The 72,089-nt window shown below is 32.4% G+C and overlaps 4 protein-coding genes, 1 long non-coding RNA gene and 2 pseudogenes across 9 annotated transcripts in view; 4 read left to right on the top strand and 3 right to left on the bottom strand.

Annotated features, from left to right (window-relative positions):
• LOC104788059 (SNF1-related protein kinase regulatory subunit gamma-1-like) overlaps window positions 1–1,181 on the top strand; it is a 2,078-nt gene extending 897 nt beyond the window's left edge. The window contains exons 2-5 of the mRNA XM_010513737.3: window positions 1–75; window positions 171–437; window positions 507–679; window positions 768–1,181. The exon at window positions 1–75 is cut by the window's left edge and continues 368 nt beyond it. Of these exons, the coding sequence (XP_010512039.1) occupies window positions 1–75; window positions 171–437; window positions 507–679; window positions 768–1,050 (798 nt within the window). The 3' untranslated portion in view covers window positions 1,051–1,181. The remainder of the gene's footprint in view (window positions 76–170; window positions 438–506; window positions 680–767) is intronic.
• A 550-nt stretch (window positions 1,182–1,731) lies between these two features.
• On the top strand, window positions 1,732–3,354 carry LOC104788058 (ubiquitin-conjugating enzyme E2 2). 2 transcript variants are annotated; one of them, XM_010513735.3, is made up of 6 exons: window positions 1,732–1,984; window positions 2,270–2,407; window positions 2,494–2,519; window positions 2,632–2,721; window positions 2,814–2,902; window positions 2,987–3,354. In XM_010513735.3, the coding sequence occupies exons 2-6, from the start codon at window positions 2,283–2,285 to the stop codon at window positions 3,113–3,115; spliced, it is 459 nt and encodes a 152-aa protein (XP_010512037.1). In that variant the 5' UTR covers window positions 1,732–1,984; window positions 2,270–2,282; the 3' UTR covers window positions 3,116–3,354. The 2 variants fall into 2 exon arrangements, with proteins under 2 accessions (XP_010512037.1, XP_010512038.1); XM_010513736.3 differs by having other exon boundaries at window positions 1,902–1,984; window positions 2,283–2,407.
• Window positions 3,355–46,792: 43,438 nt separating this feature from the next.
• LOC109132948 (putative F-box protein At5g66830 pseudogene) lies at window positions 46,793–48,195 on the top strand (annotated as a pseudogene). Its single transcript, XR_015558564.1, has one exon. The product of XR_015558564.1 is annotated as a putative F-box protein At5g66830 pseudogene (transcript).
• A 2,795-nt stretch (window positions 48,196–50,990) lies between these two features.
• On the top strand, window positions 50,991–54,107 carry LOC147944852 (uncharacterized). The gene is made up of 3 exons (XR_015557857.1): window positions 50,991–51,181; window positions 53,246–53,845; window positions 53,921–54,107. It is a non-coding gene; the product is annotated as an uncharacterized LOC147944852 (long non-coding RNA).
• Window positions 54,108–57,897: 3,790 nt separating this feature from the next.
• Window positions 57,898–60,403, bottom strand: LOC109132947 (uncharacterized; annotated as a pseudogene). The gene is made up of 3 exons (XR_015598103.1): window positions 59,826–60,403; window positions 59,549–59,714; window positions 57,898–57,928 (listed from the first exon to the last, which is right to left on the bottom strand). The product of XR_015598103.1 is annotated as an uncharacterized LOC109132947 (transcript).
• A 377-nt stretch (window positions 60,404–60,780) lies between these two features.
• Window positions 60,781–62,872, bottom strand: LOC104788056 (putative serine/threonine-protein kinase PBL18). 2 transcript variants are annotated; one of them, XM_087451212.1, is made up of 5 exons: window positions 62,527–62,872; window positions 61,997–62,349; window positions 61,778–61,913; window positions 61,546–61,684; window positions 60,781–61,432 (listed from the first exon to the last, which is right to left on the bottom strand). In XM_087451212.1, exons 1-5 carry the CDS (start codon window positions 62,582–62,584, stop codon window positions 61,399–61,401), a joined length of 720 nt encoding a protein of 239 aa, XP_087307338.1. In that variant the 5' UTR covers window positions 62,585–62,872; the 3' UTR covers window positions 60,781–61,398. The 2 variants fall into 2 exon arrangements, with proteins under 2 accessions (XP_087307338.1, XP_010512035.1); XM_010513733.2 differs by having other exon boundaries at window positions 61,554–61,684; window positions 62,527–62,804.
• Window positions 62,873–69,667: 6,795 nt separating this feature from the next.
• LOC104788055 (homeobox-leucine zipper protein ATHB-13) lies at window positions 69,668–71,630 on the bottom strand. Its single transcript, XM_010513731.3, has 3 exons — window positions 71,166–71,630; window positions 70,702–71,087; window positions 69,668–70,304 (listed from the first exon to the last, which is right to left on the bottom strand). Exons 1-3 carry the CDS (start codon window positions 71,299–71,301, stop codon window positions 69,924–69,926), a joined length of 903 nt encoding a protein of 300 aa, XP_010512033.1. The 5' UTR covers window positions 71,302–71,630; the 3' UTR covers window positions 69,668–69,923.
• Between the last annotated feature and the right edge of the window lie 459 nt (window positions 71,631–72,089).

Genomic DNA, 72,089 nt, shown 5'->3' with positions numbered 1-72,089 from the left:
CCTACTGCTGCTGATAAATTAGGGAAAGATTTTTATCAAGTTATTCTTCAAGAAGAGCCTTTCAAATCAACCACTGTAAGTGTTACTAACTTACTATAAATGCTTTGTTTGCTTAGTGGACAGTGTTTGATTGTTATGGTTATGTTTGTTGTTGTTGTTGTTGTTGTCAGGTTAGAACGATACTTAAGTCGTTTAGATGGGCTCCTTTTCTTCCTGTTTCAACAGAGAGTTCAATGTTGAGTGTTATGTTGCTACTCTCCAAGTACCGGTTAAGAAATGTGCCGGTTATTAAAGCAGGAGAACCTGATATCAAGAACTACATTACTCAATCTGCAGTTGTTCAAGGTCTTGAAGGTTGTAAAGGTAGAGATTGGTTTGATCACATTTCTGCTCTCCCTATTGCTGATCTCGGCCTTCCTTTCATGTCTCCCAGCGAGGTAAAGAATTATGAACTCTTTAAGAACTCTCAATGCAAACTGGTGTGAAATCGAACTTATTGGGTTCAGGTTGTTAGCATTGAGAGTGAAGAACTTATTCTTGAAGCATTTAAGCGGATGAGAGACAATAACATTGGTGGTCTTCCTGTAATCGAAGGACCGAACAAGAAGATTGTTGGAAACATAAGCATGAGAGACATTAGATATTTGCTTCTACAACCTGAACTCTTCTCCAATTTCAGGTCTTAATTTACTTTGCTCGCTTGTTTACCATTTCAACTTCTGGTTCAACTACTAACAATGATTTCTTTGTTTATTATTATGATAAAGACAACTTACGGTGAAGAGTTTGGCGACAAAGATTGCTACCTCGGGAGAGGAGTATGGTTTAGCGGTTCCTGCGATAACATGTAGGCCTGATTCGACTTTGGGGAATGTTATAAACAGTTTGGCTTCGAGGTCGGTGCATCGGGTTTATGTAGCGGATGGAGATGAGAATGAGCTTTATGGGGTTATAACACTGAGGGATGTGATATCTTGTTTCGTATCAGAACCTCCAAACTACTTTGAGAACTGTCTAGGTTTCTCGGTTAAAGAAATGCTTAACCGATGATCATCTCTTGTTTTTCAGCTTTACTATTTGTCTTTATTTGTGTTGTTCCTTCTTGGTTTAGAATCTGAAGTTGTTTGTCTTTATAAATTTTGTAACCATTTTGAGTTTTAAAAGTTCTTTCATTTGTGATTTATCTTTAGAAAAATTTAATAAACTTGGAATTTTGCCTAGAGATGGATAATGATTGGAACTTAACACTGATAAAAGGAGATTAGGATGACACTTGCCATCCAACAGCAGCACATGAGTGTACAAAATTGGTTTTGATGTGAACTGACTGATTGGCAAAAGTTAGGAGATTTTAGAACTCGGTTATAATATAAAAAAAGAAAAATGGAAAATTAGAAAAAGATATGTGGTGGTAACTTTTTATATATAAATGAGTGGAATTTAAGCACATAATGTGATATTGTAAGTTAATATGTTTTAAAATAAAATATATATTAGTTAGTTAAAGTTCGCACGAAAATAAAACTACACAAAAACAACATGATATAATGTAATTTAATATGTTTTCGGTAAAATATGTTTAGTCAAAATCGCACAAAATTCATATTATTCTTAAAAACATATATATAATATAAGAATTTATTTATAATTTTTTACAAAAATTTATTTATGAGTTGTATAATTTCTATAAAATTTGGAATTTTATTGACCAAGGAAAAATATAAAATAAATATGGAACTTTATGAAATGTATTAAATTAAAAAAAAAAAAAAAGAAGAGCGTTTCCTGAATGCATGGTTTGGTTGTCACTTGTCACCTTCAGGTGCCTCGGCGACCCAATATCATCATCCCCTGTCTTTTTTACTAGACCACAACATAAACCCTAATTTTCCCAACATCTCTATCTCCTCCGATTACCTCAAAAGTGTTCGATCTCGGCTCATCTTTACGAAAGTTCATCCCTTTTTCATCTTGAGAATCTCAGGTTTGTCCAATTTTCTAAATCCTGTTTTGGTGCTCTGCTCCTGAGACAACTTTTTAGAATCTGATATGATTGATTTAGGGTTGCTTATGATATTGAGAGGTTCTGCCATTTTCATTGAGACCCTTATTTGTAATTCTTGTTCTGGGTTTGATCTAGCTCATGTTAAGATATGAATCTATCCTCTTCCCCTGTTTAGATTTTGCAGTTAAGACATCCTGGGAACGTTTGATTGTTTAATCTTAGTTTTGTTTCTGACTTGTGTTGGCATCTTTGTGGTTTTTGAAGACATCGAGAGAAGATGTCAACTCCAGCAAGGAAGAGGCTTATGAGAGATTTCAAAAGGTTGCAGCAAGATCCTCCTGCTGGAATCAGTGGTGCTCCTCAAGACAACAACATCTTGCTCTGGAACGCTGTTATCTTCGGGTATAAACATATGCTTTTTTATGGTAGTAACTTGTTTTTTTTCTCTTTCTTGTGTTGATTCTGATCTGCTTCATGGAACTTTGCAGTCCGGATGATACACCTTGGGATGGAGGTTTGTACAATTAAAGTGTATTCCTTTTTGCATATAAGACTAGAGAAACATGAACTTACATAGATCCAGTCCTTATTAAGTTACCTCCACCTGTATATGTTTTATCCTTCAGGTACTTTTAAGTTGACCCTTCAGTTTACAGAGGACTATCCAAACAAACCACCAACTGTTCGTTTTGTTTCTCGGATGTTTCATCCTAATAGTAAGCTATATGAGTAAACAGAGAAAGAAATTATGCTTTGCTCTTATACATGTTACTTGATCTTATAGTTTCTCCTTGGTTGTCTTGTTCAGTCTATGCAGATGGGAGCATTTGTCTTGACATCTTACAGAACCAATGGAGTCCTATTTATGATGTTGCAGCTATCCTTACATCTATCCAGGTATATGAGCAATCCTTGTGTATCATTTCATCTTTTGAGATTATCCCTTTCAATGGATGAATGGTTTTTTTTTTCGATTTGTAGTCACTCCTCTGTGATCCCAACCCGAACTCACCTGCAAACTCAGAAGCTGCCCGCTTATTCAGTGAGAACAAGCGAGAATACAACAGACGGGTGAAGGAGATTGTGGAACAGAGTTGGACCGCTGATTGATATCGGGTAACCAAATCTTCTGCGCTCGGATTATGTAACATTTGAAGAAGTGAAGGCGATCAAAACTGGTGAAAAACGAGCGACATTTATCAGTTTTCGAAAGTTAGTTGTGTCATGCCTTCAGTTCAATATATATGTACTGTAATGTTTGGATAAGTGACATTTATTTTCTGGATTGTTCAATTTGTATCTGTGTTTGTGTGTCTCTCACCAATTCAATATAGAGTATGGATTCTATAGTTGTTTAGATTCGATTTAATAAGGAGGCAATTCAAATCGTGGAGTTTTAATCAGTTGGTGATTTAGATGAACAGAACAAGACAAAGCACATAATGCTCTGTCTCAAGAACTTAGTTAGGTTCTTAAGTTTTTTCACAGACGTTTGAGCAAAGTCTTAGATAAAGCTGATATTGTCTAGATGATTCTTACTTATTAGATTGGTTTCCTATGCAATCATAATGTATTTATTGTTCATTTGAGTGGTTAAACAACATCTAATTAGTGAACTGTATATTTAACTAGTTAAACTCCAATGAGACGAATTAATTAGTTGCTAACTAAGAAATGAAATGAGAAGAGTCACACTACTATAAAAGAGAAGTAAATATTATGTGATTTCTTAATTCGTGTACATGAAAAAGCTCTTAACTCACCTGGCCGTTGGAAAAAACCGCTCAAATCTTTGAGTGCCATGATGCCACCTAGAGTCCCCCCAAACACTTCAGTGTTCATCAGATTGATTCATGGGTCGATAGAAAACAAAGTATGAACAATGAAGCGTTAAAGGGAACTCAAGGGGACATTTGACTTTACATGTTATGTCTCTTTGCTAATGCTTCTTCTCTTACTCACTTACCTTCTTAGTGACAACCCAAACTGCTTATTTATATATATGCTTCTCCATATTATTTTTTTGTAGAGGAATTTTTCTGGGAGGGACCGTAGATTTTATATTCTCCATTGAAAAGCAAAACATGGGGGGAAGTATATATATGAAGATGAACCAAGTCGGAATTTGGGAATAAGGAGCCAAGAGAATATTAATATCATCTTTAATTGCTACAGAAGCACATTCTTCACAAGATCTTTCCTCGGGTAGATCTTATTCTTCTACTCTTTTTTTTCTTTTTTCTTCTCCTTGTACTTGCTTAAGCCAAGAACATTTCAACAAAGTTACGAAAGCCGTTATAAAAATAATGAAAGATACAAAATGTAAAAAAGTCTAGAAAACTGTGAAAGTATATTACGAATTTTATAATATATATTCTCTCTATTTCATTTTAAGTGTTGTTTAAGTTTTACAAACTTGTTTCAAGAAATCACATAAATTTTATTCTTTACTTAACAAATATTTACATAATAGAGAATATAAAGGGTCAAAACATCAAACACATTAAATATTTTGCATAAATTTTTGAAAATATCACTTAAACCGAAACAAAAAAAAAAAAATCTTAAAACATCACTTAAAGTGATATGGAAGGAGTAGTATATTTAATAAGTATTAAGATTATGTTAAGATGATAATGTATTGTTATTTGTTAATATGGTAAAAGCGAAAATTAATCTTTCTTTGTGTGTCTGTCTACAGTATATCATAAAGTAAGTAGCGATGTGTATATGCGCACAGGAAGAAGCAAACAAATTCATGTGTGCATTTGCATGTATATGAGTGTATACATGCACATTCTTTGGCATCTAAACGTGTATAGAAACGTATCTTGCAAAAAGCTGGACGGAGAAAGGATTTATGCACTTTTCTTGAAAAAAATGATTCCCTCACGTACGTACACTTAGAGCCCTTAACCTAAATTCACGTCTACATTCACAATGCTTCCAATTGTATATATGAAACGCCAATGTCTCCATTCTTTTTCAAACCCTATACCACGCTTGTAAACCAAATTTTCCCATTCCACCGAAGTATATGTTTAATATAAGAAACAAACATCGTTTTAGTTTGGTCGGATGTTCCCTAGAGTTCCTCTACGCACTTCATTGGAGATACCATTGTCTATTACATTGTATTCTACTGAAGTGTTTGGGGGAACTCCTGGACTCATTCGATATTTTTAATTCACCCACACACACACACATATATATATATATTGGTAAGGTAAGCGATCAAGTAATATATAACATAATACTAATATTATCTTGCTAAACTGTTTCTATTTCTTTGTTTCCTCAGGTTCTTAAACGCTTCATCTATTGACTCGGGGAGTTGTGTTTTTGCGCATAAGCATATGTATTTTTTGAGGTTTTAGTTGCTATTACGTAGATCGAGCATTTGAGATATGTATTCATTTGTAATAGCAACTAAAACCTCATGTTGTTTTTCCCTTTATTTTGAGCGTTGAACTCATTTGTTGTAGAGCGAAGATGTTTTAAAAACTGTAAATGTAACTTTCACAAAGAAGATGAACAACTATATATATATATATATATATATATGTGTGGGTGTGGGTTTTATTTTAATGTTGGATGGGATGTACAAATCCTAACAATTGTGCCTCGGATCACTGTTTACATATCTCAATCGGGGAATTATTTGTATCTTTTTAATGTGTGTCTACTATCATACTATGTACTTGTTTTCAGTGAGTATTTGAGATAACCAAACGTATGTTAAATGTAAATCTTATATATGCTTTATACACCATTTCTAAGAAGTCTCCTTTATGAATTTTGAAGAACAACAATCAGTATTCCATGAGACAACATCATATGGAGTGGATTATTAATAGATGTTTATACAATTTGAGGTCTTTATCATACCTAGGACAAACTAAAATAGCAATATAAATTACTAAAGTTGTAGCTGTTATAGTTACACAAAATTACTTCAACTGAAAATGGAAGAATACGGAATTAAATGTTTCAGTTATATATGGAAACTCTACCGACTATGTGATGGTGTAAACATGGACAACATTATCGGCCATAATCGTAAGCGTCACAATTCTCGTTTGTATTGACTTACCTTCTCACTTACAAGTTACAACTTACAACAAGAGATAAAATATTAGACACAAACCTTACTGTAGAATGTCTTCCACTATCTATAAATCTTCAATTCGGAGGAAGTCGAGGAATGGATGTACACAAATTGAGATCCATATACGGGACAAGTTACATGGATTAACCCCATTATGACTTCTTAAAATTCATGAGATATATTCAGAAAATGGTCAGATATTCTATTCATCATGTATGTATTTCGTTGCGATAATAAAAGTTTTATCCTTGTCGAAGTATAGAAGATGTGTGTGGATCAGAAGCACTTGTATCACATAAGGTTTATGTCGAATTATTGTGCGCATGGAGAAAATGTAATTTACTTTGTCTAGTACTAATGAAAATGTTGCTGATAGGTCATAACAATCTAGTACATGACAGAATAAACAAAGAATTATTGTGATAGTGACTTATGCGACGTTTGGGTAAAAATTGTTTGATGCTCTGTGAATAGTGAAAAACTTAGAGGTCACAAGTCCGATTACACAGAATCTCTAGATCCCTGGAAATATATGTATAATCCATGCTTTCTCCATTACCGGCCGGTAAGACAAAACTTAGCTTTGGTCTATGTTTTAACACCAAAATCTGTTGGATCGAACCATATTTAGTACTATTGCGGCATCACCGAGCACTTGCAATAATTTAAACCTTCATAAACTTAAAATTTAAATACTAGATTAAGATTTCTCTAATTGTAAAGATCTGTGCACGTCACATGGTTTTTGAGGTTTGGCCAGCCACAACAGGCTAGCGGCCCGTACGAGAAAGAAATTTGGAACTGTGCAATGGTTTCCATAAAGAAAGCAATGCACAGATCCAATCATGTTAATAATTGCTGGTAACTGTAAACTATTCATATCCAAGACTAGTACAATAGGACAACATTTAAAGGTGAATGAAATTGTATAATTAATTATAATGTTACGTAAAATTGTAATATTAAAGAAGTTATGGAATCGCATTATTTTCAAAAAATGAGGAAAAGGTAGTTTGTATATGGTTTGATTATACATTGAAGGGCAAAGGGACATGTGACTCTTGCCTTTCTTACTGATCAATATGTCCAATAGCCACCATATATATCTTGAAGATTTTTCCTTTCTTGTGGAATTTAACTCAAGGACCATCATAGTTTTTAGATTCTTATCAGAACGTGTACAAAACTTTATATTACCATGCAAAGATGAACATGGTCCGTGTTTTGGACGTAATGATTCATTAGAACTAAAAATAACATGTGTGAAACAAGTGCTCGATATCTTCTATATTTTCATTAGCACACACTAATTCTGGACAAATTTGAAACAAGTGCTCTAATTTGGTGTTTATTTCAGTCCGAAATTTTTGATATCCATATGTAATGGTAAAAAGCAATACAAATAAGTTCATCATCATAAGATATATATGTTCAGGATTTGAATAGAAAGTGAACTCCAATCAAAAGAAAATGTATTTGATATGGTTTCGACCTGAAGAAGCTATATTAGCACTAATAATCACAACTAGCGGTAGTATATATGCGACTTCATTTAATAGTTGACTGATTAAAACCAATCTAGATTATTATTCGACCACCCAGAGATCGTGTAAGTACGTATGTTTCTATCTCGCGAAAGGACACAAGGAAAATAAAGACTAATTCTCTTGTCAAAACTCTTGAATCCAAGTTTACGTCCAGGTTCATACACTCTCCCCTCACACTAAAGTAAGTACATGGGATTCTTTAGTTCTCACTATAAATTAAAATGTCACTCCATCTATCTTCCTCAAACCCAAAGAGATCTATGAACTTATATATGTATCTTCTCCTCTTATAAATATTCTTCCATATACAACTTATATATATATATATATATCTACGGTGGTAATTACACACTAAACACAATAATAATTCAACTAGATGTCCTCTAGAGTTCTCCCGAACACTTCATTGGATATTTGTTATCCGGTTACTTAACAATTAATTCTACTGAAGTGTTTGGGGGAACTCCGGATGTCATTTGGTGATGTCAAGCTACGTGAATAAAATGGTACCTTTACATACTTTCTAGTTTTTTATAACTGACAATATTTTTGTTATATATTTAATTTTTAGGTTTTATATACAAGATCTTCTACCTTATTTATATCATTGTGAGTTACATTTTTACCAGTTGAGCTATTGCTTCTTGGTAGCTTTGCTGGTTGTTACTGAACATATATCTCAAACTCGACGAGTAATGAACTAACACGTTTTCATGAACTTTATCCACTCCATCCACATTCTCAATCTTTCTCTTTGTCACCCAAATCTCTATATCCTTTGTTTCATAGCATTGATGTAAAATCGATCTTGCCTGAAAACCTTGAGGGATCTAAAATCGTAGAATGCATGGAACGCTTTTGCCACACAATACCCAAACAGGTTTGAATTCTTCCATAGAAGAGTCAAAGCTTTGGATGAATCTATTATGACAATTGACACTCATGATAACCGTTCCTGTTAGCAACCCAATACAAAGTTCCATTCAAGGACAATATGTTACCTCAATACTATTGATCGCTAAATATTGCATCTCCAAATAACAGAAGAGACTATTAATTGGAAAAAGAAAAAAAACAAACAAAGATAATCATATTGTATCAAAATATTAAATATACAATTAAATCAAATAATTAATAAGTTTATATCTTTGAGCAGAAAAAAGTGAAGTAATAAGTATATATCTTATTTTCAATTTCAAAAACAGAAGAATATGTTTGACAAAAAAAAAAAAAAAACAGAAGAGTATTTGGTTAAAATTAATAGAATAGAAAAAGGAATAGCTAAAATAAGAATGTTCTGTATAACAGAAATTGGAAACTATAAAGATGTGGTTGGGTATCATCCTTTCCCCCGTATTTATTTTCCTACTTATTTTTTTGAACAAACAGATGTTATCATTCCTTAGAGAAAGACTAACATACAAAGTACATAGGATAGATTAAAAAATAACATAAGTGGGGGCTTCCCAGAATTTAAAACATCAATGCAACAAAGGTAAATAGGGGCAACAAATATTAGGAGCTTGAGAGCTATGAACCAAAAATTTGATGGCGTTCTGGAACCTGTGAGATCAAGGTATATCGATGCATCTTCCATGAGCAGGTCAAGGGAAGAGATAATGGTCATTGTCTTGAAACAAAGATTGAGTGGCAAAGGAACGACCAAAGCTGATACTCTCAGAAAAGCTTCACAAAAGGATTGAGCAAGGTTGGTATTGCTCTGAAAACCGACAACTACAAAGGTGGTTGCGATTCGGGGCTTGGGTGAGGGTAGCTTGTGAGGTTGCGGTAACCGCTATTTCTTTGAGTAGAGATCATAATGTCGCTAGTCAACAGACTTAACTGAGGGGACTTCAAGAAGTTGATGATGTAGAGTGGAAACCATAAACAATAGTGATGGAGATAGAGGAGGCTGATGAAGCAGAGGTAAGCCCCACTATTTAGAGGTGGGATCATAATTCCAATCTTCACCAAGCTATCTACTTCTAGAGGGTCATCCTTAAGTGGATCTAGTAACACCGTTCTCAAAAGACTGTTAGACCAATTTAGCAACAGAGGCTGGTTAAGGTTCACTAGCAGTCTTCCGACTAGTGATATCCTTAAGCTAAACAACCGTTGGCTAGATAGGAGAAAAGTGGATTCCAGCCTAATCATAGTTACAAGACGACACTGGAGCAGTTGAGCTCTTGGTAATATGAAGGATAAAGGGTCAGGGAAAGCAAACAATAAAGATATCGATTGGCTCAGATTCACTAACAAAGAACAGCAGTGCAAACTTCCAAACCAAGCTATTCAACTCTCCTTGACACAAAGGAAATTCAAGCAAAACTGAAGTATCTAGGGATCTGCTACCGAGTATAACTCGACTTTACCAAGCATAATACACTAATACTAGCCGATTTGGCCTTGATATGAAGTTAAAACTCATAGGTCTACTGCTCTTCCAGGTTAGGAATGACTTATAGTTTATCCAAGGTAAACTATCTTCCAGGGTTTCGAGATAAGAATAATGATTAAATCTGGACCAAAGGGTTACCGAAGAAGAAGCAGAGGTCGCCAAGGATGAAGGTTTTTTTGTCGTAAAGTTCACCGGCTCCAACATCAATCAAAGCTTCGGTCCAGCTGCAGCCAAGCAAAACACTTGGTGAGAGGATCTAGATCTGAGGAGCGGAAAGATGTTGACGTTGACGGCAAGAGGAGGCGGTGAGACTGACAGAAATTGGGCCTAGAGGGACTCTCCTGGATCTCGGTAGCAGTACCAGGGGGTTGGGGACTCGATGGGATAAACTCTTCGAGGAGAGTTACTAGATGCGGAGGAGAAGAGGATGGTTGAAGCTGACGCATGGGATGAGGTGAGATCTGGGATCTCAGAAGACCTCCGGTAAAGCTGAAACTAGAATCGAACATACTACAAGGGAAGAGGAGGCAGCAGAGATGAAGAAAAGAGGTCCCAGCAATGCCGATCGGGCTCGACGCCGCCGAAAGAGAGAACTTTGGTGGTTGTGCCAGAGAGGAGAGACGGCTAGGGTGAACTTTCTCACTTATTTTCCTAGTTTTGTCCAAGTTCCTTCGCCTTATGTATAAAGCATAAGAGAAAGAGAAGAAATACAAGTTTGATGTTTTAACTATAACAATTTATGTTGTTTAGAAAGCTAAATGGATCAGATTTTTGGACTTTTGGTCCGAATAATTTCTATTAAGTAACAGCTTTGTTCCCATCATCTTGTAATATATTTTCCAATTTGCATGCTTCGTTTTATAATTAGGCTGCATACATAAGGACAATAATATTATTATTTCGCTTAAAAGTAAATTCAATCTTTCTTTAAAAATTAATCTAGCATGATCCCTTCTGTTGGACAAGTGCTCACTATATATATCCAATTCGGCCCGGACAAAGACTGGCTGAACTAATATGACTTCTGCTAGGGAAAACTGGCAGGTTGGCCCATCTCGGTTAGGTCGGCTCGTTAAGTCTAATAGTCGAAGATTTGATTCATCGTTAGATAAATCAGCCTTTTTAAGCCTAGTAAAATGACGATTTGGTCAATCGCTAGACAAGTCAGCGCGTTAAACTTAGCAGAACAATAATTCGACTCATCGTTAGTCAGATCGGTCCGTTAAGGCAGAATCCCCGCGTAGGAAGACAAAAAGGAAGAATCACAAGGGAGACAAAAAGAATTTTAGCTCATGAGAGCAACCTATAAATAGCGGAGAAAAGGATCGGGGCCAGAAGTCATTATCCAGATAGAGAAAATTAAGTGCCGCTTAGTTCAAAAGTCTAACTCGTTTTCTTTTGTATGTTTGTTTTCATTATGTACGTCCTATTTTTCAATCGGCAAAGTATCTGTAACCACCGACCTCAATCATTGGAACTTCTGCAATCATGGACCTCATTTATCTCTTATATATTAAAAAGATAAGCATTCTGGAGAAAAATTGACGTGTCATCGCCAGAGAGCTCCATAGCTCCATACCCAATTTATTATTCACGTTTCGTATTCCATAAAATTAAATAAAACTGTCATTGTTATATATGTATTTTTTTTTTTCAACTGCCATTGCTATATATATATTTTTTTGTCAACTGCCACTGCTATTCAATTCATTTATATACACAATATTTTACTCCTATAAATTCTAAAATTAGTAAATATTATTCAAAAATTGATAAATACTATCCCTTACATATTTTCAAAATTAAATTAATTTCACTATTGATTGTAATATAATAATATAACTATATTATGAGATGTAAAAAATATATATTTAAAATCATATCTTTAGAAATATAAATAATGTTACCTTTCTAATAATTTTATAAAGCTCTAATGGTGAAAGAATCAAAGATCATTTGAAACTGGCTCAATGTTTATTTTTTTTGCTAAAAATAATAACTATGTTTGCCCAAAAACACATATGATCACCAATTGAAATGACATGAATATATACTTTAATTTGGATAACTATGTAGTTAAAAACTATATATAAATGTGTAGTTATAGTGTTTTTACAGAAATCTTAAAATTTAGAAAATCCAGTCTAATAGAAATGAAAACAAGTAATAATATTATACCAATAGCTGAGATATATAGGGATCTAATGACCAACTAGAATTTATAAAAGCCAGTGATATAATACAGTAACTGAGACCAATTATATAAGGGATCTGATGACCAATTATAGTTTTCTCCCTCACGAAACAATTTTGTAATTTTATTTCTCCATCAATTACGGACACATATATTACTTAAAAAACTAATAATATCTAAATTAATAGAATTCTCCTTAATAAAATACCTTCTGGTATCTCCTATATAAAATACTCACGCTTTATATCTCATTTTATTATTTGCCCTTATCTTACTATATTATTTACATTAAATTGTCATTAGTATAACTAAGGAATATTTCATTCAATAATTGAAGGAAATCTATACTATTAATTAGGGAACACTTAAGGGTTAAAAAATATCAAATCAAATATACATGTTGCCAAACTGACCCAATTTACATATTAAAAAGAAAAAAAGAAAGATGAAATAACAGATTTATTATATTTTAGAAAATCGTTCAAATTAGTTCCATAATAATCAGGTTATGAAAATTTTGTGTGGGTATATTCATGTATGAAAAAATATGGGACGAGAATTTTGGGAACAAAAATTCAAACAGAACATATGCGGACATACTATTTACTCATGTGAATTACAAGGAACGGAGTTTTTTTTGGGTTAAAAAAATTTAAACGTTGCAATCAGACATATTAAACGGGTTTGATCGTTTGACAATTATATATTTTTAAACAAATTATGCGAAAATAATACCGCACGTTACCTGCGGATCCGAACCTAGTTGTTAATAAAAGAAGTTACTCCATATATCTCAGATTCGAAAAGAGGGATAACTATTACCTTGGTTTGAGAAATTGTAGTTTGACGGAAAAAAAGAAGTATGAGAAATTGTATTTTTAAAGAAAAATTATTCATCAATCATATGACTGCTCTTATTAAGCTTTTCATAATATATATACATCTACACTTTCAACCAGAAATTCTATAATATCAAGAGAAAGTACAAAACTATTCAACACACAAATTGAGATCCATACACGGGACAAGTTATACAAGGATTTCTCCATAATGACTTCTTGAAAATTCATGTGCTCTGCCACCATTCATGACATATATTCGAAAAATAGTAAAGATATTCTCACTGCGTTAATAATATTTTTATTCTTGTAGAAACAGGTCCGATTTTGGGTAGGAAAAATGATCGTTTGTCACTAGCTTCGTACTATGGGTTAGAGAAATTGGTATCCCATATGAAATGATTGGCGTGCGTCTTTACAGGTTAGAACTCTCGATAGGCTTACCCTTATTACATTAAGATAATAAAGTTACATGACCATGGCATTGTGGATAGCTATAAAACGATAAAATGTTCTTGTGTTTAAATTTAAGAACTGTTGGATGCTCTATGAATAGTCCAAAATTATAAGTCACAAGTGTGATAACACTTGATCTCTACAACCTTGAAAATACGTATAATCCATGATTCTCTCCATTACCGGTAAGACTTATAATCTATAGCTAGTCGTACGTTATAGAATTTAGTTTATTGTAGACATATACCAAACTTTTGTGTTAGAACTACTTTTTTGTGGGATCTACCGTTTAGTACTATTGCGGATAACCATGCACTTGCAATCAATTGAAGCTTCTTAAGTTTAAACTTAATGAACTTGATTAAGAGTTATCTCTAATTGTAAAGTGTTGAAACTTTATTTTAAAGATTGTGGTTTTCTATTGTTTAATTAGACTAATGTTGCATTGTTCTTTTTTCCTTTTTATTAAAAGGTTTTATTAAGATTTTCTTATTTTTCTTGTTCCTGTGATATTATTCTCTAAAGTTCTTTGTATTAAGTGGTGATTGATCTTTTTCCATATTGAGAAAAGAAAGAGACGTTAGCGTGGTGGGTAAATTTTCTATAAGAAAAGATATATTGTGTCTTCTAAAAGGTAGAAAAACGAAAAAACAGAGTTTGTGATAAACTTGACGTGCCTTAATATGTGGTTTCCAATATATTTTCCATGAAATCCTTCAAACTCGATAGCAATATATTAAAAACTCTGTTATCTGGTTTTCTCTGATATAATGATATATAATAGTTTTTGTGAAGTGATCTTAGTGCAGTGGCCAAATTAACTCACTTTAGTGCAGTGGCCAAATAATGATATATAATGGTTTTTGTATAATGACGTATAATGAGTTTTGTTTATAGCTCTAGGATTAATTTGAACATATCATATAACATCAAACTTAAATAAACAAAACTCATTATGTGTAAATATAGATTTAATAGTTTGCTAATGCAAAATGACAGCTCGATTGTGGAATTCTACAAAGAACTACTCCCACCTTTTTTTTTACTTGTCATTCTAGACATAATTTTTTTGGTTCTGTTTACTTGCCGTTCTCGGTTTCTAATGTCCTTTTTAATATAAAATTATCTTATTTACTCTATATTAAATAAAGTTATAATTTTTTAATATTGTCTGTGTGAAACAACCTAGAATGAGACCTAAAAAACCAGGAGTAAGAGATATGGCAAATACGGAGTTCTACATGATCAATTGATCATGAATGTGTTGACATCTTTTCCCGAAAAGTTTGCTCCAAAGAAGACTTCAATGATGTAATGACGATTAAGGTGAAGAGCTCATTGGCTATCTCCAAACGTAGGAAATGGAGATAAAGATGCAGTACATGAGTAGATGTCTCGCTGAAACATTGAAATAAGTCTTTCTTATGTTACAACCGAAAAAAAAAATGAAGATGACGATGGAAATCTAGAGACGTTCACCAAGAAGATAAACAATAACATTAATATTAAAATAAAAATGAAATAGCTCATAATTAACTCACCTGACCATTGAAAGAACTGCACACACCTTTGGGTGCCATGATGCCACCTAGAGTCCCCCCAAACACTTCAGTGTTCATCAGATTGATTCATCTGTCGATAGAAAACAAAGTATGAACAATGAAGCGTTTAAGGGAACTCAAGGGGACATTTGACTTTACATGCATGTGCTATGTGTCTTTGCTAATTCTTCTTCTCTTACTCACTTACCATCTTAGTGACAACCCAAACTGCTTATCTATATATATGCTTCTCCATATTATACTTTTGTAGAGGAATTTTTCTGGGAGGGACCGTAGAATATATATTCTCCATTGAATAGAATAGCAAAACATGAGGGAAATATATATATGAAGATGAACCAAGTCGGAATTTGGGAATAAGGAGCCAAGAGAATATTAATATCATCTTTTGCTACAGAAGCACATTTTTCACAAAGATCTTTCCTCCGGTAGATGTTCTTATTCTTTTTTCTTATTCTTCTACTCTCTTTTTTCTTCTCCTTGTAAAGTTGTAATTGCTTAAAGCCAAGAACATTTCAACAAAGTTACGAAAACCAAAATAAAAATAATGAAAGTTACAAAATGTAAAAAAGTCTAGAAAACTGTGAAAGTATATAACGAATTTTATAATATATATTCTCTCTATTTCATTTTAAGTGTTGTTCAAGCTTTACAAACTTGTTTCAAGAAATCACATAAATTTTATTCTTTACTTAACAAATATTTATTAACTAAAACTAATTCAACCAATGAGAAAACATAATAGAGAATATAAATGGTCAAAACATCAAACACATTAAAAATTTTGCATAGATTTTTGAAAACATCACTTGAACCGAAACAAAAATAATAATGAAAGTATATTACGAATTTCACAATATTCTCTCTATTTCATTTGTTGTGAAAGAATACAAACTTTTTTCAAGAAATCACATAGTAAAATTTATTCTTTACTTAACAAAGTTATTAACTAAAACTAATTTTACCAATGAGAAAACATAATAGAGAATATAAATGGTCAAAAATTCAAAAACAATTAAAATTTTGCATAGATTTTTGAAAACTCACTTGAACCGAAACAAAAAAAAATCCTAAAACATCACTTAAAGGGATACGGAGGGAGTAGTATATTTAATAATTATTAAGATTATGTTGAGATGATAATGTATTGTTAATGTGGTAAAAGCGAAAATTAAACTGTCTTTTTATGTCTAGTCTACAGTATATCACAAAGTTTAAGTAGCGGTGTGTATATGCGCTGATGCGCACAAGAAGAAGCAAACAAAATCATGTGTACATTTGCATGTATATGAGTGTGCATGCACATTCTTTGGCATCTAAACGTGTATAGAAATGTATCTTGCAAAAAGCTGAATGGAGAAAGGACTTGTGCACTTTTCTTGAAACAAAATGATTCCCTCACGTACGTACACTTAAAGGCCCTTAACCTGGATTCACGTCTACATTCATAATGCTTCCAATTGTATATATGAAACGCCAATGTCTCCATTTTTTTTCAAACCCCTAACACCCTTGTAAACCCAATTTGCCCATTCCACCGAAGTATATGTTCAATTAATATAAGAAACACATCGTTTTGGTCGGATGTTCCCTAGAGTTCCTCTGAGCACTTCATTGGAGATACCATTGTCTACTAAATTGTATTCTACTGAAGTGTTTGGGGGAACTCCTGGACTCGCTCGATAGTTTTAATTTACTAGACTCAGTGTTACTTGGTGTAAGTGTAACATATATTTGTTCGATATATATATAAGGTAAGGGATCAAGTAATATAGAATATCATACTAATATCATCTTTGCTAAACTGTTTCTATTTGTTTATTTTCTCAGGTTCTTCGGTACCTTTACTTTACTCACCCTATTGTCTTTTTTTTTTTTTTTTGAGCAAACAGTTGTATTAATCACGAAACGGATTACACCTCTGTTGCTAAAGAGCCAGCAACATTACAAGTGCGAAAAATGAAATGAAAGGATAGGGAGATAAACTGGAGTCTATACATCGTTTTGTTAATATATACCCTTTTTAACAGTTCTCAGTTTCGCCCTTTTAGCTAAAACGCTTTATCTAATATTGACTCGGGGAGTTCGTATTGCTTTCGCAGAATGATATGTATCTTTTGAGGTTTTAGTTGCTAGTATATGTAGTTCGAGTGTTTGAGATATATATATATATATATATGTATTTGTTTATATATCCTCAGGTTTTTTCCCTTTTTTGGGCGTTGAACTCATTTGTTGTAGAGCGATGATTTATTAAAACTGTAAATGTAACTTTCACAAAGAATATGAACAACTTTATAAAAATATGTGGCTTTTATTTTACAAATCCTAACAATTGTGCCTCGGATCACTATTTACATATCTCGATCGGGAATTATTTGTACCTTTTTAATGTGTGTCTTCCGATGTACTTGTTTTAAGTGAGTACTAGATTTTAACCCGCAGTACACCATATGCATATAATTTTTATTATTATTTATATTTTATATTGTATTTATTTGTTAAATATTGGATGTTTTGTAAAAAGAAGAATAACCAAAATTTCCGACTGTTTGTGCGGCTAAATTTTTATATAATTGTTTTAACCCGTAATATATTTAATGACCATTTGTTTGTTATATTTAGTTTGTTTTGTTTAGTGTTTGAGATTCTATTTTGATTTTTAATTATAATAACAAAAATAAGGAATCTAACTACATAATAAGTCATTTATACGCTATAATTAAGTCACATTTTTCTTAATGATTAAATTATTTTACACAATCTTAGTTAAATCAACTTGATTTTATATACCAAATATTCTAATATTAATAATGTTGACAAATAATAAAATGAAGATTTAACCCGTGTTAGCATAAATTTAATGATATTTTATTAATTCCAACATGTCCTCTTTATAACTCATCTACTACATAACAATATTATATAGTATTTTAAAATTTTTTAATTTTACATATTCGTAATATTTTAAAATTTTAATAAGTTTATATATATATATATATATATATATATATATATATATATATTAATCATAATATTTAAATAAATATGAATCGATGTTATTCTTATGTTAAAAATCAAAGCTCAAAAATTTTGAAAAACAAAATGAGAATCGAATTGTTGTTTTCTTTGTTGCAAATGATTCAGAGATGAAATATTTTTCAAAACATAATAGAAAGTGTGGTTAAATATATCATAGTTTATGTTTTCATATTGATTGCTGTAATTTTTTTAGTTGGAATGGAATGTAAAATATTTAGGAAACAAAATCTGGAGTAATACTATTTTTAGAAATTGTTTAGGGATTAAATTTATAACTAAGTACAAATAAAAGGTAGAACCCAAAATGTAGTTAAAAAATGTATATATAGATTTGAGATAAGCAAACATAATTAAATCATGTCTATATACAATAACTTGAGGTCCTTCATCATAACTATGTAGGACGAACTAAAATAACAATATAAATTAATTAACTTTTTTTTGGTAGGATCTAAATTACTTAACTTTGTATAGCTATCATACTTACACAAAATTACTTCAACTGCAAATGGAATATATGGAATTAAACATTTAAGTTATATATGGAAACTCTACCGACTATGTGATGGTAGAAGAGTTTTGACTAATGCACATTCCGTTGAGCATCATACTCAAGTTAAACTCAAGAAGCGTGGTTTTGATACTAAGTACTTGGTGACAGTATTGGCCATTGGAACTGAGTGCGACATTGGTATGCATCTAGTCTCTAGTTTAATGCATCTATTTTCTTTAGTTTGAGTCCCCATGGAAGTTTAATGTAACGGTATCTCTGTTTGTTATTAGTAGTCTTAATTGTTAGACTACTTTTAGTGTAATGTGTATTGCAATGGAAGGTTTTTAAGTAGGCACTATGGATTATTCTTTGTCTCCTTCTTATGTGAACATGGGGTCATAATTATTATTATTATTAACTTTCTTTTTTTAAGTCAACCTCATTTATTCAAGTAGTTAAAAAAAAGTACATAAGATGCACAAATCGTAAATACAATCAAACATCCGCTTCGATTGACTTAAAAGCTTGACATATTGGAAACCACACTAAAATAAATGATTGATTTACATCATTTATTTTATATATTTGTATCATGTTTAAATAATTTAAAAATAATTTAAATCACTTTAATAAATAATTTATATTTTTTTATATAAATAATTTGTATCGATTGAGATAAATATATGCTTCAATTAATAAAATTGATGTTTGTTTACATCAATTACAAAAAATGATGTAAGTTTTACATCATTTTTACTAAATTGATATAAAATATTTGAATCATTTTTCAAAACTAATGCAAAATATTTTTATTATTTAAAAAATTGATGTTAAATTCAATATAATATATTATAATATTAAATTTAATTATTTATAACTTTCAATCGTTTTTAATATATTCATTTATTTATAATTAATATTTGAGGATAAGTTTAGTTGGACGGTAACTAGAATCTTTAAAATAAATTAACTTGATAAAAACAAACTCAATTAATCACCTGATTTTAAAGCTTAATATATGGAACCAGTTAACTTGAAATATGCAAACTAATTTGGTATTTATAGAAGATGTTGTGTCATCACAACTTAAAAAGTATCCGATGTGGGATAATAGATTTTTCTTTACAAACGAAAAAATAATATTAAATATAAACAATTATCAGCAACATATAAAAATGAGTAACTACACTTTAGTTTATTAATTCTCTCTTTGATTATTAAATGGATTATTCCAATGAAAATAAATCATATGGTCAGTGATCAATTCATCATACAACTTACTTAATGATGATGAATAAGGATCCTTAATAATCCAACGGAAATGAAGATATAGCTTTTTTTTTGGGCAAAAGAAAATAAAGATACAACTAGGTTTGCTTTGTTTAGCTGATGATCTGCTATAATTTTTTATCGATCAACTTTTTCAATATTTATCTTCTAATTACGTTGATTTTTTCCAAATATATATATATATGTAATTTTTAAATGATATTAATATAATTTATTTAACATCAGTTTTAGATGATTTAAAAAATGATTTTATACCAAACATGAATAAATACATCAATTATCTAAATGATGTAAATTTTTCTTTTGAATCGATTTTTTTTTCAAAAGAGATACAATAACTGAATCAATTTTAATTAATTGATGTCAAATTAAATAATTATAATTGATTCTAAGTTTGTATATATTTACTTCACTTATTAATAAGTAATTTTAAATTACTTCACTTAGTTTTGTGATACAACAGACTCTTTTTTTAGAGTGCCACTAGCCACACCCACCTCGTTTCCACCTATGCCCCTTACACGACATGAGTTAGTAAGAGTTTCCTTTACCTTTGCCAACGGTTTAAACGGTTGTTCCCGAAGGATTCTTTTATCTATAACGTCACTATTCTCGTTTGTATGAAATTACTCTCTCACTTTCAAAACAAGAGATAAAAACTTAGACACAAAGAAACCTTACTTTAATTTATATATGTCATCCATTATCTACAAATCGTCAAGTCGAGGAATGGTGTACAAAAATTGAGATCCATATCTGGGACAATTACATGCATGGATGATGGATTGACCCCATATGACTTCTTGAAAATCATGAGATATATTCTGAAAATGGTAAGATATTAAATTTAACATGTATTTCGTAGCGACAATTAAAGTTTAATCCTTGTAGAAGCTCTTGTATCACATGAGCTTTATGTCAAATTATTGTGCGCATGAAGAACAATTTATTTCACTTTATCTAGTACTAATTAATGAAAATGTTGCTGATAGGTCATAATAATCTAGTACATGTAGAGAACAAACAAAGAATTGTTGAGATAGTGACATATGCTTGCTTGATGCTCTGTGAATAGTGTAAAAATTAGAAGTCACAAGTGCGATTACACTAAATCTCTAGAACCCTGGAAGAAAGCAATGGACAGATCCACTCATGACTAAGTAATGATTTTCTTAGAACTCTGTAATCATTTATAGAAATAAAAACGAAATTGGTGTTAATATTGCTGGTAATTGTAAAGTGTAAACTATTCAAGACTAGTATAACAGGACAACATTAACTTAAAGGTCAATGAAATTGTATGACTAATTATATTTTGACGTAAAAATGTAAATTAAAGAACTTATGGAATCGCATCATTTTCAAAAATGAGGAAAAGGTAGTATATGGTTTGATTATACATTGAAGGGCAAAGGGACATATGACTCTTGCCTTTCGTACTGATCAATATGTCCAATAGCCACAAGGAGCATCATGGTTTAGATTCTTATCAGGACGTGTACAAAACGTTTATATATGTTACCAAGATGAACCTGGTCCGTGTTTTGGACGTAATAAATCGTTGGAACTAACAATAGCATGTGTGGAACAAGTTGCTCGATATCTTCTACATTAAAATGCATAAGTACACACTAAATCTGGACAAATTATCCGCTCCAGTTTGGTATTTTATCCATATGTAATGGTAGAAAGCAAAACAATATAAGTTCGTCATCAAAAATATATATGTTCTGGATGCGAAGCTCAGCAATAGAAAGTGGACTAAAATCATAAGAAACTTTATTTGATGTGGTTTAATTTCGACCTGAAGAAGCTATTGGCACTAATAAAAATGGTATATTGTGCGACTTCATTTAATAGTTGACTGATTTAAACCGATCTAGATTATTATTCGACCATCCAGAGATCGTTTAGAAACGTATATTTCTATCTCGTGAAAGGACACCAAGGAAAATAAAGACTAATTCTCTTGTCACAACTCTTGAATCCAACTTTACGTCCAGGTTCACACACTCCCCTCCCCCCCTCACACTAAAGTACATGAGATTCTTTAGTTTTCACTATAAATTAAAATTTTTACTCCTTCTATCTTCCTCAAACCCAAATCACAACAACAACACAACAATAATTCAACTAGATGTCTTCTAGAGTTCTCCCGAACACTTCATTGGAAATATGTTATTCTTATTAGCTAACAATTAATTCCACTGAAGTGTTTGGGGAACTCCGGATGTCATTTAGTAATATCAATCCATGTGTATTAAATGGTACCTTTACATACTTTTTAGTTTTTATGACTAACAATATTTATTGTTAAATACATCATATAACATGTCTATTTACTAAAATTTACTTATTAAAAACCAAATAAACAACTACATATATTGTCTTTCAAAGAAACAATTATACATAGATTTTGTTTATGAAAACCGGCTTATCTTATTAAGGCGGCATCCCCGCCTAGGAAGACAAAAAAAGGAAAATCACAAGGGAGAAAGAAAAAAAATTTAGCTCATAACTAGCGGAAGATACTCTTGGAGAAGGGGATCGAGACAAGAAGTCATTACTCAGAGAGAGAGAGAAGCTTTGCTTAGCTCGAAACCCTAACTCTTTTTTTCTTGTACTTTTCTTTTCATTATGTACGTCCTATTTTCCATCAGCAAATTTTTTGTAACCGCCGACCTTGGTCATTGGTATTTCTGCAATCACCGACCTCGGTCATTGTTACTAAAAAAAGTTACTCCATCTCAGATTTGAAAAGAGGGATAACTATTACCTAGGGATGAGAAAATGTATTTCTAAAGATATATTGTCCATCAGTCCATCAATCATATGATTCCTATTAAGTTTTCCATAACATATACATCTACCATTTTCAACCAGATATAATCTCAATAGAAAGTACAAAACTGTTCAACACACTTACCAAAAGTATATATACAGACTCAAAAAAAAAAAAACCTTTTCACTTTCAGAAGAGTAGATAAAAAATAAGACACAAAGAAACCTTACTCTTGAAATGAGACACAAAAAATAAGACACAAAATAACTATTACCTAGGGATCAGACCGTTGCCAGCTGCTTAAGCCTTTTTCCTTCCAGTTTCCGTCCAGTCCAGGTGAGGGTGGTATTTGCGGTTATGCAGTAGCCTCTTTCCTTATATATTTTTCGATAGTTGCTGAGTATAGGCTTGAAAATTGTCTTTGGGTGGTTTGTGATTAAATGATGAAGTTAGGTTGTTAGTAACTTGAATGTGTGATGTTAATGTTTAAAGATGCATGTTAAGACAAGTTTACGAATTGTAAAAGCATATGCATGAGAACGAGAATGAGAATGTTAGTGTGGGAGTAGTTGTGCCATAAGGGCCTTGCTCTGAGTGTGGGAGTAGTTGTGCCACAAGGGCCTTGCTCTGAGTGTGTTATTTAAGGTGCATGAATGATATAGAAGAGTATTAAAGATTTACGTGTTGCATATTCGATGTCATGATTATTTGATGGTTGGACATTCTGATTCTATGCTAAGTAATGTCGTGTTTATGTTTGAAGCGTTTTTATTGTATAACCAGTGGGCAGAATTGATCTCCTCACTGAGTAAACTTGTTTTACTCACCCCCTTCTCTTTTCTCTTCTTCAGGTCAGGAGAGAAATGTGATTAACTATGCAAGTTGTATTTTCTTTTGGTGTATTTTGGGAGTGGGGTGTGTGACACGAATGCCCAGGCCTAGAGCCTTCATATGTGGTTTACAATATCTTGTTTTCATGAGATCCTTCAAACTTGATATCAACACATTGGAAAACTCTCTTTTCTGGCTTCTCTGATATAATATCAATCTTGTGTGCCTTTTAGAAAGCACATCTAAGGCTAAATAAACAAACTCATTATGCTTAAATCTAGATTTAATTTAATAGTCTGCTAATGCAACATGACAGCTCGATTGTGGAATTCTACAGAGAACTAAGAGATATCACAAATGAATCGTATGCTATTGGAAAGTCATATATACGGAGATCGACATGATCATGAATGTCCTGACGTCTCTTCCCAAAAAGTTTGCTCAAAATAGGACCGCAATGATGAAATCCAATGATGTAATGAAGATGATGAATTAGGTGAAGAGCTCATTGGCTATCTCCAAATGTACGAAATGGAGATAAAGATGCAGGACATGAGTAGATGTCTCGCTGAAAGAGAAAAAAGTCTTGCCGATGACGAATTTGACGATGAAAATCTAGAGACGTTAACCAAGAAGATAACAATAACATTACTGTTTAGGTGAAATAGCTCGTACGTAACTCACCTGACCATTGAAAGTACCGCTCACAAGTCACACCTTTGGGTGCCAGATGCCACCTAGAGTCCCCCCAAACACTTCAGTGTTCATCAGATTAATTTATCCATCGATAGATCTTAAAAACAAAGTATGAACAGTGAAGCGTTTAAGGGAACTTAAGGGGACATTTGACTTTACATGCATGTGTTATGTGTCTTTGCTAATTTTTCTTCTCTTACTCACTTACCATCTTCGTGACAACCCAAACTGCTTATTTATATATGCTTCTCCACATTATATTTTTGTAGAGGAATTTTTCGGGGAGGGACCGTAGAATATATGTTCTCCATTGAATAGCAAAAACATGGGCGAAATATATATATGAAGATGAACCAAGTCGGAATTTTGGGAATAAGGCACTACAAGAAAAATGAGTATTAATAGCACTTTAGTATAGCGGTTTATGTGTTTATGCTATGGTTGACCTATGTCTATTTTTTTATAGCGTTTCTAAAGTGATAAACGCTATGAATAATAAAATTTCATTGTCCGCCAAAATTTTAACGAAAATTGTATCTAAACTCAAGTTGTCCGCCCAAACAAAAAAAAATGATTAAGTTAAAAAAAAAAATTGACCTAAACACTTAAACGACACACACAATTACACAATCTCATCTCCTTTCTTTGACACACAATATCTTCTTTTACGAGAAACACCTTAACATAAACCCTCAAGTCCAGTGACTAGCTCTCTCTATCTTCTCTCTAATTCTTGTTTTCTTCCCTGGTACAACAATCCTGCTTCAGATCTTCGAATTTTGTTACATACACTACAAGAAAACACGCCTATTGCGATGGAAGAATTCATAGCAAATCCCTCGCAAATAGGCAAAAACGAGGAAATTGCGAGGAACACACTTCCCTCGCAAATCGCTTCTCGCAAATTGGTCAACGTCGCAAATCCCTCGCAAATTTTGCGAGGAAAAATTTGCCCTCGCAAAAACAACGCAAATTGCGAGGGACAATATCAATAGCAGATTCCTAGCAACTTCATTCAAGCAATTCCCTCGCAAACTTTGCGATGGCTTTGCGACTTATATGTCCGTCGCAACATGATGAATTATACATTTTGTAATTATGATTATTTTCAAATTATGCAAATTAATTATGATTATTTTCTAATTATGCAAACTAAAAGTCATAATTAGCCAAAAAACTTTTAATTAAAACTGAAAACAAACTTGTAAATTACAAAATATTGTTAAAATTACACAAACATAAGTTCAAAACATAAATTGAAACACAACTACAAGTTCAAGTTCAAGAACAAGAGACCATCACACAGAAGTAAAGTTCAAGAACAAGAGACCCTACGATGGTCTCGTGGTATCTCCTGCTCCGGTATCAATGGTGGCATCAGTCTCAGGTCGGGGAAATCTTGCAGCAAATTCAGGGTCCTTCTCAGATAGATAATCGAAATAGGCATCGTAGCAATGCATCTTCTGAGTATTTTGTTGCAACTTCAATGCATAATCTTCTAACTGAGTAGACTGACTCGCAAGAACAGCTTCGGCCTGAGAAAGCTTCTCAGCTAGAATGACTGGATCTTCAGTCGGAGTAGGCGTGAGAACAACATGAGCTGAAGATGCTTCAGTTTGCATATTACCGACTCCATATATCCTGTTTTTCTTCTTCGGAGCAACCTGCAAACAACAAAAAACAGAGACACAATGTAAAGTTCAAAGATATGAAACAAGTGAAAACCAAAACACAATGTAAAGTTCAAGAATTTACCTCAGCAAAAATTTGGTTCTTCATACTAACTGACAATCCGCCAGAAGCACTACTCTCTATATTGTCCCCTGAGCATAGCCCAGTTTCAGCCTCAGTTATCCTCGATGACACTTCATTGTATACCTTCTCAGATAGTCCATCCACAAACGACCCATCAGGTTTCCTATGAGTATCTTCTAGGACTTTCAAGAAATCAGGAAGTGCCTCACCAGTCATCTCCGACTAAACAAAGATATGAAACAACAAAGTATTAGACTAAAGCAAGAATTTATAAGTAATTGTACTAAATAACTAACTTAACATACTTACATGTTTTCGTGCACGGGCTTTAAAAGAGGTCTGACCAGACCGGTGTTTATGCATTCCATTGCCATCAGGATCACTGTATCGAGCATTTCGACTGTTGATACTCTTTTCCTCAGATTTTGGTTCAGACCAAAACTTGACCAAGCCTTCCCATACTTTAGGATCAAGCCACCGCGGCATTGCATCATCACCTTTTACTCTCCACTTAGACTTCCACCGAGACACTTGATCAGTCATCCGGGTCTTCAACTTGCTTTCAAACTCGGCTCGAACTCTCCCATTGATAGAGTGGTCCCAATTATATGTTTGCTTGTAAAAACATAACATGAATCAGAATCATAATCAGAATCAAGTAAGTAAAAACAAAATCTGTAATTTAAACACATCAACAAACATTTAACTTACCGCAAATGTTTCAAACGACCGGTTTACAACCGCACCTGGTGTTTGGGTCCAATTGGCATGAACTTCTTTGAAATCTCTTTCAAAGATGGCCCGAATAGTAGCAGCAACCTGAGGATCCTGGGCAAACCTACAAAACACAAGAAAAAAGGGAATGAGGATCAATGAAAATAGATCTAAAAAATTAGACAACCCTAACTACATTCTTACCATAGAGTACCCGGAGGGCGTTTAGGGTCCAGCTTCTGTAAGCTAGCACGACCGGGACTTGCAAGTAGCTCTTCCAAAGTAAAAGAAGAGGTCTGAGGAGACACATCGTTGACACGCGAAGTCGAATGCTGTGGAGGAAGATGATCTTCCACCACCGGTGAGGTTCCTTGACGATTATCTTGGATCACCGGTGAGGTACCTTGCGAGGAGGCGGGAGAAGCTACCCTTGGAGCAGAGGTAGAAGAAGGTAACCTTCGAGAAGGGATGGGAGGAGATAGCCCTTGAGAAGATATAAATCTTCTGTAAACGTTTTGGCCACCAGAATGATTTTGGTTCTCTTGAGAAGACATCTAAAAAACAATTCCAAAAAACTAAATTAAAACCCTCAAATTCGATATAATTAGAACCCTAAAAACAAATTAGATTAAATCCTAAATTCGAATTAGGTAAAAACCCTAAATTCGAATTACATAAAAACCCTAATATTGAAACCCTAAATTAAATAACCCTTAAAATGAAAATTAAACCTAACCACTAAAACCAAAATCGAATCAAAAAATCAAAATCCTAAAATTGAAACCCTAAAATTCGAAACCCTAAAATCTAATTAAAACCCAAATCGAATCCCCAAATCGAATCCCCAAATTGAATCCCCAAATTCGAAACCCTAAAATCTAATTAAAACCCAAATTGAATCCCCAATTTTGAACCCTAAAATCGAATTAAAAACAGAAGAAATCAGAGACAGAAGGGATCGGAGAAGAGAGAAGAAATCAGAGAAGAAATCAAAACCCTAAAACTGAAATCAAAACCCTAAAATCCTAAACCTTTGTCTCGCAAACAGATCTAGCCGACATAAGAAGAGAGAGGAGGAGTAGACTAACCGAGGACGAGGAGATTAGCCGGAGAAGAGAGAGGTGGAGGATTTGAGTAACCGGAGAAGAGAGGTGGTTAATCGGAGAAGAGAGGTGAAGATTGATCGGAGAATAGAGGAATTAGGGTTCGAGGGTTTTTGCGGCTGTGGATTAGTCGAGGTTTGAGCTTCGCTCAAACTAGGTTTTTCTATTTATATAGGAAAAACGATGCGTCGCAAGTCTCTCGCAAAAATTGCTACGGATTAGCTACGGTCCCTTGCAAATCCCTAGCAAACGTATTAAAATATGTAATTTATATTTCCAGAAATTGCGAGGGAATTGCTATGAACTGAGACATTTGCAATAGATTTGCGATAGATTTGCGATTTATTTAGGGTTTAGGTTTTAAAATTGTCATTTATGCCCTATTTTTTGATTATAAATCTTGGATTCATCTTTTGAAACATTAATAGTAATGTAATTAGTCTTAAGGGTTTAGGTTCAAGGGTTCATTTGCGAGGGAATTGCTATGACGTAAGAGATATGCGATGGATTTGCGAGTAATTTGCTATGCAAATAGCAAATCCATCGCAAATTTGTTGCAAACCTTCAATATCTAATTTATAAAAACCATCAAAAATGATTTAAAACAATTAGTCAAACAAACTTTCAAGTATATTATGTGGTCCAATAGGCTCATCATACTTTTTTCTATCATCAAACTTTTTAAAATTGTCCAATTTTGCATCTTCCTCTAATCATTAACTATCTTCTAACTATCTTCCTATATATGTTCATTACAATAAGACAAATATTCCAAAATTGTCCAATTCTCCAAATATTTTGTGTTGCACTGCTCTATCTGTGATTATAAGTCTTGGATTCATATTTTTAATCATTAATAGTAATGTAATTAGTCTTTAGGGTTTAGGGTTTAGGATTTAGGGTATAGGGTTTGAAGTTGTAATTTGCGAGGGAATTGCTATGATTTTCTTAATTTGCGATGGATTTGCGACTAATATGCTATTTATCTAGCAAATCAGTCACAAATTTGTCACAACCTTGTATATTTAATTTATAAAAACCATCAAAATAATTTCAAAAGTTAACAAAATTAACTTTCAAGTATATTATAAGGTCTAATGTCTCATCATACTCTTTTCTATCATCTTTTTAATCATTAAAAGTAATGTCTAATTATATTAAGTTTTGTAATATTAAAAAAAAAAATTTCCTCATTTTGCAATGGATTTGCTATGGCAATCGCAGTTCACTCGCAGATCGGTAGCAAATTTGCTATGGATTTTATTTTCGCAAATGCATCGCAAAATTGCGAGTGATTTGCGAGGAAGGTGACCTTCCCCGCGAGTTTGTCGTAAATACCTCGCAAATGAGCAGTGGATTTGCGACGACTTTCTTCCTCGCAATTTTGCGAGAGATTTGCTATATATTTTTAATTTCTCGTACTTTTGTCGCAAATCCACCGCAAATTTGCGAGGGCTCTCCTCCGTCGCAACACGTCCTCGCAAAAGGCGTGTTTTCTTGTAGTGATAGTTATTATGCAAACACTCCTCCAAATCTCATATTGGGCATCGTCTGAATCTCCTCCGTCTCTGTTGTTTCCAATTCTTCAGATCCGAATCCAGTATTATCGCGTCTCAGGTTCTTCCTCCTCTCCATGGTCTCGAGATCCAACAAAACCCTAGATTATATGTTCTAGATCCGCACTACTTCATCCCTCATCTCTTAGATCTATCTCCTCCTCGGAATGCATGATTCATCAACCAATTTTATCTAGTCACTTCTCTAAACGAGTACTCTCTCTCTCTTCTTCGTGAATTGCTTCTCCAATTTTTCTCTCGATTGGTTTGATTTTCTGACAAGTTTTTTAATTGTTGATGTGAATTTTGTTTCTGGGTTAGCTGATTTTGTAGGTTTATTATCAGATCTGTGCAAGTAGGTTTTCTCAGCTGGGCTCGTTTAAGAGAATAACCAAACAAGAGAAAGAACAAATGCACCCACCAAGTGTTTGCTTTTATTCCTCACTGATAGTTTTTTTGTTCACAAGGTAAAATCTCTAGATTTATCTGATTTAAGGGTTGACTCTGTTTTCATTTGAGTGTGATTAGAGTTTTAGTATTTTTGAGTATTATTGAGTATCAATCTGTTAAGTTTTTTTCTTATTTCATTTCTGATATACAGATCTGAGTTATTTTGTAGGTTTATCTTTCAGAATTAAGAATGATGTGTAAGGAGGTTCGTGAGGAAGTGAATCAAGCTAGAGACAAGGCAAACTAAGTTGAAGGAAAGGAGTATATGACAACATAAACTCAAACAATCTTCGGAAGCAGCTCAAGAAACTAAATGCTCAACAACGTAACAAGAAGATGAGCAACAAAAGATTATGATTTTTCTCATTTAATTTTGTTCACATCATTAGACTCGATTGTTAAGTTCCACATCTATAAAAAAGACTTGTTGTACTTGTAAATTTGTATAATTAATAATATTTATTATTTTTGTCCTTGTAAATTAAAATTGAGGTTTTCAGAATTTAAAATTGGTAACAAAAAAAATAAAAATAAATTGCATTATATATACAAATGAGATAATATTTAATTGCATAAATATAAACGCTATTGTATACTACAATATGACAGCAGACCAAAAAACGCTATCTAAAGTAGCTAACCTACGATGACGGGCGCAGATACAGTGTTTCTTAAAACGCTATGGTAACGTTAAATAGCGTTATTCAGACGTTAAGAAAAGTCATTTTTCTTGTAGTGAGGAGAGCCAAGAGAATATTAATATCATCCTGCTACAGAAGCACGTTCTTCACAAAGATCTTTCCTCGGGTAGATCTTATTCTTCTACTCTCTTTTTTTCTTCTCCTTGTAATTACTTAAGCCAAGAACATTTCAATGAAGTTTAAAAAGAAAAATGTAAAAAAATAATAAAGTAAGAAATGTAAGAACATCTAAAAAATTGTGAAAGTATTAATTTTACAAATTTCACAATATTTCTCTTTGTTTCATTTTAAGTGTTGTGTATAAGATTTATACACACAAATTAAGAAATCACATGAAAGTTTATTCTCTTTTACATAAAAACATCATTAGTTAAAACTAATTCAACCAATAAGAAAGCAAATATAAGAATATAAATGGTCAAAAAAATCAGATACATTTAAATTTTTATATTAGAACTTAAAAGCATGCACCACTTAAACTGGAAAAAAATTATTCAGAAACATCACTTAAAGTGATATGGATGGAGTGTTATATTTATTAATTGTTTAAATTAAATGTAGATCGAGATATGTAAAATTATGTTAAGACATAATTATGTTAAACATATTGTATATATGGTAAATTCGATCGTGAAATTGAACTGTCTTTGTGTGTCTACTTCCTATATATATCATAAAAAGAAGTAGTTGTGTGTGTATTATACACACAAAATAAGCAAACAAATTAATGTGTGCATTTGCATGTATGTGAGTGTAAATACACTGATGCACATTCATTGGCATCTATGCGTGTATAGAAACGTCTTTCGTATCTCTCAAAAAGCTTTATGCACTTTTCTTGAAAAAAATTGATTCCCTCACGTACACTAGCTTAAACCCTTAACCTGAATTTACGTCTACATTCACAATGCTTCCAATTGTATATATGAAACGCCAATGTCTCCATTCATAACCTGCCCATTCCACCCAAGTATAAGTTCAATATAAGAAACAAACATCGTACGTTTTGGTCGGATGTTCCCTAGAGTTCCTCTGAGCACTTCATTGGAGATACATTGTCTATTAAATTGTATTCTACTGAAGTGTTTGGGGGAACTCCTGGACTCATTCGATATTTTCAATTCACTAGATTCAGTTTGACTTAGTACGTGTTTTATATATTTGTACGATTTTCTATATATATATATTGGTAAGGTAAGGCATCAAGTGTTTTTTTTTTTTAAAAAAAAAAAAAAATAAAAACTTATATTCACATTAAAACTTCCCACGAAAATGGAGTAGGCCTTCAGAAATTACAAGGTATCCAACAGTTACAAAAAGAGGTACATCGGAAAATTAATACTGTTGCCGGAAAAGGGGATCGGAACTTGCTGATAACCGATGACAGAAGTTCAAACACTTATGCCAGTGGGTGCAAAAACGACGGCTTTGTGTCGGGAACACCAGATAAAAACCTTGACGGAAGCAACCAAATTCTATCGCAGCTTCTTCTCCGGTGATCCTCCTGACCCGCTACCGATCTTCCGGCATGCTCAAGCAAGCGATCAAAGGCTCCGCGAAGACCGGTCCCAACCTAGCAACCTGCTTACTCAGAACTAACACCCCTCTTCTTCTTACAGCGACCACCGCGACCCCAGGTAAGACTCTTCAGATCCGGTCACGTGGAGGCAATCCGTGGCAGCTAACAGAGGATGTGGCTCATTTCACCCTCCACAAACCAATACCCACGAAAGCCCAAGAGATATACATCCTTGGCTAACCACCGCAACAAAGCAACACACCCTCCTGTCTCCCACCGACTTCCGCCGCGAACCGCAGCTTCGATTGGGTGAGTGAGCCCCGAGAGAAGCTCCACCGTGAGCAAACGCGACTTGATCAGAAGCTTCTCGACCCACCAAAAAAGGAAGACATCAAGTTATATAGAATATCATACTAATATCATCTTGCTAAACCGTTTATATTTTGTTTGTTTTCTCAGGTTCTTCGGTACCTTGACTCACCCTTTTGTCTATACATCTTTTTAATATTTCTCAGTTTCACCTTTAGCTAAAACATTTTATCTACCGATCACTCGGGGAGTCTTGCGCAGAATAATATGTTTCTTTTTTTAGGTTTTAGTTGCATTCGTTTATATCCTCAGTTTTTTCCCCTTTATTTTGAGCGCTGAACTCATTTGTATGTAGAGCGAATTCATATAAAAATTGTAAATGACTCACAGAGAAAATGAACAACTATACATAAATATGTTAATGTTGGATGTGATACAAATCCTAACAGTTGGATCACTATTTACACATCTCGATCGGGGAATTATTTGTACTTAATTAATAGTTGTTTTCAGTGCGTATTTGAGATAAGCAAACGTAAAATATCATGCTTATAAAATTTGAGTTCCTTCCTCATACGTCCTGGGATAAACTAAAATAGCAATATAAACAAAGAAACTTCATTGTAAAAATGTCTTCCACAATCTTTATAATCCTCAAGTCGAAGAATGGATGTACACGAGATCCATATACGGGGCAAGTTACATGGATTGACCACATAATTACTTACTTCTTAAAAATCATGAGATATATTCGTAGAATCATCTAAAAGACACACTTAATAAAACTTACAGTATTGTATTGTGATTGGTTAAAGTAAAATTATGTACCATAATTCGTTCTATGAACGACACACAGGATTTTCGGCAACTTCTTAATTTATATATAGAGATTACAATTCGTTAATAATAGAATTTAACTTATTTTTAAAAAACCGAGATGGAAAATAAATAGTTCAAACCGATGAAAAGGAAACATAACAGCTTCCATGAGAAGGAAAACACAACCGAATTCATTGCCCACTCTCGATGCAGCCGGCTGGTCATGTCTATGTTCGGTTAGGCACACTCGTCTCATCAGCCGGATGGTTGCCCGGTGGTTCACTTCAGTACTCTTTATTGCAGAATAAAAATACACTAATAAAAAGGGAAAAATGCCAAAAAAACCCCGATGTTATTTTTATTTGGACGTTTAATACCCAATGGTTTTCGGTTGGAATAAAAATACATAGTATATTAAATTAGTGTCAAATAAAACCTTATCTTTTAAAAATTGGTTGAATCGAACGGACGACTTAACAGGTTAATACGGCAAGGTTTTTTTAACATTGTCTATCAGTGCGACATATGGCGCTCTATTTTTGCGACACGTGTTCTTTCTGTTAATTTTTTTAATCCTTTAAATTTAGATTTAGAAAATTATTCATTTCTTTTATCTTCCTCTACTAAATCCTTAATTCTTTTGGTTTCTATTGTTTAGTACTATTAGGGCATCTCCATTGGGAGACTACTATTTTGAGACTCTTATTTTTTTATTTATTAGAAAGTGTATTTTTATTAGGGGAAAAATGCCAAAAAAAACCTTATGTTATTTTTATTTGGACGTTTAATACCCAATGGTTTTCGGTTGGAATAAAAATACCTGGTATATTAAATTAGTGTCAAATAAAACCTTATCTTTTAAAAATTGGTTGAATCGAACAGACGACTTAACAGACGTTAACTTGGGTAACGGAATCGCTAAACCAGATTAAGTTTCAATCACACATTTTTAAACAGATATATACAATATGTTTACTTAGCTTGACGAATATGTTAAAGTAGTCTAATGGTACAAGCTAAGTTTTATCACATCCGAGTGCTGGTTTCGAACTCCACCACCAACATTTTTTTTTCTTCTTTCTCATCGCCGATGTCATTTTTTTTTTTTTTTCCTTTCTCATCGCCGATGTCGTTGCTCACCTGCTGGAAACAAGGAAGAAGTCAGCCGCCTCACCTGCCGGAAACAAGGAAGATGTCAACCGCTCCGTTGAATTCACAACCACCGGTAACCGAGTCTGCTGCTCCGTCGAAATCGCAGCCACAAATTAACAATCCCTTCCAGATCTGCTGTGGAATTATTTGAATTTGTTAGGAAAACCTCTGTATGAAGCTTCAGACCGTAGCAGCATCCATCACTATCATGAATCTAAGAAGGATGTTTCTGATCCATCGATTTGGCAGCTGACGTTAACTTGGGTAACGGAATCGCTAAAGCGGATTAAGTTTCAATCACACGTTTTTAAACAGATATATACAATATATTTACTTAACTTGATGAATATGTTAAAGTAGTCTAATGGTACAAGGGTTTATATTAGTCTCCACTGAACCTGGGTTCAAACCGTATCCCCAAACATTTTTTTTTTTTTTGGAAACTCGAAACTTTTTTTCCCATGTCGGATCTGAAAACGGCAACGAGATTCACAGGTTAATACGGCAGCTGCCAAATCGATGGATCAGAAACATCCTTCTTAGATTCATGATAGTGATGGATGCTGCTACGGTCTGAAGCTTCATACAGAGGTTTTCCTAACAAATTCAAATAATTCCACAGCAGATCTGGAAGGGATTGTTAATTTGTGGCTGCGATTTCGACGGAGCAGCAGACTCGGTTACCGGTGGTTGTGAATTCAACGGAGCGGTTGACATCTTCCTTGTTTCCGGCAGGTGAGGCGGCTGACTTCTTCCTTGTTTCCAGCAGGTGAGCAACGACATCGGCGATGAGAAAGGAAAAAAAAAAAAAATGACATCGGCGATGAGAAAGAAGAAAAAAAAAATGTTGGTGGTGGAGTTCGAAACCAGCACTCGGATGTGATAAAACTTAGCTTGTACCATTAGACTACTTTAACATATTCGTCAAGCTAAGTAAACATATTGTATATATCTGTTTAAAAATGTGTGATTGAAACTTAATCTGGTTTAGCGATTCCGTTACCCAAGTTAACGTCTGTTAAGTCGTCTGTTCGATTCAACCAATTTTTAAAAGATAAGGTTTTATTTGACACTAATTTAATATACCAGGTATTTTTATTCCAACCGAAAACCATTGGGTATTAAACGTCCAAATAAAAATAACATAAGGTTTTTTTGGCATTTTTCCCCTAATAAAAATACACTTTCTAATAAATAAAAAAATAAGAGTCTCAAAATAGTAGTCTCCCAATGGAGATGCCCTAATAGTACTAAACAATAGAAACCAAAAGAATTAAGGATTTAGTAGAGGAAGATAAAAGAAATGAATAATTTTCTAAATCTAAATTTAAAGGATTAAAAAAATTAACAGAAAGAACACGTGTCGCAAAAATAGAGCGCCATATGTCGCACTGATAGACAATGTTAAAAAAACCTTGTCATATTATATAAGAGAGTCTCAAAATAGTAGTCTCCCAATGGAGATGCCCTAATAGTACTAAACAATAGAAACCAAAAGAATTAAGGATTTAGTAGAGGAAGATAAAAGAAATGAATAATTTTCTAAATCTAAATTTAAAGGATTAAAAAAATTAACAGAAAGAACACGTGTCGCAAAAATAGAGCGCCATATGTCGCACTGATAGACAATGTTAAAAAAACCTTGTCATATTATATAAGATATATAAATAGAGCGCCATATATATCCAATTTATGGGCCGGACCCAGTATGCATTATTAATTTTGATGGTGATGCATTATTAATTTTGATTTTGATATGTAGTGGCTGTTATTTGTTCTGTGGGAAATATAGAAAAGAAGGCTTATTGTTTGTTCATGGTAGACCGTTGAAAATTTCTTTGTAGACTACATTACTGACTGTTGGTTGGTCATGAAGAGGCTTCATGTTTACGACCTTTAGCCCTTGGGCAGAGGTGACTCGTGAGAAGGCGATATACAGTTGCCCATGGCTGAAGACGGGATTCGGTAGGTACAAAGCCACCTTTTTAAGGAATATATAATTTTTTTTATAATTTATAGTGTTAATTTCGTTTTTTATAAAGAGAATTGTTGACCCATTTAAGGGAAACAATTAAGAGGAAGATCGTAGCGTAATTAAGAGGATTTTGTCTCGTTTTTTGAATATATGATTTTGTCTTAATTTCGTTTATATGGGAAGTGAAGAGTTACAATTTTATAACATTTAAGGAGATCGTGGTTAAATTTCGTTTGTATGGAAATAAATGAGTGACGATTTGGCTACATTTTAGGAGATGGTATCAACTATTTAATGGTAACAATTAAAACCAAGATCGTGGAGCAATTTAAGAGTCATTAAATTTGAAAACCTATTTAATATCAATCAGCCAATAAGGAGAGATCGGAACTCTACTTTTATATATATGATGTGTCATATTCCTTTAATATGTAATAAAAAACACATTATTGCTAATCTAAAGCTAAATTGTCTACACACATTTTTTAATTTGGGACGATTCATTTGTTCAGCTTCTTTAAATTACATTTACTTTGTTTAATCAATTACCTTTAATACATTATGAGTGGATGTTCTCTTTTGTTTAAACTGTCCATCATGCAATAATGCATATATGCCAAATTAATTACAGTCAATATGTTTTATAGCCGTCTTTATTGCCATGAATGTGTTTATTCAAAATAATGTGTGTGAATAGAATTCTTTACAAACTTCAAACAATATTTAGTGTATTATATAAGATTCAATGCTCACACGGCTAATTCTGGAAGACAGCGTTTGTAAAACTTTTACAAAGCCATGTCAATGTTTGTTTTTTAGTATCAGAGTTTTTTCAATATTTATTAGCATCTTTCAAAGGATGAAGTTTTATGATAGTCATGATTTAAAGTTTTGTTATTTTTTTATAATGTGACTTTTTAAACTTTCGAACTATAGTTGAAAGTCTTTAGTGATGAAGATGAGCCCAATGCTCCACTCCTAAAGCACAATCTCTTCGGCTTTCAACATTCACTCATAATATTTTAGATGTAAGTCCCTTAGATCTCTCCTCTTTAAGTCTTCTTCTTCAACTACAATATAGTTCTAAGTTTATGTTTCTTAAACTTGCTTTGTTTTCCATTTAAAAAAGTTCTTCATCCCCATTACAAAAAATATTGTACTTCGCGTAGTGATAAAAGACTGAGTCTAATTTTATCGTGTAATGCATACATTGTTAAAAGATCACGTATTTCTTGACGCCTCTTTGGGAACCAAAAATTTACAACTTCCTATCGCATTACACGGTAAAAACATTTAAGATACCTATTGTAAAATATTTAACATATATATATATATATATATACATATTGTAGTTTCAATACTTTCATTATAAATGTATATCAGTCGTTAAAAATGGTATAAATTAACAAGTAGATTAATATGTACAAAAGCAAGATTATTTTTGTATCTCACTGGTATTGTTTGAGTTACTAATCATATTCATACCTCATGTCTATTTTCTTGTAACCCCTAATCTATTTGTCGCTATGCCGAAAAAAGCTTACACCATTTCTAATGGTTATCTATATTTTTTTTGGTTTGAATTCTCTATTTTATATTTAGGGTATAGTTTTGAGGAGATAGTGTTTAGTATTTAGAATATAATGTTAAATTTGAAGTATGGTGCTATTTTTAAAATTTTAGAAATGGTGTGCTAAATTTAGAAACAAAACTTATTTTAAAGCTTTTTGTGAGAACTGCCATTTTTTTTAACCCACTTCATAATTATAAACTTATAAATGCATATATATAAATTCTTTTCCAGGCATATATGAATAATATCATGTACATTTCATATATAATTTAATGAAATTTTCATTTTACATACCAAATATTTGAATGTAAAACACTTCATATATATTTTAATGAAAATTCCATTTTGTTTACAAAATATTTGATTGTATATAACCCACACATCGCATGGGCAAGACCTCGCCACTACCAAAAGTACGTTATAACAAAGAGGCTGTATCCCTCTCTTTAAACTTTTTTTTAGGCGCAAAACAGACAACACTTTATAAGTCTCTTTATTATATGTATCTCATCACGATTGAAAATCCAGTTGTTTTGGTGGTAACAGAAAAACAAAAAAACAAAGAGCAATCCCATTTCAGGCCACCCAAAAACATCACAACTGCAAACTGGGCAGGGGATTGCAATGTCGCCAGATTAGGCCTGAAACAACGTTTACTTACTCTATACTTTTCTGAGCATTATCCCCAGATGAAAAAAATTTGATACTTTAACATTTGTTCCAATTACTCTGTACTGTACCTATTGTTTGAAACTCTATTAAAACGACACGGGATAGGGGCCCAGGTGAAAAAAATGGATGACCCTTATTTGAACAGAGAGCCCGAAAATTGATTAACGACCCAACAAGTAAATGCCGGCTTTGTTGACCCTATATACTCAGACTAACAGGAAAAAAATATAAAATGGCCTCTTAAAAAAAAACCGAAGGCCTAATTGAGGCCCACACACCCAAAATACAAAACAAAAAAGATCGTACGTTATCCCCATAAACCACGACTGCAGCATTAAAATACAAATTAAACTCAAATTCAAAAAGCGATAATAATATTTCTATATGACCGAAACGTAAAACACCCAGCCAAGGAAAACGGAAACTTATTACTAAATTACGAAATACAAAATAAAAACCCATAAATGCAAAATACAAAGAGTACTCTCCGAGAACATTATATATATAAAGAAATAGAGCAAATAAGTACCAAAATAACAAAAGAAACACACAATGAATCCGATGGCAAATATCAGATTTTCAAACCACTTTCGTCCAATACAAAAGTACCATCAATCATCTTCGCCTGAAAATCAACAGACCACTACAAAACCAGTTCAATATCAACTACTCAAGCACAAACAGAAACACAAACATTCCATCTGAATGGTAACTGCGGTTAGGACGGTCAAATCCATCTGCGGTCTGAACCGCTCCATTTTTTAGGCGGACTACAGACCGCTGCGGACCAACTCTATTTGTATGCAAAAGTGGTCCGCAGTTGGTCCACTGCGGTCTTGTCTCTGCTTTATTTGGACCGCACCACTGCGAACTATATTTGCTGAATGGTAAATAAAAAGTGGTCCAGTCCGCAGACGGATTTGTCCGCCCCAACCACTGCAACCATTCGCACTCTAGATAAAATATAACCCCCACAATTGTACACATCTAAAAGAAATGGTATAAAGATATGGTTTATATATACAAGTTACTTGGTAACCCATATATGCCTACTTAAAACAAAATAATACAAAAGAGAAAACGGGAAAGACAAGAACAAAAGTACACTACACCACAATCCACGCGTTGTGTGGGCCAGCACCTAGTGTTAAAAAAAAATAGAGTGCCGAAAAGACAATTTTCATAACTGTTGTTGAAAAAGCGTTATTTTATTATAGTTTAATATATAGTAAATAATGATATGTGTAACCGGAAAAATAATTAAGTAATAACGTTACGGTTGTGATAAGGAAAATTAGTGAGGAATTTATAAAATGTAAAAATCTAAAATAGATGAAATATAGTTTTACAATATGGATTACTTTTCCTGAATAAAACTAATCTATAGAGATTCTTGTTATGAAATAATACTAAACAAAAAGAAAACAGAAAATAATTAAAGATTTGGTAGGCGAAGAAAAAAGAAATGAATAATTTTCGAAGTAAATAAATTTAAAGAGAAATTAGTGAGGAATTTGTAAATCGTAAAAACTAAAGTAGACGAAATATATTCTTGTAAAATAAATTACATTTTTTAGCCAAAGTAAACTATAGAGATTCTTGCTATGTAATAATACTAAACATTAGAAACCAAAAATAATTAAGGATTTAGTAGAGGAAAATAAAAGAAATGAACTATTTTCTAAATCTAGAAATTTAAAGGATTAAACAAAAATTAACAGAAAGAACACAAAATTAATAATTTTGAATATATGACAATTGTGGCCATAGTTAATTAGCAATGGATAAGTGTCAACCATATAAAGCTCCAGATGTCATCGCCTATCGCCTAAAAACAAGAGAATTTGTGCAGTTATTAAAGCCAATTAAGCAATTATAGGTCATGCAAGCTATAAAGGGGGCAAGAAACTGTAGGAAATTATATTTTATTGCATCTGGTGTGTCGTGTTATTAGTAAGGTTGATTGTAATTTACTTCAATGATTATGAGATATGTGAAGGTACATCGGAGGTGGTAGCTGCTGTGAACGATGGTTGTGAGAAGGTGAGTACAGGTGAATTCGACATCGTTTGGTTTGTATACTCCTGATGGGTGTAAGGGCTGTCAATTATATTGGTTGGGCTTGTAATTGGTCTTATTTTGTCTTTAAAACTAAGAGAGGACATGTGTCAGTTATATAATAAGCCAGGTGTCATGTTCTAAGTAGAAGTTGAAGATGTCGAATTATAGGGGGGGGGGGGGGGGAAAGATTTTTCATCTATAAAATGGTCTGGCTTCAACTATAATATGAGAAAGTTTTTTCTAATTCTTACTCACATTGCAAAATTTGGCATTCTCTTTTAGTGACACCTGTCATCTTTTATTCCATTTTTTTATCAACAAATTTATATCATTTTCAATCCAAATTAATCATATTTCTCTTATCCAGTTAGTACAATTGGCATATATTTTTAAATCCACTTTTATATATTAAATTCTTTTGTCAAACAAAATCAGATTGTTTTATAATAAAATCTCATATTATATATTTGACACAAAATCTAATATTCTATAACATTTACTAATAAATTAACTGATATTTCATACATCTGTTTTACACATTTTCTTACATTTTATTTAATTTTTCTTTGATCCTTTAAAATGAAAAAAATACACATTGTTTTATAATAAAAGATTATATCATAATAAAAACCATATCTTGGATGAGAAATGAAATAGTTTAAATACATGATTATGATTATGCCTTTATGTAATTTTATAAACCTTAATTATTACACATTTTAAAATCATATAATGTTTTCTTTTGTTAATTGAGTAGGCAATAAAGTTAGTCAATTCCACTAAAATCCTATTAAATTATGATAAATTACATAATAATGTATAAATTACACAATAATAGCGATCTGTCAAGAACATTTCAGAATTGTTGTCATGTTCAAAATCACATATATATATATATATATATATATATATATATATATATATATATATATTGATTTTTCTTGATTTTCTATCTATTTATTTCATTACGCAATTGTAAGTGACATATTTAATATAGTATTAATTAAATCATTAAGTTTGATTATTTCTTATATGGAAAATATATTGAAATTTTATATTTAATATCCGTAGTGGGTTACAAATTTCTTTCACCATGCATTAAAGAGATATGTGTTTTTATAATTTCAATAACCATGCATTGAACTGTATTTAATCTAATGAAAATATTTCCGTTGCAAATATTTATGTTACGAAAGTTATGACACCAAATTCCATAATCCCCAAATTTGTAACTGTCAATAAAATATTTCAACCTAAGAATAACATCTATCTAACATTCAAATGGTGTACGTATATATAGCCTATAGGTAGACATTTACTTAAATACTTGGACTCAAATTTACTCTCAAATTCTAGACATGTTCTAATGTATCATCATCGCTGCAAGAGGAAAACAGATCGTCAAGTTTCTTGATATGATGGTACTCTTCTCCAATCCTCGATGATCAAACAGAGGTTTGATGTCTAGCAAGGGGTATTTATAATTAATCAAAATATAGTTACTCTTTTTCTCTATAATCAAGATATATTTCATTTGTTATGTGTTTCACAGATGCGAAGAAGAGTAAAAAATATGGCCAAGTCTTTTCCAACTTTTATAGTTAAATAGACACATTTTATTTTTGGTAGAATAGTTACATAGATGCATTGACAAGGTACATTTTGTAAAATATTTTTTTTCCTATTAAACAATATGTTTTCGTCACTAAAATTTACTCCATCCATTCCTTATTAATCCATTTTCTAGAGAAAAAAAATGTTGCACAAAAAAAAAAATTAGGTTTTCTATATACTTTTAATAAGTAATTAATGACAAATTGTAAACTTTAAAAAATGAAACTGAATATTATGGGTTGAAATTTGTTATCGAAAAAAATAATGCGACTAAAGTCAGTTTCTAATATGTTTGAAAATCCTAAAATATGAATTAATCAGGAACAAAGGGAGTATTGTCTAATATAACCATTTTGTTGTTCAAAAAAAAAACGATTTAATACAGTCCCACATATTTTTTAAACTAATGTACTGTTTAGAATTTTCAATGATAAATGGAAAGAAGGCCTACTTATGATTTGTGGCAACATTTTCATTATGTTGGATGAAAGGGATTTTGTTTCATATTACAATATTGGCCAGGCTGGATTGTGGAGAATCACTAACCATGAAGATGGAGGCAATATCAAAGGCACTTCAAACATTTGGACCGAACAAAATAAAAGTTAATTATAGATATGTGAGTCGTAAAAAAAGGCAAGCAATAAAAAAAATGGTAAATTATAAACGTCAAATATTTTATTTACGAAATCATTCACAAGACAAAAAAAATTGAGGCAAGTTCATTCTAGAGTGATGGAGAGATAATGTTTAGTATGTTTAGTATTTGAAGTTTAGGGTTTAGAATTTAGTTATTTTGTATATATATAAGGATATAATTGAAAATGGATTACAAGAGAGGGTCTTTCTTGTAAAATTATTTGTTGTTAAGTATTACTTTTAGATGATGAAAGTAAAATTAATATATAGAACAACATTAAATTATCTATCAAAGTATTTATATAGTAAGGTCTTACAAATTTCTTTTTAGACTACTTATCAGTTTGTTTCCAAAAAAAAGAAAAAAATGTAAATAAATATAGTTTATCTTAATTACTTAACAAAGAAAACCAAATTAAAATGATTTTGCGGTAACTAAAACAATGGTCCTATTATTATAGTAACATATTGTCTAAATATTTTCAACAATTCTGTGTAATTTAACTTTTTAATTTTCTCTATTTCAAAATGACTCTTTTATGAAGCATCATATAATAATTATATATTAGAATATTATAGTTAAACTGTAATATTATGAAAATTAATTTTTAAGACATATATTAACAATTACATGTTCATTTCATATACAATTGAATAGAAACTTGATTCTTTATTTCAAACTAATAATGCATACATAATTCACGCATCGCCTGGCTACTTTCTAGCAGACCCGGCGCTAGAGATTTGGTGGCCACAAGATGTGTTTTTTTAGTTTTCCATATATCACTAACTCCATCTGTTTAAATAAGAGACCTAAATAAACCCTAAACAGCTAAATGAAATCTTACCTACTCTAATCTACAAAAAGACATGTATATCTGATAATAATTAATTATATATTTATTTGACTTTAAAAAGAAGAAAAATGTTACTGAGTCATTAAGAGATTTTCTACATATAACACTATTAAATTTGTGATTGATTTATAATAATAAAATATATATATATATATATATATAATACCAAAAAAGTAAAGAGACATGCATGTGTCTAAATGAAATTTCTTTTTGTTGATAATTTCTTTATTTATTTTTTGTAAAACAAGAAGTGGATTCATGTCCATAATTTATATTTATACATACTATATTAATTTGTAACCTGGAAAGAGACGAGTTGTATATCATCCATATTTAGGCAAGAATCCTTTTTTTTTTTTTTTTTTAATTTGGAAAGGTGAGTTGTATATATATACGAAGGTATTAAGAGATGATTTGATATTTGATATTTGATATTTAAGAAAAGAAATATACCGTAGAATCGTAGATACATGTATGTAAGATATATGAAGGTTTTTTGGTTTGACAGATTAATTTGATAGATGTGAGATTCTTGTCCTTTCTGGGTTTGTATGTGCACTAGGTAGGTTATCATAGAGATATAGTGAATTTAAGTTTAAGTGTATGTAGTATTTTACCCAAAAAAAAAACTGTATGTAGTAAAAGAGAAGTAATTAAGAAGAAAGAAAAAGTCAAAAAATGAAAGCTCATTTTCTTCTCTCTTTGTTTTGATCGTATCTGACTATCTTTATTTTTTTTGAAAATGGTTTTCTACTTAAATACTGAAAAAAAAAAATTACAAAAGTCCAGCCAACTTAGTGTTTTATAAGGTTTAGGCTCAGTAAGCAAAGAAAAAAAATCCATAAACAAAAGGATCATAGCCTTGAACCTAGAAGCAGGCTAATCTAGCCGATGGAATAGTATAAGTCACTCGATCACTCGATCTCCTATGATGATGAGAACCAGTATTGGTCACTGGAGCATCAAGGAAGCCATAGAAGGATTGGAGTCCCTGTAGGAATCAATCCTATTCCGAATGGTGGAATCAATGAGGCGTCGTAGTTGATCTGCGGTTTTGAAGTTCTGTCGATGTAGACGATTATTCCTCTCAGTCCAAATCATGTAAGAAGTAAACTGCCAGGCGAGGAGAGTTAAGCGATGCCATTCCTTCGGGCCTTGTAGTGTTTGCATCTGATTATCTGTCACACACATCTCTGCACAAAACGACAAAAGGAATTATATTTAATTTCTAATTAAACGTACGACGATATAATAATAGTATTTAAATTCTCTATTAGTATTAAGATTAAATGGAAGTAAAAGTTAGAAAATCAATGAATATATATATATATATATATATATATATATAATTTTGATTTATGAATACGGTCTTTTTCTTGGAAAGCATCTAATGGACGCCTCAAAATGAAAATACTTCAATAGAGAGTAACGAATTTGATTAATATTAAATGGGTTTTGTGCAAAAAAACCTTCAAAGTAATATTTTTTTGCAATAAAATCCTCTAAATCAAATTAATGCAGGTCAATACTACAATCTCAAAAGTCACCCGCAATATAACCCTTTTCTATATCGACGACGTGGCAATTCAAAAATCTTGCTGTTTTGAAAACAAAAAAATGGCAAAGCATTGATTTTTTAATTTTTAATAAAGATTAAAGAAAACAAAAAAAATCTTCTTCTCCCTTCCCCGTGTTCTTCTTTCGATTCCTCTTCAACAAAATCAATGGAACTAACAGTATAAAATGTAAACCCAAAAACAGAGATTGACCCAAGAACTCTGGTCAAGGAGCTCGAATTCTTCAAATTTCTCTATAACTGTGAATAGGAATCAAATCTGGAAAGAAAAAATTATGAACATGGATCGAATTGATTCCCTTTAAGCAAATTCATTGGTATATAGTCATAATCAATCCCTAAAAATCAATCAAACAAGAATCCAAATTTCAGATCAAATAACAAAAACGAGAGCACACGAGCTTCTGTAAACGCGTCAAGGAACCTCCGCAATTGTCATCTCCGGTACCCAAGGTTGCATAAGTTGTGAAAGTCACAATTGGGGCCGAAGGTCTATACACAAAAACTCGATTTTATGAATTGGGTATTCAATTTTACGCTTGAAGGTTCAGTTTTAATACCAAATTGACCTCAATTTCACGAATTTGGATTAGGGGCTTAGGTTTTGAAATTAGAAATTTTGTTTGTTGCATATATATAATCAAAGGAAGAAGAAGAAGAAGTATTTGAGCTCTTTGATCGGAGTTCGTAGGTCAATCTCTACTCTTGGGTTTACACTGTTAGTGCCATTGATTCTGTTAAAGAGAAATGAAAGAAGAAGATGAGGAAGGGAGAAGAAGAAGACAGGAGAAGGAAGAAAAGATTTTTTTTTGTTTTATTTAATTTTTATTAAAAATTAGAAAAAGTTCAATGCTTTGCCGTTTTTTTGTTTTCAAAACAGGAAGATTTTGAATTGCCACGTCATCGATATAGAGAAGGGTTATATTGCGGGTAACTTTTGAGATGGTAGTATTAACCTGCATTAATTTGATTTGGAGAGTTTTCTTGCAAAAAAAATATTATTTGGAGGGTTTTTTTGCACAAAACCCATATTAAATTCCATACATTGTACGGTCACGAACACACGAACTGTACGGTGTTGTCGATTTTATAAGAAAACTAATCAATTAATTAAACGGTTCACCGAAGAACTAGTTGATCCAATAACTCAATAAGCATGGTAAACCAAGAATTAGATAGAAGTAATATTTTCAGATTTAAAAATGATTAGCTAATAATAAAGTATTTTATGTTAGAATGCGTTGTAAACTATGAAATTATGCGTTTCTATGTTTATATCCCAATCATAATTCTTCTTCTCATAATAAGATAAAACATAGAATTTGAACATGGCCTCTATTTTATCAATTGTAAATAAATGAATTGGTTAGTGTATGTTGCTTGTCCCCTTTTTTAGGTTGTGCTTTAAGCCTTTACGCTCTATTAATAGATCGATCAAGCGTCGTCTGGTATATATAGTTAGACAAATTTTCTCTTTATAGATGTTATTTGAGCAGAAGAAAATGAAAAAAGCATTATTTCTCCCAGGCTTAAAGGCTTGACCGGTTCTATAGGTGTTAAGAGCTTTGTATACTCTCCCGGCCGGTAAGACTCCATCATATGGCCTCTCCTTCGCTGGCTGGGGATATGGATGTATCGTTCACTCGACAAGGTCCCAAAAGAAATCTTCATTGTTGGTCCAAGCTTCCTCAAGATCTCCTGCAATCGATTTTTGAACGTCTTTGCTTTGCCGATTTTGAACATGCTAAATGTGTTTGTTCATCTTGGCAATCCGCTTCTAGACAATCTAAACCAAACAATGAAATCCCTTGGATGATTCTATTTCCCAAGCACAAAAATTATTGTTATTTGTTAAATCCTGAAGAAAAGGACAAGGTTTACAAAACTCAAGATCTCGGCAGCGACTTTGTAAAGAGTTTTTGTGTGGCGAGTTATAGAAGCTGGCTTTTAATGAAACCTCGATATGAATACATTGACGACCCTCAATATAATCTTTACATTTTAGATCTTTTAACCCGCGAGAGGATCAATCTACCGACTTTCGAATTGGAAACCAGACTCGCTTCTCCGATATTATGGATAGACGAGAAAACCAACTATTACCTAGTTATTGGAATGGTTGATGAAAAAAATGCAATTTCTTTCAAGAGAGAAGACAAGTCGTGGAAACAAATTCCTCTTACGTTAGATATAGCGGAGTGTTTTGACATGGTTTACAATGATCACAAGCTTTATTGTCTCAACTATTATAAACTCAAGATTTTTGATTTTTCTGGAGAAAATCCAGTTCAAGTTTTCAAAATTAGCGTACGTGAATGCATACTAATATCTTCCAGTTTTGGCATGAGACTTCCTGGAATTCCATGGGAGGTCCAGAGAGGTTACTCTACGGATCGTATAGTAGTCACTGTAGGTGGAGATGTTTTAATTATTAAGGGCCGACGTCCAAGATTGTGCCGAATATGGAACTTTGAAATCTACAAGATGGGTTCGTCCAAGGGGGACAAGTGGAAGGAAATTTTTTCTTTGGGAGACGAAGCAATTCTTTTTGATTTGGGTATCACAGTGCGCACCAAAGACATTAAAGGAATCAAGAGAAATTCGATTTACTTCAACGGCAATGACCTTGATGGTATATATGACAAAAACAATGTTTTCATATTCAGTCTCGATACAAAGAAGGTTGAACAAACACACTACTTTGTTTGTTTGTCCATTTTATGCAATGACGCGAGATGGTTTCTTACCAAGTTTCAAACGATAATGATTGAGCCTATATTTTGTATTTGTTATATAATAATATAAATGTATTTTTTGCATATTATGACTACATTTGGTAATAGTTTCAATATTGATGCCTTTGAGCATGTAAAGCTTTTGATTTTAATTTCAATTATATATATACTAGAGGTTATTCCGTGCTACGCACAAATTTTTTTTACTTTTATTTTACAATCAAATCCCATATATTAAATTATTGAAAAAGATTCTTTCTCTCTTCAAAATAGAGTTACCCACAAGTTTAAGTAAGAAAAATAAAAACCTCCTGTTCTTGTAAATTTCACTTGGTGCATATATTATCTTTAAGAGATATGTCTAATACTAAATTCAACAAATCAGTTTCTAAAAACCTAAAAACATTCAATTCTGATGAAAAGATCGGCTAATTGTCGATATTTGACATCATCATCACAAGGAGATTTGAACAATCCATAGCATAAATAATAATTTATCCATATCCAACCCCAACCGACACTCTATTACTAAAAACAAACCTTGATGTATAATTTAATTTGTTAGTCTTGTTTAATTTATTAAATAACAAAATGTATAAAAGATTAAAATATCTCCCTGTTTTACAATTAGAATGTGTTGTTTTGGGATGCTACCAATTTGTAATACATATACGGTGCAATTTGAAATTTGTACTGTCTTTTTTTTATGTGGCTTGTATTTGTCTTTGCTTTGCAGATGAAATGACAAATGATTTTATTCCTTTTTCCTGCTGGTTTCTCCCAACATCAGAAGTTTTTTTACTTTTGTTGTTGTATTTCCTGTCAACAATAGACCAATAATGTTAAAACCCCAATCAATGCCTTTATCCCTTGCAAATCTTGGAGAGACTTCAACCTCAGTTTTAAGCTTTGGTTTACATCATCAGTAATTATCTGTTAAATAACAAAAGAAAAAATGTAAAATTGAAAATGTTAAAATTCAAGCGTAAATGGTTTATGATTCCTTGTTAACATTTTTTCCACATGTGTGTCTCAAGTTCTAAGGGTAAGTGGTGTTGATCGTCTTTGATAGATGTGCAGACTGACAGTGAAACTCTTGTACATAGAGCCGTGAAATTGTATGTAGACTCTTTGACATTGGAATAGAATGTCCTCCCTATTAAGTCTTTGATGAGCTAAGCCACCTCGTCGTCCAATTGATCTAAGTTGGCCTAAGAATAAAAAAGTGACTTGGGTTGGCAATTTAGTTTGAATAGTACCTTCAAATAGTTAGTGCACAAAATAAAATTAAAAAACATATGAAAATAACTATGAAACAACGGATTGCCACACTCCGGACTCATTGAAAACAACACACCGGAGTATTCCCACAGTTTTGGATGGAGAGAAAGTATGACGTGTCAAGGTCAAACCAGAGTTTTTAATTTTCAAATTAAAGTTAGTGCATGAAATGTAGTGCCACCTATTGCGCAAAACACAACTTCAACCACTTTGGCTTTACACCAAAACCAAATGTTCCTTAAAAATATCAAAACGATGTTTTAAGTAATAGTAGTAAAAATAAAATATAAATTGGTCATATTACATGGCCTCCATCCTTGTTGTTTGACTTAAGTCTCTATTTGTTCAATCATGTACAAATCTTTTGGGTCTTAATAAATTTTGCCAACTAAAATTGACGGGACATTACTTTCCTTGAATAGTTACTGGGGAAAATATTAAAGACTATAAGATTGTTGTTCATTTTAAAAAATTATTATACGAATATTGGAAAAACTGATGTGAAAAGTAAGACAAAAACTGATTTAATTGGAAGCAATATATATTACATGTTGGAGAATGGGGAAAAAACATTTATACAGAATTAACCAGATGTATATGAAATAAAATATCTTTTGCGGAATTATTGGAGTTCAAAAAACATTGGGTTGACGATGTTGCATTCAAATATAAATAGTCTGCCCAGAGTGTAAGAAGTTTGGCATGTGTTACAATGACAAGTTTTTCCCCAAAGAGAGACACTGCTTTCCCCGAATCAACAGATCTTCGAACTTAGATAGATGAGTTGCATGTCTGAAAGCAAGTAAAAAATTAGTTAGAGAGGAAGTTTTTAATATACAGTAGGTGAGATAGGTGTGGTGTAGATTAGGTAGTTGATTTACATTTTCGTCTAGAAAGAGACATTTAAAGCTGAGTAAGAGATTGTTTCTTCTAACGTATGGAGCTTCCGAAAAACAATCCTATTTTTACTGGTAGTCATCATTAGAGAGTAACTCTAGAGTAGAGTAGAGAGCAATTTTCTTAGGTTGTAACATTTTTAAAAGCGTAGTTAGTGTGTGGAGTGAGGGTGTTGATTCCCAGTTGATTAATGGAGAGAGATTATAATAATAAGAAAAGTAATCAGAAATTAAATTCTATTGGATTATAATTTTATGGAAAATAGATTACTAATATTTAATTGGAAATAAATAAGAAAGCAATTATGAAATGACTTAATTTACTTTGATGGCAAGACGTTACGTTTTCAAAAGCAGAATGCAAAACTAAAACTAAATTTGAGCTTCAATTTAAATACCGTATGGGAGGAATAAAAACAAAGGGGCTGCATGTTCAGATCCCGTTTGTTTGTTTGTTAAGGCAAATTTTTTAATTACCAAGGGATTAAGTTGACAATTGTGACCATATTTAATTAGGAATGGACAAGTGTCAACTATATAAAGCGCCAGATGTCATCGCCTCAAACAAAGTTTAGAAGAAACTTTTTCTTATATGAGAAAGTTAAATGATCCAACAGATGGGAAGTTTCTGTCGAAGTTAAATGATCCACGCATGGTGTTTATATAATAAGACAAGGTTTTCTCTAACTTTTACTAACAACATAACACCTGGCTAACTATATATCTGACACGTGTACTAATATGTTTAACAAAACCATTCATTCTCGCCCAAAACCAGAAATAAAAAATCAAGCCCAACTAACCATACATTGGACTACTCTCCTTCTACAATTTTGTCCATCGTACCAACACCTGTAACCTCAGATTAACCTTCGCCGTGGCTAAGCAACTCTCCATCAGTCATAAAGATTCTGGCCGCCGCAGACGAAGGGACCGTCAATGTTTACCTCTCTAAGAGGGTTGTGTTTATCTCTCTAACAGGTTCGTCTCTAAATCCAATAGGGTGTTCTCATTGTTTAGGGTTCATTCGCAGTAATCTCTAATTCAGCATCATCTCAGTCTTCCCCTTATGGTTTTCAATAAAATTCTCTTAAACTTTGGTTTCTTTCGGAAAAAACTCCAGTGGAGACCATATAATTCAATTCCATTAGAGACCCACCCCCTATTTCAATCGTATCTAACATTAATTTGAATCAAGTTTCTGCAATCTATTTCAATAATTGTCTTAAGTTACGTACCATACATATTTTCCAATTTCAAATTAAAAAAATAGCTATGATCCTTCCCATAAATTAGAATAATATGACGCATTACTACCATTGTATTATTTGTATTAATTATTTCAATCTTGATTGAGTTGTCAGAATCCCATTAAAAGAAAATCAGTCGTTCCCCTCTTATGTTCTCCGTTTGATAACGTAATAAAAAAATTCAATCTTTAAAGAGTTATCAGAATCCCATTAAAAGAAATTCCAATTTCAAATTAAGAAAATAGCTATGATCCTGCCCATAAATTAGAATAATATGAAGCATTACTACCATTGTATTATTTGTATTAATTATTTCAATCTTGATTGAGTTACCATTGTATTGATTAATTATTCCCATTAAAAGAAAATCTAGATATTAGGATATTAAAAAAAACGGGTCGGAAAACAAACCAAACAAACTCCAATTTAATATAAATACCATATCAATTATAACCAATTAAAACCATCAAACTAACATGCTTCTAAACCAGGTTCCAACATAAATAATATAATCAAACACAATGAGATCATCCTCCTCCTTATCGCCATGATTCCACGCTACATATTATCTGCACCACAAACACAATGAGATGCGTGAGTATTACCAGAAATACCCAGTGAGGCGATCCTCCCATCTACGAGCTATACACACAAGCAAATCAAGAGTTCAACCACAAATAAAACATAACAAACCAGTCATTATAATAAAACACCCAAGAACATATTCACCACACCTACACGGCTACACATTATCACACACAACAAGTTATACAACTCAATCGCTCAAATAAGCCCATGGTCACGTACTCACCTTATCAAGGTGATTCAAACAACAAATACAACCAGGAAATACTGTCATCGTATCAGAAACAATCCAGAAACATCATACAACAAGTCACACAACCAAAAGCAACCTTGAAGCAAACTGGATAGAAACATCAGAAAAGAACAGTCACAAAGATGAAACCCTAAAATAAAAACCAGCTGTTAACTATCAAATCCCTCTAGTGAAAAGCTAGCCCTAGACGTCACAAAGCTTCCCACAAAATCTCGTGCCGATCAAAAATCACACAAGACCACAATCTCAGTTACAATCTCTGATGGTCCAAACTCGCGTCTGAGAAAACGTGTCTCACGAAACTGCCAATAAATCATCGAGTTTAAATCTAAATCTACTTATGTAAAAAGGAGAATGACGATACAATACTTGGGAATAACTCTACCAAATTTCGTTACCTTTGACAACGATTTGATATGTCAAAACTGTTTCCTCCCAAACCTTAACAATTCTGCTTCTTCTCCTTCTCTCTAAGATAAAGCTTTGTTGATCTCTTTCTCCTTTTCCTTTACACCAAATCGACCAAGGTTCTCTCTCTTTCTCTGAGACTCCAGTGTCAACAATCTACAGAAAGGAGAAGGAGACATCACTTTTAGAAAGACTACTAGGGCTTTTGGTTTAATTAAACTGAAATAAATTAAAATCCACTCATTTGGTTTAATCAACACAACCCAAATTATAATCGCGGAACACGGATGTTACAATAGTTTAAAGAAATAGAAGAAAAAAATCTTTACCAATTGATTGAGAAAAAAAATACAACTAACTTAACAGCAGAAAAACAAATTAAAAATTTTGTGATGACATTTTGTCTCTGTAGCTTTTTTTTTTTGGTGAATATAGTTTTTGGGTTTCTTCTTCTTCTTGGTTTTTGCGCAAAGCAAATGGTCATCTCCCTTTATATATACAAAGAATAAAGTCTGTTATCGAATTATGGTTTGGTTGCTTTGTTTTTAGCTGTAGTGAATGCTCGATTTCCTCCTGATTATGATTGCACAGTAGATACGGTCCTTTCAGTTGTTCGACAGATTGGATACCCAGAGGAACTTGTGAAGAGTTGGCAAGGGAATGATCCTTGTGAATTGTTCGGGATCAACTGTCAGAATGGTGTCATCACTAGTATCACCGTCATCTCGTTGAACATGACCAGGTTTATCTTCCCACAATAGTTTTTTTGTTTATGTTTTGCTTGTAATTAGCTTTCTTTTTGCTTATGTTTTGCTCATATTTTATCTATTTTTTGCTTTGAAACATAATGATACTTATGTTTTGCAAAAAAAATTTATAAAGAATAACTCTCTTTATTATGTTTAGAGAACAACTCAAAACTAAACACCAAAGCTCTTACCTATGATCACAACGATCAATAAAAATATTTCTTGTTGTAGCACACTTTTGCTATTCCTATTTACAATAAACATTTTCTTTTTAGCCTATCATATCCATAACCAACTTTTAAGAATGTCTTGAGCTACAAACTATTGGAGGAAGCTGGGGTTGCTTGCTCATGCAAAGGTCAGCGAGCTCAACGAAGAGACCCACAACGTCATTGATGAGGTAGCCAAACTGGAATTCACTGTTGCGCTAGGGAACTCGCACAGAGACCAGACATGAGTTATATTGTCTTTGCAGTGACTTCACTCATAGTACATTGGACACCTAGTGAGATTGAAGAGGACAGAGATAGGACGATACAATTTCAGAGATCATAAAGGAATGGAAGGAGCGTGAGGTCAAGGGAACCAGCAGCAGCATCTGCTCCTGATAGTATCTCACTCAATTTCACTCAATATCTGTTCAGTCTTTGGTTTTGAGGGAGGTAGATTTCTCATATCCTAGTGTCAAGCTTTGTTATGTCTCAGTTCTTGCTTTTGATTTTTACTTGTGATCTACTCCAATTTTTACATTTTTATTGTTTGTTATATGTTATGGGTCTCTAGATTAGATTTAGATAGTTTCAAGTATCTATATTAGGTCTTCAATTGTGGTCAAAGTTTCGTCCTGATCTTTGTTTCAAATGTATTTGTATTGACTAATTCATACAAATAGAGCTGATTGTCATAATAGTCTTCTTTACATTTGTTTCATTTGTTATTCTTTGTGCCATGCAGCAAACGAAGCTTTAGAAACCAATTTGATGTGAAGTCTTCAGAGTAAAGAGATTGAGTGTGATGAGAGGCTCAAAAGTAAATCATTAGAAGAGAGGAGCAGTGGTCTAAGTGTGCACATCAACATGCCAAGTTTTGTTAAAGAGATGCACTTCACTTGATGAGAATGTTACTCTACTCGCGTGTTGGATATGGTTTCACCCCACCTTAACAGGCCTCCACTCCACCCATCTAGCACATGATCAACAGAGCTTTTAGAAGGGTTGACCGACCTAATAAAACAAGTTGGGCCGACAACATACCTAGAAGGCCCGTTAAGATGCTCGGTTTATTTAAACCAAAGCCCGAGCACGGACAACCGCCACAGTAAAGCGGTACCACATCGATCCCATGACAAGGAGATGGTACATCCCATCAACTATAAATAGAGGAGGGCCTTGAGCAAACAAAGACACAAGTTAACTGGAGTAGGAGTCAGGAGATTATCCGATTCTAATTCTAAGTGCTTAAGTTGTATTATTGAGTATACAGTTTTGTAACTAGACGACCGACTCTTAGTGACATTACTGTAATCTTGCCGATCCTTGAAAAACTCAATAAAAAGTCCTTTGTTTTGTCCCATTTGTTACTTATTCTATTATCGTCGACCTCTCGATCAACATCACACGTTTATCATCACCATCATCAAGCCAGAACAGAAACAAAAGATGGCAACCGGAAGATGTCGACGTTAAGAATTTTCTTAAACCCTTGAGGGGTTTTGCTTAAACTCTTATTTGGGGATTTTTTTTTAGTGTTTGATTGTTATCGCGAAAGAGAGAGAGAGAGATTGCAACTCTTATTATGGCTCTCTCTCTCTTGCTGATTTGAAAGAGAGGATGGTGATGGAATACGAGAGTTTCGATCAATTGAGAGTTTTGTTGATTTGATTTTTGCCTTACTTCACTCCTATTGAAGAAGATGCTTTTGTTGTTCTTCGCACTAAAAATTATGTATCCAATTAAAAATGAGGTTTATTTATTTTCGTAACTTAATTTGTACAAATTACATTTTACCAACGAAAAGGTTTTTTTTTTCTTTTGGCATAGAAGGTTATTTTTCTTTTCAAATTATTTTACTTGATGATTCATGTAACCAATAACCATATATGGTTTTTCTAAAATACTTCCCATTCATTTACATGATAAATATGAGGATTATTTATAATATAACTTTGGGGGACTCTGACTCTCACATCAAACACTTGACTTCAAAGGAAAAATGGTCTGGCTTCCCATCTGTTGTGTATTTATTATTTTTTTATAATAAATAAAAAAAATAAGAGTCTCAAAATAGTAGTCTCCCAATGGAGATGCCCTAATAGTACTAAACAATAGAAACCAAAATAATTAAGGATTTAGTAGAGGAAGATAAAAGAAATGAACAATTATCTAAATCTAAATTTAAAGGATTAAAAAAATTAATAGAAAGAACACGTGTCGCAAAAATAGAGCGCCATATGTCGCACTGATAGACAATGTTAAAAAAACCTTGTCATATTACAGAAGATATATAATTAGAGCGCCATATATATATAACTTATATAATATGAGAAGGTTTTTCTAACTTTTACTCATATTGCGACATTTGGCGCTCTCTTTTAGTGACACCTGTTATTTTTATTTTATTTTTTAAAAACAAATTTATATCATTTTCAATTCTAAATGATCATATGTCTAAGTTCTCTTCTTACTGTTGGTACAATTGACATATATTTTTAAATCCACTTTTATATCTTAAGTTCTTTTGTCAAACAAAATCAAATTATTTTATAATAAAATCTCATATTATATATGATACAAAATGTAATATTCTATTACATTTACTAATAAATAACTGATATTTGATACATCTACTTTACATTTTTTTTTTTACATTTTATTTAATTTGTCTTTATCCTTTAAAGTGAAAAAAACACACACTATTTTATAATTAAAGAAAATATCATAATAAAAACCATATCTTGGATGAGAAATGAAATAGTTTGAATACATGATTATGATTAAGCCTTTATGTAATTTTTTAAACCTTAATTTTTACACGTTTTAAAATCATATAATATTTTCTTTCATTAATTGAGTAGGCAATAAAGTTAGTCAGTTCCACACTACCACTAAAATCCTATTAAATTATGATAAATTAGACAACAATAACTTTTCCTTTCATATCAATAAACATATCAACATAAAATCTATCTTATCAAGAGCATTTCAGAATTGTTGTCATGTTTAAATCATATATATATATAAGAAGATTTTCATATATGTTGACTTTCTTGATTTTTTATCTATTTATTTCATTAGAAAATTGTAAGTGACATATTTAAAATAGTATTAATTAGATCATTAAGTTTGATTACTTCTTATATGGAAAATATATTAAAATTTTATATTTAATATCATGTGGTGGGTTACAAATTGCTTTTACAATGCATTAAAGAGAGTTATAATTTCAATAACCATGAATTGAAATGTCTTTAGTCTAATGAAAAGATTTCCTTTGCAAATATTTATGTTACAAAAGTTATGACACCAAATTCTATAATTCCCAAATTTGTAACTGTTAATAAAATATTTTGAACCTAAGAGTAACATCTATCTAACATTCAAATAGAGTACGTATATATAGTCATAGGTAGACATTTACTTAAATAATGGACTCAAAATTACTCTCAAATTCTAGACCTGTTATAACATATATCATCAACGCTGCAAAAAAGATCATCATGTTTCTTGATTATGATGGTACCCTTCTCCAATCCTCGATGATCCAAACAGAGGTTTGATGTCTAGCAAAGGGTCCTTATATTAACCAAAATATATATACTCTTTCTCTCCATAATCAAGATATATTTCATGTGTTCTGTGTTTCACAGATGAGAAGAAGAGTGAAAAACATGACCAAGTATTTTCCAACTTTTATAGTTACGTAGATGCATTTTATTTTTGGTAGAATAGTTACATAGATGCATTGACAAGGTACATTTTGTAAAATAACTTTGTTTCCCATTTTCTTAACCAAATTTGTTAACGATCAAATTATAATGTCACATGTTATTTATTATTTTTATTTTTGTAGATTTATAGCTTAGTGAAGCTAGCGGAACTGTATTATATAGAAGCCATCATCGAATGGAATCAATGGATATTAAAGGCTCAGCTAAAGTCTTCTCAAGATACAAAGGTAGATTCTTAAAAAAATGATTAACTAAATTTTAATCTGAATTCCTTTATTTACTTTTTAATCAAAATTTATTCTTGGTTTTTATATATGTAGACATTAGCTAAACGTCTTTATTTTAGGTTTATGTGTTTGTTTTAACATCTTATCGAAAAAGGATCCAAGCCAGTTTCGGAGGACAAGCAGACTAAATAACCTTAGACCACAAATTTATATTATGTTTTAAGGCCATCAAATAATATGTATATTATAATAGTTACAATATATTTTCCTCACTAAAATCTACTCCACCCATTCCTTATTGATCCATTTTCTAGAGAAAAACAAATATTGCACAAAAAACAATTTTTAGGTTTTCTATATTTTTTTAATAAGTAACTAATGACAAATTATAAACTTCAATAAAAAAGAACTGAATATTCTTGGCTGAAATTCGTTAATCACAAAAAAATAATGCAAGTAAAGCCAGTGTTTAATATGTTTGAAAATCCTAAAATATGGATTACTCAGGAACAGAGGGAGTATTGTCTAATATAACCATTTAATACAGTCCCAGATAATTTTAAAAAATTTCAATGATAGGAAGTGATTTTAGTCAAGTGGTTACAGCACCACCTCTGCGACCGATCCCACCGGAATTCGATTCTACTAAATCGCGTTATCTCGCTTAGTAGGGACTGGCTATGAATTAGGCCTTGTCGATTATATGTTGACAAAAAAAAAGTCAATGATAAATGGAAAGAAGGCCGGAATATGATTTGTGCCAAATAAGATTTGTGGCAACATTTTCATTTTGTTGGATGAAAGGGATTTTGTTTCATATTACAATATTGGCGAGGCTGGATTGTGGTGAATCATTACCCATGAAGATGGGGGCATATCAAAGGCACTTCAAACGTTTGGACCAAGCAAAATGAAAGTTAATTATACAGAGGTAAAGTAAGTCGTAAAAAAGCAAGCAATGAAAAAACGGTATATCAATACTCCATAGTATAAAATTTATGAAAGTTAAATATTTTATTTATGAAATCATTCACAAAATATAAAAAGCTGAGGAAAGTTAATTCGAGAGTGATGGAGAGATAATGTTTAGTATTTGGAGTTTAAGGTTTAGAATTTAGTTACTTTGTATATATATAAGGATATTATTGAAAATGGATTACAAGATAAGGTATTTCTTTTAAAATTATTTGTTGTTAAGTATATTTTTAGATGATGAAAGTAAAATTAATTAACATATAGAACAACATTAAATTATCTATCAAAGTAATTATATAGTAAGGTCTTATAATTTTCTTTTTAGACTACTTATCAGTTTTCTCCATAAAAAAAAAAACAAAAGTGTAAATAAATTTAATTAATCGTAATTACTTAACGGAAATACCAAATTAAATTGATTTTGCGGTAACTAAAACAATGGTCATATTATTATAGTAACATATTGTTTAAATATTTTCGACAATACTGTATACTTTAACTTTTTTCTCTATCTCAAAATGACTCTTTTGTGAAGCATCATATAACAAATATATATCAAAATATTGTAGTTAAACCATAATATTATAAAAATTAATTTTAATATATATAATAACAATTACATGTACATTTCATATACAATTAAATAGAAACTTCATTCTTTATTTCAAATTAATAATGCATATATAACCCACGCATCGCGTGGGCTACTTTCTAGTATATATATATATATATATGCATTTTACTCTCTGTAGAAAATCTATAATTAACATTAAGAAAACTTGCCTCTCGGGATAGTTGTTGCTCGTACTCTGATAATTTAATAGACTCAATAAAACTACCCTCCTGCTTAGACAACGAGTGGAAAAAGTTAAACAGGTTGTTGCACAAATGGTTAGTAGACCTTGAAACAATGTATTGATTGATATAAGTAGACAGAGAGAGAGAGGATGCTAACTTCGAGTCATCGAGTGCATGTTCTTTACTTGAGAGATGCTTCCTGAAATCATCAAGGCTTTTGCGATCACAATCATCGCACAATTTGCAATAAAACATTGCGGTAGATTCTTCGCTTTTTTCACTGCACCTCTGAAGAAAGTGTGTTCTCGTCTCTGAAACTGTGTCTAAAGAAGAAAAAATAAAACGAACTAGAGCTCAGAAACAGGAATAATTAAATTAGGTTTGCTTTCAGCAAGTAAGTAACTGGAGGATGATGAGAGGACAAACAAACATACCTGCCAGTAAGCTGTCCCAGAGCCACTCTGCAGAGGTGACCAGGATTGACATTTTATAAGGCCTATATGAATAAGCCAGAAAAAGGTTGTATTTCGTCACTTGTTGAAGCAAGGCAAGAGGTTTTGAGAAGACAAGGTCCGTAGTATCGGATATGAGCATCATTGTACGTAGCCGGAGGAGGATTAAGGTCTTGCCACTTAAGCAAATCCGAAAACATGCGCGTGTATGTAACATCGAGAATGGTATGTGCAACATCGACTCCAGTGGAAGAGAGCCCACGCAGGAGGTGAGCAGGGGTTTGTGTTTGGTCGCCATAGGCAGTGATGGAGACAGGACCAGAGTAGCCTAGTTTCTTGAACGCCACTTCTAAACTCGGACGGACCCTGCGAGCATCATAACCCTCTGGAATAGGACAGTCGGTCATGTCCCACCACACGGCTATGTCTTCTGTTGCGTATTCAGGCTTCGCCGCAGCGTTCCCCGACATTTTCTAAACCCTAAACAAATCACAGCACGAAGTCCTCCTCGATCTGTTTCTTTTTTTTAATAAGTTTGATGTATATACACCAAACCAAACTTAGTGGGCCTAAATGAAGACTCTAGGTAATGAACTGTGTCTGTCACATTAACAACAACAACAACAACCCTAGGTATCTCGTCCAAGTCAAATTGAAAAATCTTGTAATGCACCATGGATAAAACCAGCAACAGCAAGCAATTCGTAAATCTTAATTCTCTCCCCTTCTCGATGTGATTAAAATTCATGATCACTCTCTGAAGTTTAAGACTGAAAGTGTTGGAAATTGATCCAATTGCTAGCAAGGTGAAGAAGCGAAGAGAATCGTGAAAGAAGAAGTCGATCAAATGTTGTTTGCTGTAGAAGAAAGAAGAAGAAGAATCGTGAAAGAGAAGAAAAAGGTCAGTGGGCAGAAGTGAACAAAGGCCCATTATACATTTGTGAAAATCCAACCGTCAAGTTTTCCACTATATAAATATACATCTACATTTTTTAACCAAAAACTCTATAAATCACAAGAGATTGTACAAAACTATATTTACATACTATTAAGGGTCGCTACATCTCCTACTTTCCCACCTTAATAGTCGCAGCGATCTCTCGAACCTTGTGAGATGAAGGAGACATGAACGTAGTTGGACTAGAACCTGTCTTTTTAGACCAAGTCTCTAGCTGTTGTAAAGTGGATAAGACATCAGACATCTCAGGTCTTAGCTTAGGTTCGGTGTTGAGACACCGTAATGCGATGTTGGCAGCTGCACAAGCACCTTTGTGAGGGTACTGTCCTCCAAGCTTTGTGTCCATTATTCTAAAGACTTTTCTTCTGTCAACCAAATAAGGTATTGCCCAATCCACCAGATTACGTTCTACTCCTACTTTAGATTTGTCTAGTGTGGGACGTCCCGAGAGTAGTTCGAGTAACACCACTCCAAAGCTATAGACATCACTCTTGGACGTTAACCTACCGGTTGCTATGTATTCCGGAGCTGCGTAGCCTTGTGTGCCTATCACTTGAGTTGTCACATGTGTTCTATCTCCTGTTGGTCCGGCTTTTGCTAATCCGAAATCAGATAGCTTTGCATTAAAATCCTGCATTTACAAGACCATTTCAAGATTTAAAGAAGCAATTAGTACATTAACAACTTGCATCCAAGATTTTAATAAATTAGAGTTTACTATTTCGTTTGCTTTTAACAACTTACATACGTACCACATCAAGTAGAATATTGGAGGCCTTGAAGTCTCGGTATATGACTTTAGCGTCGTGGAGGAAAGCTAGCCCTCTCGCTGCGCTAATCGCTACTTTTATCCTCGTCTTCCATGAAATTGGCTCTGCGCCTCCTACGCACACAAGCAAAACAACCAATAATGAGAACACTTTATAGTCAATATGGCATAAACTTGAATGTAACTGTAGCTCAACCCAAATCTTACTTCTAAAAAGATGATTCTCGAGGCTTCCTTTGGGCATGTACTCGTATACCAAAAGCCGTTTCTCTCCCTCTAAGCAATATCCAATTAGCTTTACAAGATTCATATGATGAAGTCTCCCAAGATAGTGAACCTCAGTCTAAAAAACCCACACCAACACCTTTATTATTTTATTTGACTTCAGTCTTGTTTGGTTGTATAGATTAAAGATGATGAACTTACCAACCACTCTTTATGTCCTTGAAACCCTTCTGATTTAAGTTTCTTGACTGCAACGACCATACCGGACCCTGGTTTCGAAGGTGACAACGAGCGTTCACCTATCCAACCCTTATAAACATAACCAAAACCACCTTCACCGATCATACTATTAGGCTTGAAGTTTCTAGTAGCGGTTTTGAGCTCGTTAAATGTAAAGGCCTTAAGCGTTGGAGATGGTAAAAGCTCTCCTTCACTTCTTGGTGTCAGATTTGACCATGATGAAGTAGTAGTGAAGCTATTGTTGCTGTAAGAAGGTATGCTTAGGCTTGAAAGACGAGATGAGTGATTCGGTTTAGGTGAAATTCTTGTTGACCCTGTTGTCAAATTTTGACATCAAAGTAAGTATATACTTGGGAATTAAATGAAAGAAAGCTTTAATGAATAAAAAGGTACTTATACATATCCCGGAACCATATAGACAAAGAGAATTAAAGTAATCTAGTATCAAAGATCCATATCTTTAATTTAAGTAGTGGGGTTTTGATTCTTACCTCCAAAAGTGCTTTCTCTGTTATCTACTCTTGCAGAAGAACCCAAGCAATTACCCATTAGACAGATCAAGAAAACTAAACCGAGGGTTTCTTGTCTAAGGAAGCAATGAAACAGATATTAATCTTTATGGATCTCAGAGGCAGAAGGAATGTGAAACAGAGAAAATTAGAAGAAGAAGAAGAAGAAGAAACAGAGGATTTTTAGTATTAGAAAAATAGAAAAGAGATAAAGACAAAAGCAAAGGGTTTGTTTTGTATTATGAATTTTATTTTTGTCTGTCGTTGTCGTCGGCGTTGGTCAACACCTAAAACGTGTGCACCGCCCATCACTACTTTGGTCTGTTGCACTTTCTAATTTTGCATTTTTCTTCTTCCAAGTTATCTTTAAAGTTTAAATGTTAGTATAATACTCCGTGTGTTTCACACATACAGTGTCATTCTGGAGAAAATTTATTGTTTCACAAAGAATGTCATTTTGAATTACATATTACATATATATAATTCACGTTCTCCCAAATATGTAATTCAAATATTCTTTATCATTTAAAACGTCTACACTAAGAGAATAAAAAAAACATCATTTTTGTAATTTGTTAAATTTGATACTCTCTCTGTCTCATTTATAAGATGTTTTAGTTAAAATACACAAAATTTAAGAAACTATAAATATATTTTTATGTTTATATGACATAATATTATTTAATATTTATTTTATAAATTTTACCAATTAGATAAAAAAAACTACAGAATACAAATGGTCATAATATACTAAATAAACATAAATACTGCATTTAAATTTGAAAAAAAAAAACTTATAAAATGGAACAAAAAGAAAGAGCTAAAAAAATTATAATTTGGAACAGAGGGAACATTACATATGAAATCGTTTACCCATTTGAACTAAAACCTGACCATAAGCTTTTGATTAACGACGATATAAAATTCCATGATCACAATAATATAACTTACAATATATAGTTTTTACATTCATAGTTACCAAAAAAAAAAAGTATGTTAAGATATTAAATCTCGAGACCAGTGTAAATGTGAATCACTAATCGTGGTTGATCAGTTACGTATCCTTTGCACAATTTTTAGAAAATAATTAACTTTTAAATAGAGAATGAAGCGTGAAGTGGATATGATTGCAAAAAATTAAGAAAGGTGCAAAGAAGTTTATAATGAAAAAGGTCAATGAAGAGGGTTGGAGGAATTATTGCTTTTCCTCCAAATAAAAGGTTCCAATCTTTTGTTGGAAAAAAAAAAAAAAAGGTTCCAATCTTTTATCCTAAAATTGTATATCATGCTTATTGAGTTTTTCTAAGTCAAAACATCTTTTAAATCGATGACTATTCCTCTTGTTTTTTTGCAGCTCAAAAGCTCTTTGCAAAATTGAAAGGTATCACTTATCTTTCATATTGGGCTTTAAAAATGTCAGATCCAATAGTGCCTTATATATAAAAACCCATCATCGATTTTGAGCAAACATTTTTTTGATGAATATTGCGAGAATATGGCATTGTATAAGCATTTTCCTTTACTATTTTAAATTTATGCCAAAAAGTATTGTTTCTCATACTCAAGATTACATAATTGACATACTTGGAAAATGGAAAGATTCAATCACTCTACAAGCTGGAGATAATAATGAAAATTGCTTATACAACATACTATTCTCGCAATATTGGTTGTAATTCAGAACAAAATCTTTGTATCATTGTTGATTTTCATTAAGCTAAAGCAACAAGAACTGGTGTGAAAAGAAATGTGTACACTTAATGTTCAAACAAACTGTCTAACATGTATAACAATTTGTTTTCTAACTTTCTCGTGGTACAAAGAAGATCCATCCAACTGATCTGATATGGCTCGAAACAGAAAAGATATTCAAAGTTTTAAAATCGTTATCTCTAGTAACAAGTATAATATTTTGTGGCTTGTAAGCCTTTACAAACTACTTTCTTGTTTTAGGTTTGATTCACACATCAGCAATTTGGTCATTGATTGAATCTATTGGTTAAATCTGTCAGTCCTAAAACAAAACAAAAAATTAATATAACTTTCTTACTTATATATGTGTTTTAATTTTATTAATAAATTAATAGTACTTATTAGTTATTACTCATGTCCATACAGCTTTTTGGATATAAATCATCCGGAACCAAGCGTTCTCATGAACCCATCATCGATTTTGAGCAAAGATTTTGGTTCAAAATTTTTTATTTCTTTAATATTAATATACATTTATAAAAAATGGACAACAAATTTCAGTATTTTTTTTTGAAAAAATAATTATTATTAAAACATAAGTTTGATTCATAACAATATTTGCTATAAGAAATAAACTACTGTAAAAAAGAGATATGATGTTGACTATTAACAGGATGCAATTCTATTTGGACAAAATAAACCAAGAGGACCATTAATTTACTGAACGATGCAAAAGGTAAAAATAATTTGACCAATTCACTTAGAACTAACAAAGAATTTATCCAAACGATCAAGGTCATACATCCTGCTTATATACATGTTTGAGTAGATCCAGTACAAAGTAGATCTAACAACCGAAACTTTATTCTAGAAAAGGTTCATAACCATTCATTTTTTTAATATAAGAGCATGTTAAATGCGTAACAAACCTTCTTGATCAGAACACTAACGATTATTATCATGCATATATTCCGGAAATTTAGTTTTGCATTTATCCCTACAACAAATATTGATTAAGCGGAAATCGAGTCCCGCAACGTCTGAGTTTATAGTCTACCAATTTAAACAGAATCAAATCTTAAAAGCACTCTAGTTAATTGATGATAGTAATATACAAACACTTTGATATTCTTTTACTCGAGCTAATCAAGCCGGATCGAGGGTTCAAATGTCACATCAATGAAATTTACATATGTACGTGTTAAGTCACATACACATATACGTAGGCCACCACTAATTAATCTATATATTCACTAGACTCGACCTTGTTTTTGGCAACCGAATTTATGTTTTCTAATTTAGTGGTGGTCACTCAATAAGAAGTTCCCTCACGAAAGTCGGTCCCAAAGTCCAACTTGAGTTTTTGGTACTATAATATATATGTGTGTACATAAAATACCGTAATTCGACCGTTGACAAAATAAACGAAAAACATTGCAAAAAGTATAAATATATGTGGAAACGTGAAATGGCAACGAAAGATCGATTGCTAACACTTAAACAAAGTCCAAAACATCGAACCACTATCCTTCATGTCATTGCCAGTCACATGCATCCCATCTCTTTTTTCCCTTTATCACTATTTGTATATATTTTATTTACACTAATATAACACCTAAAGAGAAAAATAATATGTATACTTATGCGTTTATATGATATATATCATCTTTTTGTTTTGTTAAATATTATTTATATTATCTTGCTCAAAGTTTTGTATCTTTCGTTGGAACTTACAGCATATAACAATTCTAAACAATGTATGTACACTGTTTAGTGTCGTATTTTAGTCCACGTATCGAATGACGTCAAAATACTTTTATTTTAAAGAAAGTTCGAACATACAAATATAATACTCAATTTCATGAATACATCTCTCCAAAAGTGGTCATCTTTGAGGAAATTTAGCTATACCTAAACGTTCAGTCGTATACAACATATACCCATTCATATGTAGTTTTCTGATAAAATTTACAACAGCGTAAAAACAAAATGGTAAAACTGATAACAAATTATAAAAATTCATAGTTTTCATAGTTAACTTGTATGTAGCTTAAAGACAACATATTGTGATCTTATCTACTTTTAGTTGATATTCTTCTGAGCCATTTTTCCATTGGAAGTGAGTAGTTTAATAAGGGAATTGAAGCAGCAAGCACATGGCCACATAGCCAGCTCTTCTTTACGGGTGATTCTTTGTTTGGTTGTAGCTACACTATGATTATAAAACTAGTTGAACATACATGTTGGCATCTGATACACTGTCACCAAAAATGCCAAAGAAAATAAATAAACTACAATTTACAAAGAGATTTTATATTAGAAAATGAGGAATTAATATCCAGCAAAGCTGCAAAAGATTAGATTATGGAAATGCACATGATCCCATAAAGATTCTTCCATTAATTAATGCATAATGGCGCATTTTTACAAACTTGATCTCTCGCCCATCATCATTTTTTTTGTCAACACCATCCTGATCCTCTAGGGGTTTCAGATTCTGTCACATGCTTGCTTCTTCGGTATAAATTTTCATAACTTTTTAACCCTCCTCTAAACTACCAAGTTTACTATCATCCTTTTTCAACTCAATATCAATATATTAACTGTTAGTAAATTATCAAATTGTAGATGCTAACTTGAAATCGTGAAAAAAGGGTTACAGTTTCTCGCGTAGTCAATTTTAAACACCGACTAATCATTATAGCGACTTAAAATGTATTTATAGTATTATCGACATATTTTTTAAAGTTGATTTTCATTGGACGCTCAGGTTATCGCTGTCATCTGAATTAGTTTAATCTTGTAACCTTTTACGTAACATGTCAGAGATATTTTGTTTCAGTTTGATCATCGATTATAAGAAAACGTTGTGAACTCCTAAAATATATAACCACCAAAGATGATTGTACGAGTAAGTGTCCTGTCGATATAATTACGCTTCTGAGCAGATTTGATGGATTTGACCCTTGAATTGTGTCCACACACCATTCTTTGTCTATATGAAATCTTGATTAGATTTACAACTTGAATAGAAAACTTTGATAGATGATTAAAAAGTAAGATATTTGGAAAAGTGAAAACTTCAAAATGTTTTTACCCATATATGGCTAGCTAGTTTCCCACTTCCCACATCTTCATGATATGGGTTTATGGTAAACAGTTCTTTAAATTACATTAGTGTAAGTATATATATATGTGATGTTTAAGTATTGAAATCATGGGTGGACCTAGGTGGGAAGATACCGGGTCCTAGGAGTAATTGGTAAAATGTGGCCTATTGACCACTATAACCTATTATTCGATACTCATATTTCAGTGAATAATATATTTTTATAGTAATAGTAATGTTGTGACTCTTGTGATAAAAAAAAGTTTTGGACTAAGCATAATATATTAAATACAGTGGATCTGATTGGTAACGTATCCAAAGTTGTACAGGAAATATGTAAACTGAAACTGTAAACTATTACAACATAGTGCAAAGTTGTAAGAAAGAGTTGTATATAAAAGCTATACAGAAAAACTGAGAGTAAAATTTTTTAATAAAAGTTTTAGTAAAGTTTTTGTGATTGATAAAAATTCAAAGTTGTACAACTTATACCGTTTTAGTTTTGTTCACCAATCACACGAGTATAATGCAACAATTTATAACTAGAAATCAAACTCAAGAATGTTTTATCCCATGTATGCATGATTCTATGATATAGGATTTATCATAGAAACATATGCAAGTATGCAACATATGCACGCAAGGAAGTTCTTTCCTAGCTAATCGTACAAGTTATAAGTATATTACGTGGAACTAGTGATGAGAGTGAGCAACGCATATAAGTGTATTTGAAGCATCCAAGTTTACAAAGGGTCCATTAACCAAAAAAGCAAAGCAAACCAAACACGGTTAGCTAAAAAGAAACTTGAACTTTATGAAAGAAGTGGGTGATTCTAGTGGGTCGCACCAACTCATTTCGTTTAAATTTTTCATTTAAATTTCTTATGGTCATATTAGAGACCGGAGATAGATCGTGCTGAACTTTGGGGCGTATAGCATCACAATTGCAATGTGGTTTTTAGTTATCACCAAATATCTGGATAAATTCATCTGTGTAATTAACCTTGAAGATGTTAAGTAAACTATGTTATTTATCTTGTTTAGGATTCCGTAGCTAGCTGCACTTCAAGTCTCTTGGTTTTGAAAAAGTTTCGGTGTGCGAGACTATAACCGCTGTTACTAATGGCACCCTTTTTTTTTTTTTTTGGTTCCACGTCCCTTAAGCCAACAATAGCTTTAGTCTCTCTACATCTTTACGTCTTAAGCAACTTTTATTTCTAGCTTTTCTTGTCGCATTCTTTTGTCACTAGCATCTAAGTCCCGAACAAGCTACTTCTTCTTACACTTACATTATACAAAGCACATGCAATTTAATTCACGTCCTTTATAATGATTGGTTCAAACATTTTCAAAATTACACATAAAAAGGCAGTGAAAATTTAAATTTATCACCAAAAAAGAAAACTTCGGTTTCTTTTTTTAAGAAATTTCGAAAAGTTTAAAAGTGTCGGCCATTTGGTTGTGGAAGAGGAAAAGGGGGTTAAAAGGAGAAGAGTCGATTAAAAAGGAGAGTGACAACTTTCCAACCCCAAATTGTTTGCTTGCTTTCTTCCAACTCTATTTGTCCGTTTCCTCTATCTCCCTTGGAATCTGTGTGTGTCTCTATGTCTCTTGCTGCTTCCATTACTCTGATCACATTTTAGAACCTCTTCTATGTAAAATCACATATCATCTTTAAACAACTATATATTGAGAATATGTGAATCTCATAATGAATTTGAGTTGATGAAATATAATGAGAATATATACATTGACATGTTGTTATTTGGTGACACGATATTTTGTATATGAGTATATCAAGTAATATAGTGTTACGTATAACATTGTCATTGACAAATAAGTTGTTATTTTACACGATAACAGGCTATTTTATTTCATAATATGTTACTTAATTTGTTTCTTGAAGAAAAAGAAGAAAAAAAACACACACACGGTGAAATGAATAATATGAAGACTGTAGAATAAAAGAGGGTTATGAAATTCATGGTCTGCTGCATCGTCAGATTTTAAATATCGTACGTCTTTTGTAAGGTCTCGTGATTACAAAATTCACTCCTTTAGATTTTGTCCCATCATTTTATTTTATTTTCTTCGATCTTATATTTAAATTTAACCCGCTCGACCAAATCATGACATATGCAGAATTTATTTCATGGATTTACTCATTTACACAAAAATATTAATAACTTGTTTCATGGAAAACGTCCTTTTCATTGTGCATTCCATTTATTTCTTCCCACTTCTGAATATGACGACTACGACCACATGGTGCCAGTACCCACGACTAAAACAATACTATATAATAATATACGTTATACAGTATTTTATTTTTCTATGGGCCATAATGAGATATATTTTTAATATAGTAAAGATGACTATTACCCATTTTTTAGCATCTCATCACTCAAAAAAAAAGAATAGACTCGGTGGTGTTTGGTTTACAGATTTCAAAAGTGAGCTAATGAAACATGCATGGGTTCTTCTGATCAAAATTCAAAATACAAAAAAAATATATATGTATATATAATAAATAAAAAAAGAAGAAGAAAAAGAGAGAAAAAAGACAAGTAGACCAGTTTCAGTTGTACTGTTGCTGATCAAGCCATGGCCAAAAACCAGAATGGTCATCCATTGCACAGAACATGTTACTGATACTGTTCTCTTCTTTCACCATACTCTGTCCTGAAGACGAGTTTTGAAAGAACTGCATTGTTGTAGTAGTATTCGTCGTCGTCCCGGTGGCTGGCGACGACGGTGGGAAGAAGTGTCTACCGAGTGTCTGCGGTGGCGGTGGTGGTTGGCCACCGGTTAATGTGCTTTCGATCGATGGAGGCGGTGCAGTTGAGATGTCGAGTCTGAGATTATCTGAACTGTTATCACTTCTGTTACTGCAAGATCCTTCTGTGTCTTTGTTTAGGTTTATTGACTCTGTTTGTTCTCTGCTTTTTAATCCCATTATCTGCGTAATTAGAGACAAATTAACACTATATGATTCGAATTTTATTAAAAAAATAAACAGAGAGTACTGTGTTTTGTGATAAGCTGATTAAGAAAGCTATTGTTTTCAGATCTCTGTTCAGACAAGAGTGAAGAAAAAAAAGAAGAGATAATGATGTTTTATAAAGTCATGAATCACGTATAGTTTTCTAACCCTACCTGAAAGCAACTCTTGATCTAAACAATTATTAACAAAAATAAAAAGTTTGAAAAAATTATGATCTTTTTACATGTAAATTAATTGAATTATGAAATTATTAACCCAAATTTGGTTATCTTTAATCTTTATAGAACAAAAATAATATCATCTTTTTAGATTAAAGTTTTTTTTTCTTTAGAATTATGAGAATAATAATTACCTCAGCTTGGAGTTTCTGATTATGAGTTTGAAGAAGATCATTTTCAGATTTAAGTGCATCAAACTGTCGTTTAAGAGTATCATAATCTTTCTCAAGCTGCTTTGTTTTCCAACGAGCTCTTCTGTTTTGAAACCAAATCGCGATCTGTCTTGGTTGTAAACCTAAGGCACGAGCCAGCTGCATTTTCCTCTCTGGTTCAAGTTTGTTTCCTAGCTCAAAATTCTTCTCCAGTGTCTTGACTTGTTCCATGTTCAACCTTCTCTTCTTCTCTCCCATCTGAGACCCATCATCTGAATAATCGTCTTCTCCTCCATTCATATTGTTCCCTGGTTCTAAATCACAACACCCTTCCATTGGAGATCTCTTACCTAGAAACGAAGCAAACCCTGAAAACAGAGCATATATCATTTAGAAACAGAGGAGATGAATGCATTAGTGTGTGTGTGTGTGTGTGTGTGTATTACCATGGAGATCTTGAGGTAGAGAGCAAGAAGGAAGGAGAGGAGCAAGAGAAGGAGATTGATGAGGATGATCGTCTTCGTAAGAGGTTTGGATCATGAAATTTGAAGGGAAAAAAGACATTCCATTATTACAAGACATCTTCTTCTGTTTTGCAACAGGAAGATATAAAGTACTGTTTGCTTGAGTTTTTTGGTCGTTTCTCTTTAGTTTTTTCTTCTTACCAATCTTTGTCTCGAAGACATCATCACCCTCTTATAAATCTGAATCTCTTTTTTTTTTCTTTTTTTTTTTAAATGTGTGTGAGTAGGAGAATCAAAATGAGAAAGAGAAAGAGGAAAAAGAGAGAGAGGAAGATAGCGAAATGTATCGGCCTAGACTATACCACTTCTGGTTATTTATTTTCTTCTCTTTTTTCGTTTTATATAGAAAGGGCTGAAAGAGAGAGAGGACCTCTCTAAGCTGTGTATAGATCAAGACGCACTCAGTTGATTCTCGTTAAAAAAAAAAAAAATTAACTCGATCAAATAGCGTAAACTTCTTTTATATTAAGCTAAAGTTGTATATCTAATTTAACTCCAATTTTTATTTCTATTTTCCACTATAGATAGATATTTCAAAACCATTGTTGATTCCAACCAAGTGGTGGTGGGATCCAATTTAATTGACCATGGTATACTTAGTAAAGTATTTCGTGATGCTTGCGAATTCACTGTTTAACCAAATTTAGATTCGACCAAAAATAAGGACACAATTTGAATATGAATTGAGATGTAATATCTACTTTGAGTTGAACAAAAAAAGGACCATCAAGAGGTAGAACAAACTTGTTTAGTGTTTTCGCTAATGTTTTTATTGTGTTACCATTCATATCAAATTCGCAGAATATTACGTCTTTTTGATGATGAAAAAATGCAAGAAAATTATAA

This window comes from Camelina sativa, chromosome 5 (genome assembly GCF_030686135.1).
Source record: "Camelina sativa cultivar CO46 ecotype springtype chromosome 5, ASM3068613v1".
Lineage (NCBI taxonomy): Eukaryota > Viridiplantae > Streptophyta > Magnoliopsida > Brassicales > Brassicaceae > Camelina > Camelina sativa.
This window is presented reverse-complemented; position numbering and strand designations above follow the sequence as displayed.

Coding starts and splice junctions, on each gene's coding strand:
- LOC104788058 (XM_010513735.3), top strand. CDS start 2,283: ATGTCAACTCCAGCAAGGAAGAGGCTTATGAGAGATTTCAAAAGGTTG. Junction 2,408..2,493: donor TGGAACGCTGTTATCTTCGG/GTATAAACATAT, acceptor GGAACTTTGCAG/TCCGGATGATACACCTTGGG. Junction 2,722..2,813: donor TCGGATGTTTCATCCTAATA/GTAAGCTATATG, acceptor TGTCTTGTTCAG/TCTATGCAGATGGGAGCATT.
- LOC104788056 (XM_010513733.2), bottom strand. CDS start 62,584: ATGGGTAATTGCTTGGGTTCTTCTGCAAGAGTAGATAACAGAGAAAGC. Junction 61,914..61,996: donor AAGGACATAAAGAGTGGTTG/GTAAGTTCATCA, acceptor TGGGTTTTTTAG/ACTGAGGTTCACTATCTTGG. Junction 61,685..61,777: donor CGAGAATCATCTTTTTAGAA/GTAAGATTTGGG, acceptor TTGTGTGCGTAG/GAGGCGCAGAGCCAATTTCA.
- LOC104788055 (XM_010513731.3), bottom strand. CDS start 71,301: ATGTCTTGTAATAATGGAATGTCTTTTTTCCCTTCAAATTTCATGATC. Junction 71,088..71,165: donor TCTACCTCAAGATCTCCATG/GTAATACACACA, acceptor CTCTGTTTTCAG/GGTTTGCTTCGTTTCTAGGT. Junction 70,305..70,701: donor ATCAGAAACTCCAAGCTGAG/GTAATTATTATT, acceptor CTAATTACGCAG/ATAATGGGATTAAAAAGCAG.